The sequence below is a fragment of the Anopheles marshallii genome, chromosome 2 (genome assembly GCF_943734725.1).
Source record: "Anopheles marshallii chromosome 2, idAnoMarsDA_429_01, whole genome shotgun sequence".
Lineage (NCBI taxonomy): Eukaryota > Metazoa > Arthropoda > Insecta > Diptera > Culicidae > Anopheles > Anopheles marshallii.
This window is the reverse complement of record NC_071326.1, coordinates 264,062-331,165: the sequence shown is the minus strand read 5'-3', so window position 1 is coordinate 331,165 and position 67,104 is coordinate 264,062. Positions and strand designations below refer to the sequence as shown.

The 67,104-nt window shown below is 44.1% G+C and overlaps 13 protein-coding genes across 13 annotated transcripts; 6 read left to right on the top strand and 7 right to left on the bottom strand.

Moving 5' to 3' along the window:
* Positions 1-12,449: 12,449 nt before the first annotated feature.
* LOC128707475 (uncharacterized) lies at positions 12,450-16,711 on the top strand. Its single transcript, XM_053802427.1, has 4 exons — positions 12,450-13,202; positions 13,284-13,421; positions 13,521-13,735; positions 16,339-16,711. Exons 1-4 carry the CDS (start codon positions 12,450-12,452, stop codon positions 16,709-16,711), a joined length of 1,479 nt encoding a protein of 492 aa, XP_053658402.1.
* Positions 16,712-20,195: 3,484 nt separating this feature from the next.
* On the top strand, positions 20,196-21,648 carry LOC128708697 (PH domain-containing protein DDB_G0275795-like). The gene is made up of 4 exons (XM_053803676.1): positions 20,196-20,226; positions 20,296-20,382; positions 20,454-21,272; positions 21,389-21,648. Exons 1-4 carry the CDS (start codon positions 20,196-20,198, stop codon positions 21,646-21,648), a joined length of 1,197 nt encoding a protein of 398 aa, XP_053659651.1.
* A 1,271-nt stretch (positions 21,649-22,919) lies between these two features.
* Positions 22,920-23,615, top strand: LOC128709337 (uncharacterized). The gene is made up of 3 exons (XM_053804335.1): positions 22,920-23,096; positions 23,158-23,322; positions 23,391-23,615. Exons 1-3 carry the CDS (start codon positions 22,920-22,922, stop codon positions 23,613-23,615), a joined length of 567 nt encoding a protein of 188 aa, XP_053660310.1.
* Positions 23,616-23,722: 107 nt separating this feature from the next.
* Positions 23,723-25,167, bottom strand: LOC128709334 (pachytene checkpoint protein 2 homolog). The gene is made up of 3 exons (XM_053804325.1): positions 25,115-25,167; positions 24,369-25,045; positions 23,723-24,288 (listed from the first exon to the last, which is right to left on the bottom strand). The coding sequence occupies exons 1-3, from the start codon at positions 25,165-25,167 to the stop codon at positions 23,723-23,725; spliced, it is 1,296 nt and encodes a 431-aa protein (XP_053660300.1).
* A 1,385-nt stretch (positions 25,168-26,552) lies between these two features.
* LOC128709329 (phospholipid-transporting ATPase ABCA1) lies at positions 26,553-32,446 on the bottom strand. The gene is made up of 7 exons (XM_053804316.1): positions 32,267-32,446; positions 31,692-31,812; positions 29,442-31,605; positions 28,632-29,368; positions 28,235-28,567; positions 26,811-28,141; positions 26,553-26,735 (listed from the first exon to the last, which is right to left on the bottom strand). Exons 1-7 carry the CDS (start codon positions 32,444-32,446, stop codon positions 26,553-26,555), a joined length of 5,049 nt encoding a protein of 1,682 aa, XP_053660291.1.
* A 1,094-nt stretch (positions 32,447-33,540) lies between these two features.
* On the bottom strand, positions 33,541-35,235 carry LOC128709327 (zinc finger and SCAN domain-containing protein 2-like). Its single transcript, XM_053804314.1, is given in 5 exon segments — positions 33,541-34,528; positions 34,530-34,838; positions 34,917-35,035; positions 35,108-35,172; positions 35,175-35,235. Coding segments are annotated over 5 exon segments (1,542 nt in total).
* A 333-nt stretch (positions 35,236-35,568) lies between these two features.
* LOC128707822 (uncharacterized) lies at positions 35,569-37,353 on the bottom strand. Its single transcript, XM_053802779.1, has 3 exons — positions 37,288-37,353; positions 37,088-37,229; positions 35,569-37,010 (listed from the first exon to the last, which is right to left on the bottom strand). Exons 1-3 carry the CDS (start codon positions 37,351-37,353, stop codon positions 35,569-35,571), a joined length of 1,650 nt encoding a protein of 549 aa, XP_053658754.1.
* Positions 37,354-37,906: 553 nt separating this feature from the next.
* LOC128719139 (Golgi-specific brefeldin A-resistance guanine nucleotide exchange factor 1) lies at positions 37,907-44,712 on the top strand. Its single transcript, XM_053812762.1, has 7 exons — positions 37,907-38,008; positions 38,158-40,512; positions 40,589-40,797; positions 40,871-43,004; positions 43,074-43,343; positions 43,407-43,521; positions 43,592-44,712. The coding sequence occupies exons 1-7, from the start codon at positions 37,907-37,909 to the stop codon at positions 44,710-44,712; spliced, it is 6,306 nt and encodes a 2,101-aa protein (XP_053668737.1).
* A 1,131-nt stretch (positions 44,713-45,843) lies between these two features.
* Positions 45,844-46,394, bottom strand: LOC128708541 (UPF0235 protein C15orf40 homolog). The gene is made up of 2 exons (XM_053803519.1): positions 46,115-46,394; positions 45,844-46,046 (listed from the first exon to the last, which is right to left on the bottom strand). Exons 1-2 carry the CDS (start codon positions 46,392-46,394, stop codon positions 45,844-45,846), a joined length of 483 nt encoding a protein of 160 aa, XP_053659494.1.
* Positions 46,395-47,187: 793 nt separating this feature from the next.
* Positions 47,188-48,437, top strand: LOC128719760 (glyoxylate reductase/hydroxypyruvate reductase). The gene is made up of 3 exons (XM_053813390.1): positions 47,188-47,417; positions 47,480-47,647; positions 47,708-48,437. The coding sequence occupies exons 1-3, from the start codon at positions 47,188-47,190 to the stop codon at positions 48,435-48,437; spliced, it is 1,128 nt and encodes a 375-aa protein (XP_053669365.1).
* A 166-nt stretch (positions 48,438-48,603) lies between these two features.
* On the bottom strand, positions 48,604-49,052 carry LOC128706883 (U6 snRNA-associated Sm-like protein LSm3). Its single transcript, XM_053801826.1, has 3 exons — positions 49,035-49,052; positions 48,856-48,963; positions 48,604-48,783 (listed from the first exon to the last, which is right to left on the bottom strand). The coding sequence occupies exons 1-3, from the start codon at positions 49,050-49,052 to the stop codon at positions 48,604-48,606; spliced, it is 306 nt and encodes a 101-aa protein (XP_053657801.1).
* Positions 49,053-49,933: 881 nt separating this feature from the next.
* On the top strand, positions 49,934-50,587 carry LOC128719642 (H/ACA ribonucleoprotein complex subunit 1). The gene has a single exon (XM_053813270.1). The coding sequence runs from the start codon at positions 49,934-49,936 to the stop codon at positions 50,585-50,587; it is 654 nt and encodes a 217-aa protein (XP_053669245.1).
* A 267-nt stretch (positions 50,588-50,854) lies between these two features.
* LOC128709321 (uncharacterized) lies at positions 50,855-52,344 on the bottom strand. The gene is made up of 3 exons (XM_053804308.1): positions 52,269-52,344; positions 51,094-51,700; positions 50,855-51,023 (listed from the first exon to the last, which is right to left on the bottom strand). Exons 1-3 carry the CDS (start codon positions 52,342-52,344, stop codon positions 50,855-50,857), a joined length of 852 nt encoding a protein of 283 aa, XP_053660283.1.
* Positions 52,345-67,104: the final 14,760 nt, after the last annotated feature.

The window sequence follows — 67,104 nt, the reverse complement described above, 5'->3', positions numbered from 1 at the left end:
GATCCGATAGATATTTCGGAATGGTATGGGAAGTGCCCGTAAGCTTGCCTTTTGCCAAGGTTAATAGAAAACCAGCTGTTAAGTGCTGGCAGCAAGAAACGCGGGCAAGATAAATGAATGGTGATAAATTGATACTGTTTTACGGGCATTTATTAAAAACCCACCTCCAAACGGGTGTATCCCGGTATCCCGAAATCAAACCCTTAGGTGTATACATAAGTTCGTCAATCTTTGGATCCAGTGGGAAAAGAAACATTGCAATTTGCTGTTTCAAGAAGACAATTCAAAAACCCTGTAATCTTACAAAAAAAGAAATGTATATCTCGTCTAAATCGCGAGACACAGTGCAAAATGGAACAATCTTTAGTCAAATTTAAAGACTCCAGGGAATTTGCGACTATCTTCACGAGATTAGTGTGCTTAATGAATCGTTTGAGTAGAGTCACACATATGAATCTTTGGTGAGGAGTCATTCAAAGCAAGACTCTCAAAAGATCCATAAACCTTTGATGTAGACATTCAGATGTATTCACACAGTTCAAAGATTCATCCAGATTCATGAAGCTGAATCAGACTCACCCAACACTACTGGAACATCATTTCCATTGGAGCATAATAATTTGCTGGTACAATTGCTCTTATCAGTTTGTATTTGAAGGCGAATTCCCATTTTTCCGCGTATTTTTACCTTCGTGTAGATATGCCTGTCAGCATCAGCCGAGCCGAACGCTTGGCAAAATAGTAAACAATCAATAAAAAGCCTCATCATGAAGTCGTTAATTCTAATTGCCGGACCTGATAGCGAATTTCTCCGTTTTATTGCACTGAAGGCGCACGGTGCGAGGTGCAAGAAGACTTGTCCCAATCGGCATACCATCAAATCCCCCCCCCAACCCCCCCCCCGCCCCTTTGGTGAAGCCTCCCTGGTACCCCCGGTGATGGTAAAGGTCATTTGGATCCAGTGGGAAAAGAAACATTGCAATTTGCTGTTTCAAGAAGACAATTCAAAAACCCTGTAATCTTACAAAAAAAGAAATGTATATCTCGTCTAAATCACGAGACACAGTGCAAAATGGAACAATCTTTAGTCAAATTTAAAGACTCCAGGGAATTTGCGACTATCTTCACGAGATTAGTGTGCTTAATGAATCGTTTGAGTAGAGTCACACATATGAATCTTTGGTGAGGAGTCATTCAAAGCAAGACTCTCAAAAGATCCATAAACCTTTGATGTAGACATTCAGATGTATTCACACAGTTCAAAGATTCATCCAGATTCATGAAGCTGAATCAGACTCACCCAACACTACTGGAACATCATTTCCATTGGAGCATAATAATTTGCTGGTACAATTGCTCTTATCAGTTTGTATTTGAAGGCGAATTCCCATTTTTCCGCGTATTTTTACCTTCGTGTAGATATGCCTGTCAGCATCAGCCGAGCCGAACGCTTGGCAAAATAGTAAACAATCAATAAAAAGCCTCATCATGAAGTCGTTAATTCTAATTGCCGGACCTGATAGCGAATTTCTCCGTTTTATTGCACTGAAGGCGCACGGTGCGAGGTGCAAGAAGACTTGTCCCAATCGGCATACCATCAAATCCCCCCCAACCCCCCCCCCCCCCCCCCCCCGCCCCTTTGGTGAAGCCTCCCTGGTACCCCCGGTGATGGTAAAGGTCATTCGAGGCAGTGACCAATATTCTGCTCGCCAGGCAGATTACAGCCAAGAAAAAGTGCCGCTTTTAGACATCGGTCGTCCCATCCTGTGCCTGTCCAATCGTGGACGTTAACACACTAGAAACAACGCCAACCGAAAACTTATCAGAGCAGTGTGGAAATAAAAGCAAAACACCCATGCACACAAACACAGCGCCAGTTTCAAGATTAATAAACAGTAAACAGTGGCGGCAAAAAGGTCACCGTAGCCGGCGTACGGTGTGGCGGACACTCTTGTATCATCCGGTGGCCGAGTGATTCAACTACACCGTATGCTGGTGCGCTGGCTGCTCTAACAAAGATCGCCACGATCGTGAGGCGGCGTATTTCTCGGCGAAACAGGGAAATTTTAGTAACCCCGATTAGATGTCAGCGCTTCAACTGGCAACCATGTACTTCTACTACGAGTCTGCCGCTCAATTGCCCAAATAAACCGTTGGGACCCTGTACTCACCTTATCACTTTCGATTGCTGGAACCGGGGGAGAAAAAGGAGTATTGGCAACGAATTTTTGCCGCATGTCAATTTTTACCAGCGGCTTTCGCTGTGCTTGGCCGGGGGTCTTATCTAATCGAACTCGGCAAAGTAATTGTTATTGTTGTTTTTTTTTATTTCCATTCAGCCGGTCACCGACCGATGTAGTGTGGCAGCCAAAATGTAGGTAACATAAATATCGGTTGTCAGGTCAGGGCCCTATCTTGCAGAGTTACAACAAACCGCAGAAGAGGAACCCTCTACGATTAGCATCTAGCTCGTTTCTTTCCCCCACGTCGCATCAGTTACTAAGCCGCCATTTTTATCTAATAAACTAAAGCAAATGCAAGCCGCGACGGAGTGACATTGAACGCTGAACTTGAAGCCCAGTTAGATGGAAACGTTCTAAAACGGTACTGTGTTGTCCGTCTGTGACGGAAGAAATGGTACTAACCCGTCCACACTGCAAGTATCTCAGCTGTTCACTTTATGCGTGCGAATTTTTGTGACATCACCTCAAACCCCGACCCAAACCAAGGCGCCAAGGACCGATGTGTCATTTTATAAATAATTCATAGACGCTGCTCGCTCGCACCATTACAGGCTGGTTGGCTCACGCCTGGTCATGATAGGTAGAAGGTGCGCGAACAGTGTGCGCAAATCGTTTCCTCATCACGCGACTAGCACGCGATCGCCGTAGTCCGAAGAAGTCTAAATCTATGCCACGCTAAATGCTCACACTCAGCGCAGTTCATTCAGCGGCGTATCAAGAAAGATGGACGAGTGTGTCCGTGTCCACCAATGTGCTAGTTTGCGTTGATAACCTCTTGATGCGTGCAAAGCCTCGGCGGTTGGGTAAGTTACAACCCGATTTGGAACTTCCGAGCAGTGTTCTTTAAAGAACTAACAAACAGCAGGATTTTCGTTAGCCATCTACACCACTAAATCACTGTCTCAAGGACGACCTCTTTATATTGGTACGTTTGTAAGCTATTGCCTTTCGCCATCTCAAGGATGATATGGTCAGCTCGTAATAGTTCAAGTACGCTGCTTGTATTACGCAAGGAAGGTGGTCGCCATTAATTCTACAGTACACGCTCCCTGACGATTCTTTGTATTACAGGGTGTGACAAAAAAATGTGCGCCAAGTGCACCATCACTGGTACAGGGATGTTAAGAGCAATGGCAAAAGCATTAAAAATATGAATGACTTGCTCAGTAAGCACGATCGAAGGCAAGCCCCTCCATCTTTGCAAGCATCGTGGCAAATCGAATTGTTTGTTGTTTGTTGCTTCTGGTAGTTTACCAGATTACTCCTTCAGTCTCCTCGATGCCCACCGTGGTGGTGTTAATTTTGCAGGACTTCCCCATCATGCGCCCACTGCCACTTATCAGCGATTCTCGATGACCTCTGCCACGGTGGTTATACCCGGTGACACTGTCGATTACGGGCACTGGTCACCTCACGGCACATGAATGGATCGAATCCGGGAACACGAATCCAGTGTCACCTATGCGAAGCGCTGAGCACGATGCATTCGAGTGCACATTTTAGCGACCGTATGGGAGCAGTTGTTGTCGCTAAATTAGCGTCAATGCCAAATCATTAATTGAATCTGTTCGGGAGTCTCCATGGAGCTTCCATAAATAACAGGGTGAACACACAACCGATTAATATAAATATTGAATTTAAAGACCGAAATGCGAAGAATGCATTGGCAGCTTTCTCTCATTAGCCGGTACGGTGGTGGTGGGCTATTAAAACTTGGAAGCAAATACTGGTCCCTTCCTACGAAAAACTCGTTCCCGCTCGGGTCCAAGCGAGACGATAACGAAATCGAGGGTCTGCTTCATTTTCAAACCCACCACTCCAACGCAGCCAACGACCGGGTGCAGTTCACGTGATCGACGCATGCACCAGCAACAGCGACACAACCAAACCAAAACTGGCTGCGATCATAATTTCCTTCGATTGTTCGGCTGGCGATTCGATTGTTCCGGGGGCATGGGGGACGTGCCACCAATTAGACCGAGCCAAATAACAGCGCCGTTGGGCCACTGGAGGGTCGGTCAGTGTGAAACTGGTCGATCAACAGGAGATCTCAATTTCGATCTACGTCGACGTGGGAATACAACCGAGTGGCTGCGGGGATGGCATCGTGCAGAGCGAGACGCTGACTTTTGGCAGCGTAAACCGTCCGAATTACATAAACGGACTTGGCGCCAAAGCAGAATAAATACAGATCGTTCGTGTCACTTATGTCGCCTCGTGGCTGCACCAACAGTGAAGATGGTATCATGAGATCGCTAGAATAGTCCTCTGTCAGTTTGTTCCATTCTACTTCCGGATTGCCACAATATAGTAGGTTTATTCCACTCTCTACAATCATTGCGGCAGTAATCTTGGATACGATCTTGGTCGATGTTGGTTGATGTTGCTGACATACGTTACCAACAACCGCTCAAGAGTCATACCATACTATCATCAATAAAAACCGAAACTGTAGGGAACTTCACGCACCGTAACCTCAGTGCGTATCTTCCGATGTTGTTTACTGCACAGACCTTTCAGGGAAATTCTTCCATGATGGCCATTAATCTGTGCGCTTGTCAAGTCGCTGGAAATACGTAGGACGTGGATTGCAACCCTGAATGCCAGCACACGGGTTAAGTAATAAAATATATTTCAAACAACCTCGCAGCACTAGGGTCTGCTCTGCTTTTCCACATACACAGAGAGACAACTTTCAGTACCGCAAGGCAGTGCCGGTGATTTACGGGACAAGTTTTTCGACACTGTGGGCTAGACTGGATGAAGAACCTACCCTTTAGAAAGAGGTGTCCGGACGACCCAGCTATTAGCATATTGATGAAGAAACACTAAGAAAGCAATTAACTTTTTCGCTACATTATTCTACACGCTGGACGTTATGTTCCTGACTGCCACAGTTGTCGCCACAGTTCCTTAGCCATTGATCTGCGTATGAAAAACAAAAAAATATTCCAAAACTGGCGAGCCGCACCGTACACAATTCAATCATGTTCAAATATAGAAATGTACATCGAAATGTTGCTGGCAAACGGTGGAGGAAACCCTTTGCGGGATTGGATTTGCCTCCTTGTTTCGGCAAAAAAAAACCCCATCGTCACCGTGCCATGTGCCCACGTTCTGTTACTGCACACACCCACTCGTTACATTCCGAAGCTTTGGTTGTGCTATTTTTAAGAAAATGAAAAAATATAAAAGTGAAAAAACGAAACCTCAGCATCAATCTCACTCGGTCGTGCGGAAAAAAAACATGCCGAAGGAAAGCGGACCGTATAAACTGCGCTTGAATCAAACATTTTCAAGTAGGTGATCGCGTTCAACCACCGCTCGCGACGTTTACGAGGGTAAATTTATGCATGTAGATTACATTTTCTTTTTTATACCTTACGGGTGCATTTTTCCGCAACTCTAGTCCTACTAGAACTAACGCACGGACGTGATTGAACCACCATTGAACGTTCGTAGGAGGTCAACGTTTGGACGAAAGGGGCATTAAAATGGAGTGAGTCTAGCTGATCGGCATCATGTGCCATGTTTACCGCGCGTTGGACAATCTATCATCGGAGACTGCATTTCGGGGATGGGGGGGATTCCGAGGGTTTTTCTTTTCAACCCACGTTTCCTTCCTAACGCAGTGTCACACCGGTATGCTGCAGCAACCGTTGCGATACCTGCCTGCCGTGCGCACGTTGCGTGGGCTTGATATCTTTCCATCCTTCTTCGGGAGCGAAAGGAAACAGGTTTCCTGCTTGAGGCTTGAGTGGGAAACACACCCGACACCGGTGTCTCCGGGAAGGGAATAGAAATCAAAGCTATAGATTGCCCAATTCCTTCGACCCATTCGGCCAACCCGAAACCCGTCCAATGCATCACGGAAAGTGTGGAATTTGATTCAGTCGTAAAGAGAGGACGCCACTAATGCTCTCTGATATGGTCCGGTTTTAATATTGAGGTTTACCTGCACGAGGGAGGGATGCTCTAACGGATGACTCTTCGTTTGGATCGGTTCACACGGTTCGCCCTCCTGATTCGTCGGTCTTCTCGAGGATGGCCTCAACCAGCTAGCCAGTACCACGCGGCGAACGCGTGATCGTCGGCCTGCTTCGGTTTGGCTACGATGGAAAACGCGAGGCTATCAAAGCACGTGTGTGGAAGCGTGGTGTCCGGCGACTTGCTCCTCGCCGAGAAGCCACACCACTAAGTCAAACGTTCGAGCAGGATTAGTGGCGACGATTTAAAAAAAGAAATTCTACTTCGTAATCTATAATTACCACCCATTGCCGCGGTCACCACCAATCAGCAGCCTCAAGATTGCGCAGTAGTACCGACTGCTGCACCGTTAGGAAGTGCACCGGCTCGAGATAAGTAAGCAGCATCGTGCTAGCGTGCGCTATCTACCGATGAGACTACTGCTGAGTGGGCTGAGTGGATTCGAGTACGAGTTGCACCAGTGCGAGGATTCATACTGGGTTCCCGGAATACTAGTCCACCACTAGTGTCTGACAGGTTCTCGACTCATCCACTACGAACTCCTCCATACGTTCCTGCCGGCGGTATTTGACGTCATTCTTTTCCCGGGGTCTCCGGTGGTTTAGTGAACCGGAACCTTTTGACATACTTTCGGAAGACCTCGGCTGACTCGAAGGTTAGTTTTGTGATTAAACTTCACCTCCCGCAAGAGAGCAAATTCTCGGTTCACTTTGACAGCACCAAGTGAGTATTGCGTCTAGTACAGATCAAGACCCTAAGGTGCAGGTCGTAGACCTATCTTCCTGGGAAGAAGTATCAGAACCAAGCACAGGGAGAGGGAACAAACGTGTGGCCGGATTGAAAGATAAGCTCCGACGTCAGAGGTGCTTGATAAGCACGGCCCACGGTCCGTATCAACTGTTTACCGAACTGATTGCGTTGGTTGGTTTCTACAGCCCCTTCCGTCATGTAATGTGGGTCAAGGTGTGTGTCCACCAACTGTGCGAAGGACCTAAGAATGTGAAATTGCAAACAGCTGTCACGAAAAGGGACATACCTCATCATGCATTTTCCAATGCATCGGATGCGACGGAATATCAAGAATTCATCAACAACAAAATCTTGGCTGCATACACCAATGCATGCCACAATGGATGGCTGCTTCCTTATCATTGGCGGAAGACGGAAGCGTCTTCAAAACGTGAGAGCGAAACTACAACAAAGTAGCACCATTCTATTAACCATCGGTCCCAGAAGTACGGCACGGCGCCATTTCTGAGCACTCTCCTGTTATGCCATACAAGGGTACAACTATCGCCACCGGTGCGGATTCGATCCTATTAGCATTACACGCTTACCTCGGCTCGTACGCTAAAACAAGGGCGATCATGCTTCGTACACCTAACGACCCATAAAAATAGCTCATTCAACGTGCGATAACGAAAGATTCGCACGGAAGCGGACCGGGAAGAACTGGGGCCAACGGTAGGACGCGTGCCAAATCATCCAAAACGAGAAGTAAACCAACAAAACAAACTAATTAAGATAAGATAAGATGCGTGCGAACGACGAGAGGGAACTCCGGAGCAGCTTGGAATGCACCGATAAATTCGTCACAAGTTCAAACAGAAATTCGGCGGTAAGGGTAAGGCGGTACCTTACTGTTAACCGTGGTACGGTACGGTACGTGTTGCAAGCCAATAAATCTTTCATGCGAAACGAACTCTGGTCAATCTGGTAAAACCACCTCCCTCTAACTAGACGCCAACCGAATGAGGTGTGATGATCAGTTGCTCCTTCCCCAGCACCGCGCCAAAGACGCCACGACTCAAAGTCTGATGAAATGCTTTAAGACAATTATATTTTTAGCGAAACCGCGAAGAACCGTGGCCAACCAAACGCATCCGTTGTCCCAGTTGCCCATGTGAAAGCCGCGTGATACTGTGTATACTATTGACACGCTTCTCTCCCAACAGTAGTGTTGGTGGTGGTCGATCTTGATCATCACTTCTTGTGAGATGTCTCCTTACTCGTCATTCCGATAGGTGCAGTAAACAACACCCACTGAAGCGACAGGTCATTTGCCTCTCGATCTGGTCTGAGGTGATCTGTTGATGCATCGAGGTGGAACTGTGCAGGTGACGATCATTCCCGATAGTTCTCCGACAGCAGTACAGTGGGGTTGTTACGTTGTCACTGTCTCCGATGTCGAACTCGAACGATCCAGCAATAGGATACCGTGCGGAACATTAAGTAATTTCGTTGCGCAATCGTTCAACATCGGGGGAGATCAGTGTCTCGGTAGAATAGGCCGCTATTAGCAGACGAGTTGTATCATCCTTTCAGAAGCACATTCTGCTCATAATTTATCGCACGTCATCCAAGCAAGCAACCAAGCGCATTTGAAGCAAAGCGCTAATATCAATAATCAGTTCGGTTGCATTGCAAAACACCAAGCTAATTGTTTTTCTTATCCAAATAAAATTGCTTCAATAAACCGTGCTGATTGACGTCAGTTGCGGCAGTACCGCAAATCACATCGATACATCAGGGACGGATGGAATAGGACGGATATGAAGCGGATATGACAAAAGAACCAAAACTGCAACTTAATTTGCTACAATACGGGATGATCCACCGCCGGCTCGTACGATTGGGAGCGTGGCGAACCATGGGGAACCGTCGTTGATAAGACGTTACTCTGCAAGTCGCGACCTTTATGGCTCCGCTCGGTAAGATCTGGATGGATGCGAGTAAACACGCAACGCCGGGTGGGTGGAGCACGGTGATTTTGATAACGAAATTGCCCACATCGCACGGCGGAACCGTGCCGAGGGCTTGACAGTGGCAAGAAGGGACACATTAATCACCGTCCCAACGGACGATCGGATGATTTAAGCCCTCTCGTTCGCGAAGTGCCTGCTGGATTGCGCCCAATGACAGTTATGCTGTCAAAACTTACCATTGGTATGATAGGAGAAAGTGTAAACAATAGGGCGCGCAGTGGCTTTATTCCGAGTTGTCTGGTGATCATGGTGCCGACCGAAGCAAACAACAGTATCCCTTGTTTACCTTTCGTTGTAAAGCCCAGCGATAAAAGCAAACACCTATCACACCGATAACCTCCTTTCGTTGTGCTGTGGGGAGGATTACGACGCTGCACCGTATGCACCCAGCGGCTTAAGTTCTGTCGTTCAACAGAGTTTTAAGCACGATTAATCAACGCTGCAGAGACAATCTGCCCGACAAAGCACGACATCACGTTATCGTATTACGGATAAAGCCCGAAGGATCATTCCAGCATGCCTTTGGGGACACCAACCGCACAACTTACATTCATCATTAGACACTTGATCGGATGATGTTTTCCTCAAATGTCAAACAAAGTTGACTAAAGGCGAAAGGTGCGACATCACACCAGACACACTGCAGACATGAACCCCGCACGGAATGCGCCCAAGACGCACATCCTGTGTGATGTCTCGTTTTAGAGACTTTCGTTATTGGACACTGATGTCCATTATTCCAATCGCCATCAATTGGACTAGTCCGTGCTAGGGGCACAACCTACTGAGGGGGCCCGTATTCTCCCTGCTGTAGAGAACGTCTGAAGGCGACACCGAGGCCGGTGTCCTAAAAACGACAAAATTGAAATAAATTGCTGCATGCGTATTGCATTGCCGGTGCACCTTGCCTTTCCTTCACGGTGGAGCACGGGCCCCGAATGCTGAACGGTACTTTTTTACGACAGTAGCTTGTCACACCGTGGAACATTGTTGTGTTGGACGGCCTTATGGACTTCGAGCCGTTTGGAGCTCGGATCCGATGACACGCTGCGTGCACCGTTTGTAGCGAAACAGAAACCTAGGCCTACGGTGTCACCTTACGCACATGTCCGCAGCATCGTTTAGATGCATTCCAGTGTAGAAAGGGAAAAGCATTCTGCACGGCCAAAGAAAACTCCGGAACAGTCACACGCGTACATTACTGCTCAAATTTAAAACCGTTGCCGAACAGCATATCAGGGAACGATTCCATGTCTGTCACGTGTGCATGTGTTTGATGCACATGTCAATTCCCGTCCATGTCATGTGGCGTTCGTTCGAGATAACCTTGCAAAAGCGTGTTGTTAAAAAGGAAAACGGAGACGGAGAAAAGATGCATCTCAGAAATGCTCGTCACTTCCACCGCTTGATCCATTGCTGATCCTCGTGATCGCTATCGCACACTGAACAGTGCAGAAACTACGAAGGAAACCTATTTATGGCTCGATCCTTGCACGCGGCGGGATATTCTTATCAACTGGCGATTTGTGATCGTCGATGGATGCGCCGTTGATCGCTTGAGGGTGCGCTAATCAACGCTGTCCGACAGCGTATCATCACAAACGGTTTTACGAGCCTTTATTTCTGCCCAACCGCACAGGATCGTGAGCCTCAGCCAATAATCCCACGCCCTCTACGCTCCCGTGATGTTGGTGCCAACTGCCACATTGGATGGGTGCAGGCGCCAACAGTAAACTGCAGTGCTTTGGTGGAAAATTCCATCCCGAGTGCATTGCTGGAAACAATATCGCATGCATGCTTTAACAGAGAGTCAGCTCAACCGATTGCAAGTAATTAACATGTTTAAAATTGTCGCATCTTTGGGATTTTTACGGTCAACACACACAAGTGAAGCTTACAAAAATGAGGCCACAGTCAGCTGAGTGTGGGTTGATTATGTGAAACTAATTTAGGGGAATGCTTACGATTTCTAAATATATTCTCCCACCTAATCAGTCTACAGATTATATCACTGTATTTACAACGATTTGTTTGCATGTATTGGCCGGGTCATTGAATGAGCTGCGCGTGAAACTTTTTGTAGTGCACAAATCGGATGTCCGACGGTTGCAAGCAGCAACCGAACGAATGACGTGCGTAGATCAACAGCAACAATCTACGAGTAAACAAATAAATCACCAGAATGGAAGCGTCTTCAAGCTGCGCGTCTGCCCTGCATATTTTAACCAAACAATTACGAGACTTTATTGAGCATTGAGGCTTGGGTGCTGCACTTCCGGAGCGGCAAATTAATATGGTGGTGATTGTGTGCCGACCAGCAGAATTGCATTCACATGTTACCCATAAATCGTGACAAAACCCGAGACGCCACGCTGTACGATGAAAAGTAAACTCGTATCGAAGCGAAACGCAATACTTTCCTATCGGGTTAAAATAAGATTTTTTTTTCAAAAGCAATCCGTTCCACTAAGTTCAAACTTAAACAATCCTTTTCGAAGATGATCGTACAGCCGAGGATGAAAATCATGACACTACCAAACAAACCGTCATGCGTTCAGTTCCCGAATACGCGCGCGATCAAACAACTGATCACGTTGCTCACTCTAGAAAAATACGTAATCAAGATCAAGCTCGTATTGTTGTTACCTTTTAATATAACAACCTTGAATGACACTTGATCGAGAGAGAGAGAGAGAGAGAGAGATAGAGAGAGAGATAGAGAGAGAGAGAGAGAGAGAGAGAGAGAGAGAGAGAGAGCCTTGTAATATAACAACCTTGAATGACACTTGATCGAGAGAGAGAGAGAGAGAGAGAGAGAGAGAGAGAGAAAGACAGAGAGGGAGTGTTACAGTTGAGAAACAAAGTTTCCCGTGAGCTCTTCCACATTTGTGACCATGTCCTACTTTTTTATTACTCTTCCATCACTGGCTGAATGGCAGAGCGGTTAGATCTTACATATTCGTTTACTGACACTGCACCAAATCAACACATGCATAAAGAGTGGATGCATGTAAAAATAGAATTTCCTCCAACCATCCTCCAACCGAAAGGCCTTTCCTTGTCCTTAAGTCACTTTTGTTCAGTAAAAACATTTTTGCCTTTACCCATTGTACCAAATCAGTAGCGGCAAATTGCTCAAGACTCTCGCCATAAGTAGTATATTGCCTTGAAAATCCATTATCCAGTGATCTGCCTTGGGCATTTCAGTAACGTTGGAAATATGAGTTCTGTCTTGAGGGAAAAACAAGAACTGAAGGAATGAATTACCAGCGGTATTGTTCACTACAAACAGCATACAATCGTTAAAAGTCTTCTCGTTATATTCCACCTAAAACGAATGGCTGACTTACGTCTTGTTTGCGTCTTTTATTTACAGAGTTGTGGGAGGACCTCTAAACCAGCTCGTGAAAATTTCCTATCCTACCGCAAGCGATTTTCCGTTCCCGTCGTCTGAATGCCGGCGTTTGCAGAAATGTTAGTTTCACAAAGTCCCCCCGTGTACAATCACCCACTGTCCACGGACTACAAACCCGGCGATGGGTCACCCGGTTCTGGTGGTGGTGATGGTGGTTACTACTTTCGACCAGCTTCACTGCAACTGACCCAAACACAGACCAACGGAGGACCTCCGCCGTTCCAACGGCAACTCACACCGCCCTGCCTCAGTCTGACCGGCATGGGTGGCAAGTTGCCAATGTCACCCCGTCGCTCCTGCTTGGTGATACGACCCGATGACGCCACCACGCCGGAAGAGTCCGAACCACCGCAGACGGCAATGAAAATGATGGCGGTGACAGAGGACGAAACGGGTTCGACAATGTCTGTGGGGCGCAATAAGAAGAAGGTCGTGTTTGCGGACGATCACGGTGGACAGCTGACGCAGGTGCGCGTGATGCGCGAACCCTCCTATATGCCGCCGATCTGGAGCCTACAGTTTTTGGCTCACGTGACACAGGGCATGATTAGCCCGGTACCGCAGGAACAGTGGGTCGTCGACTTTGTACAACCAGCCAGTGACTATGTGCGTTTCCGACAAAAACTGGACGAACGAAACGTATCGCTCGAGAACGTGATCATCAAAGAGACGGAGCAGCTGATCGTGGGTACGGTGAAGGTGAAAAACCTATCCTACCACAAGGAGGTCATCATCCGCTCGTCCTGTGATAGTTGGAAAACGCATGAAGACACTTTCTGTACCTATAGCGTGGTAAGTGCTCGGTATTATGGCATGACGATGCGCTTAGTATGAAGAATGTAATTAATTGTTGACTCGCCTATTACCCGACAGGTTGGCAATGGGACCGCTTCAGCTTATCTGATATTTGACACCTTCTCCTTCAAGCTAACTCTTCCTCCTAAGTCCAGACGGATTGAGTTTTGTGCCGCCTTCAAGTGCGATGGTGTCGAGTACTGGGACAACAATGATGTAAGTACAGTCTACGATCCTTCCAGGCGCGATTGCGTCATTCGTCGTTGTGCCAATAGTGAAATCTTTTAATTCTTGTCTTGGTTCAACCCCTTCCAGGATCGTAATTATTCCCTCACTAACCGTATCGCTCCCCGAGAAAACTCCGGTGCGTTCCTTTCGTCGTCCTCCGCCAGTGCCTTCAATAGTACCAATCCCGGCCGCAATGGTGTGTCTACGACATCCGAAAACTTCTCGTCGCCGTACGTGGATCCTGGCGCGGTGCTCGACACGTGGAGCGATATGAGCGTGGAAACGCAATCGGGACCTTACTGGTAAATGCAAATGCCAACAAACCCCAAAAAAAACAAAACAACAGCTCTCAGCCACACACAACCACATTCACTTAAGCCAAGATCCATCATTTCCGACAAACGGCTCCGACATTCGGCTGCACGGTTCCAAACAAGATCTAGCAATGCGTGGCGACACATACCCATCATCTGGAGTCGGTCCAGAACTAGCAGAAGAACGCACACAGAACTTAATGTGGACTGGACCAATTGCTCAATTGCCACGCTGCTTTGTAAGAGACCATTCCACCATTAATGGCAATCGAACCAGAAAAGCACGAGAAGTCGAGATTAATAGACGGGTCGAGCGTTAAACGATTGGCGAGGTTATGATGCATGTTGGCAATGGTTCTCTTCCAAACAGCAAGCAGCATTTCCATAGCCGAGTAGGAGAGGTGGGCAAGAGACATCCGATTCGATCAGCCAAAACTTGGCCAGCCAACTCAGATCAAAACGATAACAAGGAGCATGTCAATTGCTTTAAGCGAACACATTGCAACAGATTGGCAAGAACTGAAAATTAGTAGATGATCAAACTAGCGATTTAATCTCCACCCACCCCTCCCGATGTTTGATGTTTGTGACAAAATTAGGACTTTACCAAACTAGTGTAACGGACGTGCAGAGGTGACGAACCCCGTTAGGCTCGTGCAGATGTTGCGGGGCGAGGATGCGTCCTCCGTGGTAGAAGGAGTGAACAAACTGTTTGCTAACAGCTGAGAGGCTCCGAGCAAAATAAAAGTGACAGTACTACTGTTGACGCCAGATTTACCAAATAACAGTGCACTATAGTTACTAAGCGTGTGCTGAAGTAACCGCTTATGTACACTTTCTCCCTTCGAGCGCGTTCTTCAAGCTGGGGCGTGGTGACCATAACCAGAAGGTTTGCGAAAAGTGTGTGCTAATGTGGCGATATTGTACAAAAAGATAGTGAGACAGAGGCAGAGAAGAGCATGGCGGAGAGATGGAGAGATTAACTAAGTCACAAACAAATACACACAGTCACACATTCGCACGCAATCGAAAGTGAAGGTGAATTTTCTCGGTTTGAAAAAGGTAATTTTTCAAATAAAAATTCCATACCATAGCTTATATATTTAGACACTTCCTGCTCCCCGCTCCTCGCCCTGCTCCACGTCGTTATCACTGTTTGGGGGCCATCAACACTAAAAAAAAAAACAAGATCACAAACACAACCCGTATGGTGCTCGCTTGTATTAAAATCACATTTGAATGGGAGATGAAGGACTTGTATCAGAAAAAGAGACCGAGGATCGTATAGTAGAATTCCTGGGAGTAATCTTAACATTCGATCGACACTAGTATATTGCAACATATTTCAAGGGTATTGGAGTAGCTGGTCTGTAGAACAGTTTGAAAATAATGCTGGATCTTAGCGACATCCAACACAATCACTCATATCAATCGGACTGATTTAGATGTGCGGGAAATATGTTGTGCCACGTTTATTACTAACATTACCTAACCAGCATGCAACACTGAACACTAGGTCAGGAGGTTAGCATTCGCGCGTAGGAAAAAAACGACGCAGGAACAATCACGCAAAGCAAAATGAAACCGGTTGTCAACGTCCTTCGGGTCGTTTAATGCCCCATCCAAGCTGCCATTGAGATCTCTCGAATGCGCAATCATACACTCCCCCCGTTATGGGTTGAATGATCTCGTGATTTTTGCGCGCCTGAGTCTGACTACTTCCTTCCGATTATGTTTCACTTCCTCATGCAAGTCAGCTTGCCCCTGCAGGTGTTGTGAAATCTCGCACTTGCAAAGTCGCTAAGATCGTACTTCATGCGATGGATGACCTGATTGGTAATCGAGGAAAGTATTTAACCCACTCCAGATGACACTTTTTGCTAAAGCTTTCTGTCCTCTGTGTGATTGTGTCACTAATTTTCTGCAAAATAAGTGTGTGGCCACGCGATGCCGCACTGAGCACATCATTCGGTACAAAACTTATATATTCCGCCTGGAATCCTGAAAAAAAAAGACTCATTGGAAAACAATTCCACTCTCAATCAGGCAAACCAGACTAGAGCGTTTTTAGCATTTTCCTCCGTTTTCCCTTTCCTTCTTCCTTCTGTCCCTTTTTACAGCTGCTTCCGGTGTTACTGGAACTGTGTGCAGTCTGCGTTCAAGTGGTTTGCATCAGAGAGAAAGGTTAAAGAACCGAAAGCTAACCCTACTTCATAGACATATTAGAAACCGTGCAGTAAGTGGCGTTAAGTGTTTCGGTGGTTTTTCATACGAATTACTATCGCTTGTGGATTAACACTGCCGGCAGTTGAGGACGGCTTAACTGATTGTATCTCACAAAGCTGACTTATTCGTTTGCTCCATACTTCTTATCGCCGAAACACGTTTGCTCGGTGTGACATTTGCGTGTTGGGAATCATAATAACACTCTTAGAATAGTCCACTACGCGTTTAGTATGTTTGTGTGTGCTTTTTTTTTTCTTCCTTTCTTTTCTTTTCCAAACGCAAACGATCATCTCCATGGTTAGAGATCTCATGTTTTGGTGTTTTTTTTTCTTCTCTTTCTCACCTTTTGCAATCTGCACTCCCAGCAGCACGTTTGACTGTTCGTTGAACCGTTGCACCAGTAATCGTAACCACACGGCACAGGATGCTGTCGGTGCGCATCCACAGATGAAGCCGATCAGCTTGAGCCTGGCGTATCCGGATGGGGCGGACATGTCGACCTGTCCGAAGGTGGTGACCGGGGGCGAACGACGCGCTAGTACGGGAGAGTTTGCGGTGAAGAAAAGCTGCAACCATACTGCCGGTACCAAATCGATTACCCCGCTGGGACGCAGCGCAAGCAGCGGCAAACTGTTCTACATTCGCGAGCGCCACGAAGGTGAAGATCTGCTCGCCAATTTGCTTCGTTTGCGTAAGCTGATGATGGGTGCGATCGTGAATGATGTTGTTCAAAACTAACGGTCGCACGTTGCAAAGCTACTGCTGCGTTTGAAGCATTGGTAATCAGACCGATCGCGAGTTGTTACACCCCGATGATATCGTACTGGGATTGTTATGTCAGGATGTGATCACGAATTGGGACACGTGTTCGATTAGGGTATTGGGATGGTAAGGGATGATCTGTAAAAAAACGCAGCATTAGCTTCATTCCTATACTTCCATTTGTATATAAATGATCAAGAAAACCTGCTCAGAACGACACATGATTGAACGATGTGTCACACTTACTGAAGAATACTCAAAATAGACTCAACTCCGCAGAACCCGATTTAAAAAAAAGAATGTAAATTAAACTCAGTCACATAGTATGAATTTCAATACGATCAACACGAGCAATCCATTGCAATAGAGCACAGGAAGAATTGAGATTAGAGAACAGTTGAGGTAAGGAAGCACGTGTCGGAATAGAAAAGGATATTCGCAAGGGTGATACTAAGTTGGTAAGAGAGTGCGTGATAGGGAGCCGGAGACCGGACGATTTATCGAATACTGTTGAAAGGATAGACATGCGTCCAGAAACGAACCGAAACGGAGGATAACAATACTAGTAGTTTAATATTCATATTTACATACGGAAACTAAAAGACTGATCGTGTCCACAAAGTAAATTTAATCTGGAACAAAGTGTGTTAAAATTGCGAAACAAACCAATAAAACAGCGCCGTTGGCCGCAGACGCAGATTGTCGGAGGGATCCGCTGTCCCGAAGTCGGGCTATATAGGAAAAGAGGCATTGGCCGGGATGAAATTAAAAAGATTCGATGCGATATGATGTGTACCTTACGCAAAGCTCAAAACAACTGTCATACAATGCGAGTAACAGGCATTCGACAGGTGGGAGTGGAACTTGAGTTCTTCAGACAAGTTTTCAATACGGTGTAGCGTACACACCAGAGTGGACCTAGTGAAAAGCTGTTTAGTGGCTTCGTTAATTTATGCACGATTTATTCTACATCTACTTGCCACAACACTTCACCCCCACGGGCATATAGTGCACCGTGACGCTTTTTCCTTTCGTCGCAAATCCTTACAGGAAGGGTTGTTATGTTTTATTAAGTTAATATATTTTCTACACGTGGCACTGGTTGAGTGTGTAGTCGTAGTTTGTAGATTGTAACGTGAACAAAGTGATTGTAGAATAACCAATTTTCTTTGTAAGGAGGGTAACATGTTTCTTGAAAGGACGAGAAAATAGAAATCCCTATTCCGGTTGAAGATCAAAGACAATCGTTATCTTAAAGAGTGATTTCTGAGTCAAAGTAATCGATAACGGCACACTTGGCCAAAGCAGCTGGGGGAGTTTGTTTTATTGATGGACATTTATTTCCATTCTAACACGAAGCTGTTACACGAAGCTGTTGGAGGACGGTTGAGATTGAACTGCATATCGTTAGATTGTTTCAAATTGTATATCCATTATTCTTAAGTTCAAATTGTCGCTACTTTTTGCCTTAGAATATAAACTGTGCTTTATTAGAACTGTATCGAACCATTATGAATCCTATGATCCGACCAGACACCAGCAGTAAGCAGATCATGCAAGATGATTGAAGCGAGCTCTAGTATCTCTACCTTGGATATAATTTAAGCGTACTTCGGAGCAGCTAGTCTGCGAGAAGATTGTACATATATTGTGAGGCACTATCCCGTAAACGAAGGATGTGTTACTTGATCGTACTTGATACTTCAACAACTTGAATATAAATGAAAAAATAGTTAGTAGATTGCGTAGATTATGGTTCACCGATAACCCTATTTTTCGCCTAAATAGATCAATCTGATCGTAAATAAATGGAGCAATAAGCAAACAAAATGCATAAGAAAGAATCGGGTGTTCGCAAAATGGGAAGCAAGGGTAATCCAAAAGTGATGACATTGTTATTAAGTGAAGTTGAACTTGTAGAGATAAAACAATATTTGGATATAAATATTTGTCGCAGAATTCATTTATCGAAACTCCTAGTCGTTCCATCTACGCCATAATAAACCCAATATTTTTCAGACAGACAACGTGACGACCCTAGGGTATTGCTGATAGAGATGTGCACGCTGAGTAAGAGTGAGTGAGTGATTTGAAACCTTCGAGAGAGTGAATGAATATAAATCAGCACGAAGAGTTTTTATGACTCCTTTAACCACTATTTTACGTTTATACTCACTCTTACTCTCTGTGCCGACTAGAAACTCACTCAGGAGTGAGTAAAACTGTTTTATCACTCTTTGGATTATAATCACTCTGTAAGAGTGAGTAAAAGAGTATTATCACTCTTTGGATTATAATCACTCTGTAAGAGTGAGTAAAAGAGTATCATCACTCTTACAGAGTGATTATTATCCAAAGAGTGATAATACTCTTTTACTCACTCTTACAGAGTGATTATAATCCAAAGAGTGATAAAACAGTTTTACTCACTCCTGAGTGAGTTTCTAGTCGGCACAAAGAGTAAGAGTGAGTATAAACGCAAAAGAGTGGTAAAAACATAAATGCAGTGTAATATTTTTTAATGAATCTCAAAAGAGTGAGTAAAGGTTTCAAATCTTTAAACCCACTCTTTGACTCCGATTCAAATCATTGAAAAGAGTGATTATTCTCATCTCTAATTGCTGATAACGGCGTCCATTTTTTAAGACCAGACCAGACCGGTACCAAATCCCATCCAGACCGTTTTACTCGTACCAAGGAACGACTATTAGGCACCGTTGTAAACGATCTGATAAAAGGCAATGTCCAGTAAACCAGTTGTGGTAAACATGGCCATTTTACAACAAGAAGCGATCATAATTGAAACCGTGCGATATTGGGTTGCCTCCAGCAGCGTCCAAAAATAGTAATCATTAGCGATGAAAGTTCTTACCGAGAGAATCGTCGACGGTGTAAACTGGACGTCAGTTTTTCACTAAACTTAGGAAATTCAGAGTATGTTATGTATTGTAACGGCAACAATTCAGTAGTAATCTTGTAGTTTCTGTAAAATAAAAAAAAACTAAACCACTCTATTGCAGTGCAATCAATTCAGTTCACAGAATAACATCACCTAGGAAGCGCTGACTATTTGCCTGACAGCCCCACTTTGATAGCTGTCATTTTTTGACAGCGCCATTTGGTGAAGGAAGAAGTTTGCAAAGAAGTTTGTTGATCAATTTGCAACACCCATTCCTTGCGTGCTGCGTGAAGCCAGCAAATTTCAATGTGCTAGCGTTGCTGTCCCAGTGCTTGTTCGCTTAACTAACCTTCATCCGGGAACAGGGCAAACCGTACCAGTCGGATAACCGGAAAAGAACGAAGTAGCGAAATACGCGCCTCGTCTATGCACCGTGCTACGATTGCACACGGCTGCAGCGGGCGGATGCTTGCTGTCTCACACTAAAAACAAAACAACCTAGCAACAGCAACAACGGAGAAGACGATAAACGCGGTACCAGCGTAGGGAAAGAAAGCAAAAATGGACAATTGCCACAACTATGCCACCACATGTAAGAGACGCGTGAACGATTCGAAATCGTTAAATGCTCTTTTATTAACGCTTGTTGGTTCACTTGCAGCGAAAAAGAAACGAATCCCCATCTCGGACGACATACACATCATTATCAAAAAGTTCCGTGACAAGGACAAGCACGACGAGAAACCTTGTGAGTGTGTCTCTGTTGAACATATTACCATTCTGTGAGTTGGATCGTTTACCGTCTTCTACTTGTTACAGCTACATCGGGTGACCATGACTACGACGATGAGCATAGCATGGATTCGGAGGAACTGCGGCGCGTACGGCACCAGGAACCGTCCTCCTCCTCTACACTGGTAGGCATTGCATCGAACAGCAACAGTAACAGTACAACGTGTCCCAGCGGCACATCGCTACAGGCAGTCGGCTTGGGAAGCAACCATGCGGTGCAGGTGCAGCTGCCATCACAGCAACACATCATTTCACTAGGCCAGACCCATACCGGGCTGGTGGCGAGTGCAAACCTAGCATGCCAAAGCAGCAGCAACCAGTCCGAGGACATCAAACTCATACTGCGAAAGTTGTCCAATATCGAGGAACTGTTGAAGGTGGTGGCCGATCAGAGTCTAAGCCGTCTAACGACGATAAAGCAGGAGACGGGTGCGACACTGACGGCCGCTCCCGGGGCTCAGCTGACGGCAGTTGATACGAACCAAATAATTCAGCAACATCATCAGCAACAGCAGCAGCAGCAGCAGCAGCAACAGCAACAGCAACAGCAACAACAACAGCAGCAGCAAACGGTTACACAGAACGCGGAGATTGAATCGTGCTTCAAGTTCCCGATTCGCTCGCTGAAGGAGCTTATCGAGCTGAACAAAAGCATCTGTGGCGACGAGTCTCTGTACAACAAGCTATTCGAGCATCTCACCAAAATAAGACTGGACTGTGACCAAAACATTGTAATTAATGCGCTAACGTCGATAGTCAGTGACGAGGTGCTGGATGCGGTTACGTGGGACACTGGGAAAAAGTTTAAACTATCCTCGGTTGTGCTGTTTAGCGATTCGCTGTACGGTGAGCAAAACTGATCGGATCGTACCGATGGCAACCGCATTAGCTAGGCATTAGCCGATTCTTTGCCGTGAATAGAATTACAACGCAATCCCTTTTTCTTCGTTTCTTCTTTATAGTCGCTTGGTTTAAGGACAAAATGAAGTACGATGAGTATGTGACCGAGATGAAGGATGCCATCGAACGATCGCACAAGCGACACGCTAAGGTAAAAACGAAACGAAACCAACAAAGCGGCCAATCGCAACTGCAGCAGCCCCAATCCCTGCAACCGATCATGCACTCTCCGTTGGGGACAAGCAACAGTGCCAGCACGAACGCCCCGTCAGGGACCATCAGCACGCTCAGCTGCGACAATAGTGCGTTAGTGCTCGAATAGTGTACGGTAGCGTGCAGTATGTAGCATTCTGGCAGAGCAAGAAATGGGACGATGTACGAACGTTCGAAGTGTAGTTTTTTTTAGCCAACATCGTAGCAATTCTTCTCCCTCCTTTCTAATCACTCATGGCCATCGGCGGTACTCTGCACTTGTGTTTTAGGTTTGGTTTTTGTTTTGCGGATCCGTGATTTTCATATCGTTTTGTAACCCGCTTGTTTTAGGTATCAAATCCAATACAATTCTTCGGTGTTTATACGGAAGGTTTAGATAAAGTTGAATATGAACAGGACTAAACCACCTACCTGCGGTGATATTTGACCATTTGACCATCAAAAGTCTTGTAATCCAGCTATTTGATCCAAGCATAAGATCATCTTCTTTCATCAGTTTCAAAAGTGTTGCAACGGCCATCATGATACTGTCGTATGAAGCTGATTGTATTGAAGCTTTACGAGACCTACTGTGTATAAAATTCGCAGCCACAAAGGACAGTCCCTGCAAGATGAAAGAATTTGGTCTCGATTAGGTTCGAACTCACCACATCTCTGGGGTGTTGGTCGGAATAACGCTTAGCTGAATGTGGCAGTATCAGAACACCGTACTAGTAAAAAAAAAAAACATAATTTTAGAAGTGCCAGTTACAGCTACTCATACGAAACTACAACAGAGAATGGCACAACTCGAAACACGTGCCACAAATGGCACACCCAAATAGGACGAATAATCAAAAATTCTTGAGTGAAGCAAATGTCCTTTTTTTACTAAGAACCTCAAAATGTAAATTCGTCGGCGCCCAGTCATAAAGCTTCGGCAGAGCGCTGTATATTAGTTATAGAATTGTTTTGTTTTGTTTTTATACTGTTTAAATGTTCATTTTCATCCCATATAAAACGATGCAACTCGTATGGCGGGGGAACACGGGAACACAGCAGCGCATGTATGACAAAGTGTTTTGTTTTTCACTGTACACACATTTGGCATCAGCCTCTAGGGAACTAAAATGCTACACAGCATATATGCGAGAAGCAGGTGGCAAATTTTAGGATTAGAACGTTTAGAATTATGATATTATCAAACAAAAACAAACAAAACCTTATGAATAAAACAAAACAAGAAACCCCCTTGTGTCAGGGAGCGGGAAGCAATTGTTTTCGGGTTTCTATATTTTTTTCGAATCGTAGTAACCGATGAAACGCAAGACGAATCGATCAGATACAGAAGAAAGTGACACAGGACTTACAGTGCGCGAAAGTTGCTGCCAAAAAAAAGGTATGAGGCTAAGCTTTGAAACGCGGTTTTGTACATTACCAGTGGCACGCTGGACGTTCCCGCTTACCTATCTGCCACTGTCGGCCAGCTGCACTTTATCGGAGATATGTTCTGCATGGTTACCGCCCAATCCTTCGGATGTAAGAATCTTTCTTCTCTCGTGTTGTACGCTACTTTTGGCAAGTTTCAAGCAATTTATGGAAATATGGACATATTTTAATTTTATCTTCTTTTTTGTAGATAAATAATTTAGCTTCGTTTGTGTTTTTACTGACACGAAATGCGGTTCAAGCTAAACACCCGGCCGAGTCGCTCACGAAGGAACGATACCTTCACTATCTTCTAATCGTATGGCAGACAAACTCTTTGCTGGTGCAGGGCTACATTTGGTATCAAATTTCTCACGTAAGATACGCTCAAGTGAGCAATTAAATGGTAAGAATTGAAAACGTTTTATTGTGTCTCTTTTGCAGTATCTACATGTAGAAGAAGTAGTGCACCTTCTGCCATTGTGCCTTTCTTTACTTTGTTTGGACACTTGCTACGCGATCGCACTGAATGGCAGCATTCGAGTGATGTTGAACATCTTTTATAGAGCAGTCATTGTCGCGTTTCATGCCACCGCATGGCTTCTGCTCTTGATTAGCCTAATGTGTGCAGTACACAGGGAGTACGTCGGCTGCAGCTTCATTACCTAACAAACTTCTCAAATACACCAGCCAAAAATATGGATTTTTTGAATGAATGAAGGAATATAATAGTGAATAAAAAATAAGATCTTCTTCGTATATAGCAATGAAACGATTCATAACGATTTATGCAATGTGGCATTACATTCCTCCGATAAGTTGCCCTTTGCCAGCAGGCACTTATCACTTTGTACCTTACGAATTGTTTGACGCATGGCGGTGAGGAAGTTCAGCATACTGTCCGTTTCCTTCTTCACAAACAGCGCATGCGCAAGGAACGGAATTTTGCGCAACGTTCGACCGCTCTGTCCTGACGACAGTTTAACGATCTGTAGCAAAATGTCGAGTACGGTGCAACTCGCCCTTCCTGGATCTATGGCAACCTCGTAGCTCGGTATATTGTCAAACGCCGATGCGGACAATCGCCGATTTGATTTTCCTTCCTTTTCAACAACACCAATGGTTTGCAGATGGTGCAAAGCCGTACGATAAATTTCGTAAATGGCGCGTTCCGTCGGATGACCTATAAACTGCACGAAGTCGGCTCTATCAAGGAACGCCGTATCGATGCTGTCCGTCAAGTTGGAAGTTGCGAGGATGAATACGTTCGGGAAATGACGTAGACGATCTAGTTGAGTTAGCACGGCATTCACTACCCGTATGCTATCGCTCGGTTCGTTTGCTGCGAAAGTCAAATACGCATATCAATTAAAAATTAGAACAAGAAAATAAAGCAATCCTCATTAAGCATGGGAAACTTACAAGAAATTTTTTCCCTAGAATATGCGATGGATTCTACCTCGTCCACAAGCACGCAGACCAAGGAATGCTCATCGTCTAGCAATCCGAAAATCTCACTAAATACTTTCTGCACCAGCTTGCCGCTCTCGGAGAACCACCGAGAAAACAAACTATGGCTGTTGATCTCCACCAGATGGGCGTGCCGGTATTGTGAGTACAACCTAATGGCCAACTTTTGAGCGATGGCCCTACAGAGGCTCGTTTTGCCCGTGCCCGGTGGTCCGTGAAACAGTGCCAGACGATTGCAGGTGATCAAATTCTTATCCACGCCCTTGCGTGTAAAAAGCATGGAACTTTCGGCAAACGCTAACACACTGTCCTTTATCCCTTCCTCGTAGATCAAACTCTCCCACAGGCCGTGCAACTCTTCGGACGGAAGCAACATGTGTTGGGATATTTCCATTTCTTCCGAACAATGTTTAATAGTTTCCGCCACGGTAGGTGTCTGCTGGAGAACGTAGAAGTTGAACTGCAGCGCCGAACGTACCATGTACTGATCGATGTTCGTGCACACCTCGACTTGCACAACGAACGGCACCGGTATGGTGAAAGTGGTGCCCATCTGAATAGTTTCGCGTTCTTCTAAAATGTCGTGCACGTGCTGGTAAACCAAACAGCTCTGCTCCGCTTTATTAAATCTGGAAAAAGACAAACGGAGAACAATGAATATTGCTGGAGAATTTCTTGATGCAGAAGCTGTTTCATACCCGTGGCTGCAAGCCACCTCTATCTGTATGGTTGGAGCAACTATGTCGTTCATCGTTGATCTGGGTCCGTAAATTATACTCTTGATGCAATGTTTATAAAAACTGATGTTTTGTTATCCTCTTTGCGCATATGAAAACTTGCCAAATCGTACAGTAGATAACAATTGAAAACAACGCTATTATATTTTTCAATTTGTGCTAGCGTAGCTTAGCCTGTTCACTCGTACACGTTCTCTGGCGAAGCTAGCAATCTCGTGCAAATTTATGTCGTTTTTTTTTCAACGGCCATGTTTAAACCTTCAGCTGTCATCATTTGTTTATGAAACACACTACGATTCTTCAAATATGGAAGCTTTCCTTGGCACAGGGTGGTGTACACTAGTGTTGGGTAAAATCCATTGGTTACGGAGTCGGATTAATCTAACTCCGCCACATTAAGAGTCAACCCCTATCCTAGTGAGAGCATAATGTATCAGGAGAGTATTTGCTATCACTTGCAGCCCACCGCGAGGTCTGAACATGATGACATGATTTCATCGCATGACCTATGACCACGTTTGCGCACCGCATGTTTGAATCGAATCCGGAATTTCGGAGTTGGAGTGGAGCTAGCATCCACTACGGATTGCCCATCTCTCGTGGATGCATAATCATATCCTCTTTGCTCGACGCGTTTTGGGGTTATGGTCATCGCGTGTAAAACGAAAATCATCTATGCTTCTTAAATATTTTATTCAATCCTGAAAGTGTCACTGAAGCTACAGTGCGATAACACAATATCGAAGGTTAAGCAACAGTTTACTCCACAGAAGGCGAGGCAATCGCTTGATTGTCTCTGTTAATGTCGTTAATAGTGCGCAATTTGAGCCACAAGCATATAGTGCAATTACTTATTATAATTAAAAAAAAAACAGAAAACCTTAATTTGTCAAACGTACTCGTTCAATGAATTGTATAGAATGTAAAGAATTTGCAAGCTCACGAGGTTCAGTCCTAAATAATCTTTGGCTACAAGATAACGCTGCATTTGGTGATCGAAACTAATCAATGTTGAAATACGGATGGACGCGCGGTCTCTTAGACAAATACACCTTTTACCAGTTACATTAGAATCGTGCCGTCTGCTTTGAATCACGAACCATTACCATCGTATGTGCGCCATTACGTACGAATCACATACCTATCGATAACACCGAAACTTTTGCTGCTACCATTGCATTTTTATTCACAGCGTATTCTAGAGTACTCTAGAATTATCAACAATAATAGATTTTGGTAGAGAGATACTTTTCGATGGTGACTACATTTAATTCGTACCTAATAGCACGCATACGATGGTAACGGTTCGCGGTTCAAAGCAGGCGGCTCACGAACCGAAACAAATGGCACGGATATCGAACGTAGCTGGTAACAGATGTAACTACGGTTTTGAAACTCATTACACATTTTGCAATTGTGTTGTTTTTTTCTTTTGTCGAAAATGAAGAAAAACCTCTTCCAAAGAACATTCATAAATCGAATAATTTTCGATTTCGCTACTATGTTTCTTTTCAAGCTCTATGACTTGACGAAATAGCTCAGATAGTTCGAGAGATGGACTTACGGTGAATTTTAGCAAACCCTGCAAAAAGGAAAAATGTGAAAATCATTAATAATGCAACTACTGCTAACGATATTTATATGCTTGCTTACAAACCTGATGTTCCTCTTGCAATGAAGCTTTGCAACCCTCTATCACCGCATCAATCAAAGGCTTAGGTTTAGACACAGACTCTGCATTGTTGGCATCGATTAAGACGATCTTCAACTTTATCCATAAGTTATATCCTTGCCCATGCCGTTGCTTTAAGTCTGGAATGGTTCCTACACATTGAAGACGCCCATCAACCATTATAGTGAGCCGATTGCAAAGCTCCTCGCATTCATCCATGCTGTGTGACGTGAGCACTATTGTTTGATTTTTCCGCTGAATAGTTTTGATCGTTTTCCACAAGAAATGTCGCGATTTTGGATCAACGCCGGTGGTGGGTTCGTCTAACAGTACCACCGGTGGGCCTCCGAGCAGAGCCAGTATTGTATTTACCTTGCGTTTTGTCCCTCCCGAGCATTCGTTCAATGTATGATCCTTGTACTGCAGGATGTCCAATCTCACCAGCCAGTTTTCTATAAGAACCTCACGCGCCTTGACCCCTTTAAGCTGTGCAAAGTAATCGACCAATTCGTACACCGTCATAAAATCGAGCAGAGCATCGAATTGCGGACAATAACCATACTGGTGGCGGTATTTCAGTTCGTCCGCCTCGCGTACCTCGCAATCCTGCAGAAAAATGGTCCCTTCCGATGCTGGTAGATTGCGTGAAAGCATTTGAAAGACAGTCGTCTTTCCGGCCCCGTTCATTCCGAGCAATCCGAAGCATTCACCCTTCTTCACAGCGAAACTCACACTTTTCACAGCCTCGTGGTGGGAGTACATTTTTTTCATACCTTTCACTATGATCGCGTACTGCTCGATGTTTTCCTTTGTGCTTATCAATTTGTTTACCAATTGCACTTCACTATCCACGTCATCGGTGGAGGGTGTTGTTGGACTGTCGGTTTCGTCGCGTCCACCAGCTTCTGGATGGCGGTTCTGGATCCGTGATCGTTCATCCTCTCGCGATATCGAACGGCTAATGTGTCGGTATGCTTTGCGGATGTTTTCTCCGGCCGATTCTTTGCTTATTTTCATCTTTTCTTTTCTGTAAATGTTTTCCATTACTTCGCTAAGGAGGTATGTTAGTGCTACCAATTCAATAAATTCAATCAGTAAAAATAAAAACCCCTCTGGATATATCAGCTTGTTTGCGACCGCGGCAGCCCTGTTTTGCTGTATGGCCATTTTTTGATAGGTTAAAATTTTTTGATTTTCGTACACTAAACGCATCTTGAATTTGAGCCCAAACTCGGGAACGAGAAGAAATATTGCAATCCAGATGACATTGTTCTCGATATCATCGTATCCATTGCACAACATTAAGACGCCAGCCACTGCAATTGAGGGTAAAATCAACGTTGAAGGTAAACGTATTACATAAAAACGTAATCCTACTAAAATGCACCAAACATTAAGTTGAGTCTTACCTCCGACAATCATAAGATAACTCATAATTGTGATCGCAGTGTTGCTGCTCTCCACACAGTGACTGATGATGTAAATCACCACCAGTGCACGGTAGCCGTAGATTAAGATTGCTACAAATATGCTGCACTTGGACATGGTGTCAAATACCTCTGTATGATCCACGAAGTACACGAGCGCGATTACTAGCGAACATACTAGCGTATGTAGAACCATGTCGAAAAAATAAGTCCCGGTAAAATATACCTTTCGTGTTATGTTTTGAAGCTGTCGAAAGCCGGACAAATTTTCTTGCAAAGGCATTAGCAGATATATCGGCATATACAAGAAGAACGCTGTGGAAACAAAGCAAAAAGAGCGTTATTATCTGTATTCATGGTATTCGACCATGTGAATTACCTATCGAGATTAACTCTGTAAAGTAGAAAGGCGTCTTGATGTCTATTAGTTGTTTTCGCGTTGAAGGAATATTACCCGTATTTACTGTTGCTCCAGATTCGTCCGCATAGAACCGCAGACATAGTGTTGTAAAGACAGATTCCGAAATTCCTGTGCTGTGTATGAGATTGTTGTTGTACAACACCTGGCATTCTACGGCATCGCTGGTATCGTTACATTCAATTCCTACTACAACCTGATCGCGGTAATCTGTGTAGTCGTCTGCGATTTGTTGCTGAAACATATCTAGTAAGGAAACATTTGCCTTCACCACCATCCTTACACCATTAATAAAGGATCGCTCGAAGTCCGATTGGATAGCTGCGAGGTTTCCAAATGCGTGGTTATCAGTGCTATCAGCTGCGTGATTGATGACAAACACCCCACGCGCCTGGTGGATCGCCTCTGCATCTAACGTTACTCCTGGAAGGGTTTTCGCAGCATCGATGGTACTGGATGTGAACCAAAAACAGCATGCTGTCACCAACAGTGGTAGCGATAGCAAGAAACTGTAAATGTGTTTGTTTCTTTTTATGTGGATGCTCTTTTTGCGCCAAATAGCTTTGTAAACATTGATCGTGTTTCCGGTTTCACTCAAAGTTTCAATTTTCATTGAATCCTTCTCGCTATTTGCACTCCTCATTGGACCATCGACACTCTCCTGATGATGTTGTAATTCCTTTTTGATTGTGCAGGAACTGTAAGTATATTGCAGTAACGTTAGTCCACAAAAACATAGCTGGTTTTTACGATTCAATTATTGATATTTACTTTAGGAATACTTCCTCGAGTGTTGCATCGGCCATGCCGATTGTTTCGATGCCTAGACTAGCCCTTTCCTCCTCTAGGGTTTTCAACATAGCCGCATATAGTGCCACATCGTCGTATGGCAGCGTAACGGCTAATATTTCTTGAACCGAATCTCGAACGATAGCGTTTGGAACGTGATCTCGGATCACGTTCCAGGTTCTTTCTTGGTCGAAATGCTTCCCCTTGCATACTTTTAACGTGTAGCCTTTGCCATACTTCCGTTTTAGATACAATGGTGATCCGAACGCCAACAATTTGCCGTACTCCATAATCGCTACCCAGTCCGCCAGTACGTCTGCTTCCTCCATGAAATGCGTCGTCAGTAAAATTGTATGATCTTGGCGCAATTTCAATAAAGCGTCCCATATATCACGGCGCGATTCCGGATCTAAACCGGATGTCGGTTCATCCAAAATAAGCAGCTTCGTGTTGCCAATGATAGCATTTGCCAGACAAAGCCGACGCTTCATGCCCCCGGACAGCGTATGTACCAGCGATTCACTCTTATCGCGTAGATTTACTTTTCCTAGCACGATCCGCACTTGTTCCTGTGCTTCGGCCTCATTCAACCCTCTCAAACGCCCGAAAAACTCCAAATGTTGCCGGCAGTTTAGAAACGAAAACAACACATTGTGCTGTGGGCAAAATCCTATTCTCTGACGGTATCGATTGGGATCATGTTCTCCATCCACTACGATCGTTCCAGAAGTGGGAGGCAATAGTCCGGTGATGATGTTCATCGTCGTAGTCTTGCCTGCCCCGTTGTGCCCGAGCAGTACGGTAACACTATGGCTATAGATAGAGAGCGAAAAATCTGTTACCGCTATCTTGGCACCTCCCGTGCGACCTTTGTAGGTTTTGTTCAAATTAGAAATCCTTACAACATTCTTCACCGCTGCAGTGGTAGGTGTTTCTTCGCAGGGCAGTCGATATTCTTCTATTGTACTCTGGTTAGATTCCTCATCCATATATGGTATACGACTCATTTCGACATCGTCGCTCACCTCATTGTTGTAGCTTGAGTTGCGTTGCAAATTTTTTTCGCTTTCTGCGTTAATTTTGTTTGTATTTCTTAGCCCATCATTACAATATATCCAATAGCTTTTCGAAAAGAAAAACCCTTTAGACTTCGGAGTACCGTACCGCCCGGGCCACACATTCGAAACGTAGAACCATAGAAAAAGCCAAAGTACCGTTCCCAACAGCTGATAGACCAACACAAGAAATAAACTTATATTATCTAGCCCAGGATAACCCACGGTGAATAGATTAAGAGCTTGAACTAAATGACCAGATGATTTAAATACATCAAATATAAGTCCTGCGTAGCATAAACCGACTACGGGAAACAGGCAAAACAGTGACACTAGCTCTTTGCACGACATTGACAGAAAATATGGTCCAAAAAATATGATTGGTGCCACTGCCAATGCCACGGTCTGTGATTCAAGGGTAGTGCTCAGGAAGAAGGCGAATGTAATCAGATTCGCCATAACGAAAATGCTGAATATCAGAAGGTACAGAAACTGTGCTACAGTCACGCCCCAAAAACCAGTTCCAAGAGCTATTGCAAGGCATATCCAAAAAACCACAAAAAACTGAGGAAAGTTTAAAATAAACTGAGCTGCTTCCTTCCAATAGCTTTCAGAACAAGCGATTTTCAAATGCTCTCTAGTACCGTTGGCCCGCTCTTCAACCATGGGAAGAAGCAAAGCGAATATGACCATGATTGAGAATGCTATAGCTAAGCCTGTCATGAGATGAATTGTTTGTGGTGGTGTCTGCGGTCCTCTGCTATCGTCTACGGGAATGTGCCCATAGGCCACCTGCAGTCGTGGTACGTCATTGTTCTTATTTTGCTTGGCCAGCATCGACACGTACGACTGGTCGACAGCATTCTGGAGCGCAAGAAAGCCACTCTCCACATACTCGTTGTCTCGCTTTTGGTAGCTCGAAAATACGTCCTGCGAGTAAACGAAATCCGTGCGAAAGTTATTGTTTTTCGTACGTATAACGAACTGCAATGATTTTCCAGATATGTTTTGGAAGTTCAGTCCAAAACATATGTACGGGTTGTCGAGCAGGGCAAATTCCATCTCAGTATCAGTAGCACAAGGTACCACTCCTAAAAAAAAAAACAATATTTCCATAAATAGTAGTCGTTCCAGCTGCAGCAATATTTGTCAGTATTGCGCTATGCCAGTATCTTACGTTCGTCCACAATATACAGCCGTTGCCGCACGGTTTCCATGAGAGTTTCGGTCAACTCGGTTCGAGGGGTGTAGTATATTTTGTTGACCAGCTCACCGGGAAAGTAATCAGCCAAATCATCCTGCGTATTGGAAGAAACAACACACCATTATTTCCGTTCCATCGTTAACAAATCGTTAGTGACTATCGCATCAACAAATTTATTAATGTATTCATCGCATGAGTTTCCGGTTGTGTACGTGATAAAGCTGCAAAATATATTGGAGCTAATCGGACCACACGAACCCTATCGCGTAGGGTTCATGTTAATCGTGCAACGCGATCCGGGGTTTGCCCGTTAACTGATAATTTCCTTGCGTGCGTGTAGAGAACGCATTACTTTGCTAAATTTAAAATAAGGGAAATACGGACGCATAAAATACAAAACGTCAAACAAATGAGTAGAAACAGTATTTGCTTATATCAACGGCAGGATTCGAACAACCACTGATTTCTGAGCGCTAGAATCTAATGCTGGAGCACACAGAGCCGATTGACCTAATACACCCATTATTTACAGTATTGCTTTAGCTTGCCTGAATAACGACGTCATTTCCATTATTCACTGATGAGTTGGACGCGATTATGCTTTGTGGTACGTGGATTACAAAAATGGTCACAGCAATTGGTAACAAGAGGTGTACGAGTGATCGCACAACATGTCGCCGCTTTTCGATTAGCGCTGTTGAACAAAATAATTTCAACAGGCGACTCATTTCTACGCCCTCCTTCACTGTTTTACTTTTTGTGGAGCGTCATCTTTTACGAATTGACCACAACTGAATTGATTATTCGGATGACTTGTTTTGTCAAGCGTCTGCTTGCGGCACGCTACCCAATTAACAAAAGCTGTATACGTCGATCGTCGATTATCCGGGGGTGGATTATTCGTGAGCTCAAAAATGGCACCTATTCGAATTGTCTTTATATTTTTACCGAAAGGGAACTCGGGAGATTCACTGTTCGCAGGATATTTCTACTTCGCTGTTGCCGCTAACGTCGCGGAAGTGCCGCTAAGGCTGTATTGCAAGACTTGACAGCCATCACACAAATTCTGTCTTTGAAAAACCCAATCGACCGTCATGCAAAATATCTTTTTTCGTGTTGGCTAAAATCTATCACGATTTGGCTAGAAATTGGTGGAGCAAGAAATCATATTGTTTTTGTAAGTTTGGTATGTGCTCTAATAGATAGTGAATCGAAAATCATTTTTCTAAACGAAGACATGCCATGTATGATTGCTTATCTCCGCTCGAAGCGATGCTGTGGTTTTTGGACTGATAACGAATGAATGAGCAACAGCCACAAGCTTGAACTAAATTGAAGAATCCGTTTACTAGACGGCTCTACTCATGGGTTTATTTGTATTTTATGAGCCAAACGAAATATTAATTCCCAGAAAGGTATTAAAGATCGTATTGTAGTCTTTTTTTGTTCCATTTAGCTATGTTAACTATAACATTACGATTTAAATACTTTTTCAAATTTTCTTACTTATCCGGCGCACTTATCGTGGCACCGTCGTGCGTGTACCACACCTCTGTCCATGTGGACGACCTAACAGGACTTTACGGGCTGGGTCATCCTGTGCCATTTTCACGACATGACCAGTCCACCGATCCAGCCTGGCGAGTCTAATTCGCTGTACGAAAAGTAAGTAAGGCATGTTTGAGTACCGGAACTATATCATTTCTTTATAATTCCAGTTTCGTTCGTCGCGACACGTGTATTGAGCAGAGAAACTTTCTCAGATTGTGATGACACATGTTAAATGGAGGCACTATAGATAGAATTGTGTGTGCAATTCCAATTATAGTCCATGTTCCCTGTGCTTGTGTTTATGAAACGAGCTAGGATCTGTGAATTGACGGCTACAAAGTTCGCACTGGTACGGTTTCTCACCCATATGCAATCGTAAATGAACCGTCAGCGTTGGTTTCCGTTTAAAGCTTTTGTGGCAATACTCGCAGGTGAAATTCTTGGTGTCACTGTGCACAACCTGCATGTGCCGATCGAAAGAGCTTTTGTACGTGAAATCACGAATGCAAACGTTGCAGTGATATGTTTTCCTGCCACGGTGACTATTTTCGTGATCTTGCAGCGCGATTCGTTTGTTAAACGAACGTCCACAGAACGAACAAAAGTACTTCGGTTGTCGGCCTTGGTGCGTATTGTAGTTGTGCTTCTCTAGCTTGGCTTCAGTGGTTAACTTCTTATCACATATCGCACATTGGTACAGTTTCACGGAAACGTCCGCGTGCTGCTTTGCTAGATGTTGTAGCAAATCGCGATGAAATTTGAATCTAATCCGGCAAATAAAACATTCATTTGAACGCTCTGGTATAACTTTGGTAGCTATGGGCTTCTCTTGGAATGTACTTTTTGTATTATGTGCTGCTCGGTGTTGCCGGGCAGCGGCAATAGAGGTGAACTGTTTGGGACACAGATCACACCTTTGGAATTTCATTTCCTGCTCTTCTGCATGAAACTGTCCAATATGTTTGCACAAATCCTCATTTTTATCAAGATCACCATCGACATTTATCAAGTGGCTGATCTTACACAAGCGTTCTTCATCAGTCGCCCCGCAGGAGTTGTGTCGCAACAGGTCATGAATGAAGGAAAAGCTTTGGCTGCAACCAGTGCATTGATATCCCGTACATTCTTTTTGATGTAAATTCAGTTCTGTCTGTGACTGAAATATGTTTTCACAGTACAAACATCCGGTCGACCATTGATGGGTGAGCATATGATCGTTCCTTTCGAAAATGCTGCTTAATGTTGTCAAACACTTGTGTGGGAACGACAACGTTTTTATGTGATGCATCAAGATGTTTCTTTATGTTGTGGCTCGTCTCGGTGAACGATTTGCAAATGAAACATTTATGTTCCTGATCGTTTCGATGCGTTCTCGATGTGGTTCCATCGATTCCTATCGATTCGTTGTTATATTCGTACAAATATTCTTCATCGTCGGACGAGAGCTTTTCAACTTGCATTTTGCTTGGCTCATCCGTACCAGCTTCTTCCAATATATCGGTCTCGTATGAGGTATGCATACTTGATTCTTGATAGATTGTATGTAGCAACTTCGTCTCCTGCTGTAGACTGGTGGATAAAAATAAATTGAAAAAGGATCTTTTCAACAACAAACAACTCTTCACGTTATCATACGTTTTTACTTACCGCAAAAGTGAACAGAAAATGCTGTTTATTCTTCGAATCTCGGTCATAATGCTGAAGACTAGACTGATGTTGGTTTCGCACTCAGTGCAAACATTTGTATATTCATCGGTAGGGAGCATCTTTTAAGTAAATCGCCATTGATCGTTAGCAGAATTGGCAAGATTATTGAACAGAACGATACTTTTGCTTACCTCTGTCCCCAAAAGCACTTGTAACTGGCTGCATTCTTCTTCGGAATTGAACAACTTAAAAAACTTCTAGTGCAATCGGTCTGCTTTAAGCAGAAACGGCACATGTTACAGCTAAGTTCAGTGGCCATGGCGAAAACCAAACCCAGAACGACACAATATTCAAAGGAATAGCAAAGTTCTCTGCAACGCTGTTCTTCCGTGCACCGTCGTGTCCATTCTAATTTGTTTATATTTTGTTGAAGACGTTTACAACTGTCAGCACGTCGCTCTAGAGCAAAACAAGCGATTCATCAGGAACAAATTCTATTTTTTAAATCTTTGATTATCACTTCAAATAGAAACATATTTTTATAGGACTAATGAAGGAAGCAAATAATCTATCATTTATTAGTATGCAACGGGTATTTGAATCATACGTTGTGAAGGATTTCTCATCTTGAAACAATCCCACTCTAATCACCTTAAAATTCCCATCCACGATATTCATTCAATATCGCATTATTATCCTTCCGCATTCGTCTAACGGCACTCGCTTCACCCTTCGGCACGAGCCGTTTCTTCATGTCTTTCTTTTCCCGCTGTTGAATATCTCCTTTTATACGATTGCTGACTATCGACGGCGCTATTGTACTGGCGGTGGTGGAAAAGGATCGAACGCTTCGCGCATCATCCAGCAGTTTTCTCACCATCGCCATACGATACTGCCGTGAGTTTGTATCAATCGTGTTATCTTCCGGCTCACTTTCAGGATCATCGGATTCGATGTTGCCTTGTGAATCCGGTTGCACCAAATGCTCTGTGGAAGGACAATCTTCCTCTATCTGGCGTTGCTGAATGATGCTAAGATTGTCAGGTTCAATTTCTTCCTCTTCATTGCGTTCAGGCATTTCAAGTTCTTCTTGGTTGGACAATGACTTGAGGTAGCTGAAAATAGCGGCGTTCGGTTCTTTCTTTTTCGAATCCGGCTGCGGCTGTTTGCCTTCCGACAGTTTCATTTCTTCTTCTAACTTTCGACGACATTCCTCTAGTTCCTTCTTATCGAGAAGGGCATGCTCATCATGCTGATTATTTTCTTGATCTGCCGTTTCATTATCTGTATCTTCATCGGTGTCTGATAGGTCGTTTTCCGAACATTGTGACCGGTTTTCATCGTGATATTCCTTCATCAGATCGTCCTCCATTTCCTGCGTAAAACCATACCCCGAACAGAGCACTTCCCGATCGAGTTCGTCGTCACGCTCCAGATCGCCGAATCGTGGATAATCTTCGCTCTCGTATCCAAACTTTTTTCGGAACAGTTCGCGCACGCCCTGCACGTCTCGATCGAAGTACATTTCAGCGTTTGGATGTGACGTCGAAACCATTTGAGGAAAATCGATCAAGATCGGACGTTGATCGTCCGTTATCATGATGTTGAATTCGTTGAAATCACTGTGTATAACGCCGCAATTTCCAAGCCGCACGATAAGATTCATCAAATCGTCGTACAGTGCTTCGACATTACCCACTTCGGACACGTTTGTTAGCGGGTAGCCATTCACGAGCTCCATAATAACACAGTGTCGGTTAAAATCGACCGGTTTCGGTACGGGAAAGCCACGATCGTACAAGGCTTTCATGTAGGCAAACTCGCGCGTTGCTGAAATGCGCGACAGATAAAGCCAGCTCATCTTACGACGCTTGCCATGATAATCACGCTTCTCACGGACATTACGGAAGCAGATACGACCGAGACGGTGCAGTTTCAGACACAGTGAATTCTCTTCCTCATCCACCACTGTGTAGATGTTTGATTCTTTGCCGACTCCAATCTGATTGCCGAATCCGGCAATAGCTCCGCGTAGTGTAAGCGATTTCAGCGCTAAATAATCATATCCGGCATTCGTCAAACGGTATCCATCGACTACAAACGATAGCAAGGAATCGAATGAGAAAAGAATCTTTCAACGGAATATTACAAAACACATCGTCACTACTTACATCGTTTGCCTCGTTCGTACGTAAGGAGCTTATGTTTGCACAGTTCGCGCAACAATTTATGAATTCCACCGCTCTTTAGGCTTGCAATAGCGGCCACCAGAACTCCCGGTACAAGTTCGTGATTCTTCATGCCCATTTCGATCTGCACCAGAAAGATAGATATCAACTGCAATCAAAAGCATTGAGTTTCCACTACTTACCGCTGTTAAGATTCGAAAATCTTCCTTCGTGAGATACCGAAGTATTGTTACATTGAGCTTTCCCATGATTTTCCGATTTGTTATATGCTCCGTGCACTGCTCCGGGGAAATTTTTCCTTCCTCGTGCTGTTAGCTTATGTTTACTGCTGGTTGTCAGATGGAATGTGCCAAATGCCCAAGATTGTTGTATGTCTGATATTGTACTGAGGTGTATGCACACGGCAAAAAAACCATTTTTCTGTTTTGTAATTTTCCATTCTTTCGCAGAGCAACAGAACGAAAAATAGGAAAGCCTTCGATGGTTTCTTATCAATACAGAAATTCTTCATGTTTCACGCAATAGGATTCAGCCAAATTTGCCCCAATGTTTTGCTGCCGGCATGTCAACGTAAAATCAGATGACATTTCTGTCCTTTGTTATTGGAAAAGAGACCGAAGGAAACGGCGAGTGCGAGAGGGTAGCTGGCAAGAGAGAAAAAATAGTAAACGTCACTACTGTGAGTTGGAAGTTATGGTGGAAGTAGGAAAAAAGTGACACAAATTCAATTTACCCAAAGAAATTTCGCTCGCTGGTGCCCGTCTAGTGATCCGTTGGCCAGCTGCTGGTCACCCGACAAAAATGTCTCCGCCCGGGAATGGAATATTCGTCGTGCGAGGTGAAATGTCCACCCTGACGACGGCAATGCGCCGCGGGTCAAGGTGGAGCTTCAACACGTACCAGGTAATGAAGGGGGTTTACTGTATTGGTGATGCCCAAATCTCCCATCTGGAAGCATTCCATGCGCCCAGAGGCAGATTGTCGCTGAACTTAGCCATGCAATTTGAATGCCTTTGAGAAACATTATCCCGTAAAATGAACTATCATTGCAGGATGACGACAAGGATGTGCTGTTAAAGAGTTTCCAAGAGCTCAAAGAAGTGTTGCTTCAGGTGGAAGATCTTCGTCTGGTCGAACCGAACGTGTTTCTTTCTCCGTTTTTGGACGTGATACGATCGGAGGAAACAACGGGCCCGGTTACCAGCCTTGCCCTCTCAGCTGTCAATAAGTTTCTGTCGTACGGTTTGATCGACCCAACACACTCGACCCTCGCTGCCACGGTCGAAAATATTGCCGACGCGGTGACGCACGCACGATTTGTCGGCACGGATCAAACGTCCGATGGGGTGGTATTGATGAAGATCATACAGGTGCTCCGTACGTTGGTGCTCAGCCCGGAAGGTAGCGCGCTGTCGGATGAAAGTATGTGCGACATCATACTGAGTTGCTTTCGGTTGTGCTTCGAGCCGCGGCTCAACGAATTAGTGCGACGTACGGCTGAAAATGCACTGAAAGATATCGTGCTACTGCTGTTCATGCGGCTACCACAGTTCGTGGAAGGTGGAAGCTACAACACACTGAAGACGTTGAAAATGCGGTCGAGTTCGATGGATCAATCAGGCAAGCGAAGAAAGTACAGTAAATCGAGCATGAAAGAAGAACCGAAGGCTGCCACAATTGTCCCTAGCGTTACGGCGACAGTTCCGCCAGTGCCGAAGATTGTGACCGCTTCCAGTACGGAGGATCCAACCAATCAGGCAGGTTCGGGGGAAGAACCAGTCACACCAGTAATGCTTACTGCCCCCAATCGTCTGAAGGCACTACCACTGTCAACCACCCCAGCCACGCCAGCAGGAGTTATTTTCGATTTGCAGGGTTCTATTTCCCAAACGCCCAAAGCGCCTGCTGTAGAATCTACGGTAACAGCAGCCGGAGATGGGAGTACCGCCGTCCCAGAGACCGAGCTGGAAACTGTACCACAGCAGGGCACCGAAGAACCGGCTGCTACTGATCCATCGTTTGTGAATTCTGTTGGTGTTCGTTTTACGTCACAGCAGCCAGATGAGGAGATTCCTACTGCAGGGAACGCTTCGGCGGTTTCACACGTTCCATATGGGCTGCCTTGCATTCGGGAGCTGTTTCGATTTTTGATTTCATTGTGCAATCCAATGGACAAACAAAACGGAGATGTCATGATCCATATGGGGCTGACGCTCCTCACGGTAACGTTCGAGGTAGGTGCGGACAGCATCGGTCGGTACGATTCATTACTCACCATTGTGAAGGACGATCTGTGCCGCAATCTGTTCGCACTACTCGCCACCGAACGGATATCAATATTTGCAGCCGGGTTGCAGCTTTCGTTTCTTCTTTTTGAATCGCTTCGGGCACAGGTAAAGTTTCAGCTCGAGCATTACCTCACCCGTGTGGCAGACATGATTATGAACGATAGCCCAAGGATACTGTACGAGGCGCGCGAACTAGCGATGGATAATCTGCTGCAGCTGTGGCGCATTCCAGGGTTCGCAGCCGAGCTGTACATCAACTATGATTGTGACCTTTACTGTTCGAATTTGTTCGAGGATCTCACGAAGCTGCTATCGAAAAACACGCTTTCGGCGACGCAAGCCATCTATAGCATTCATACACTCTCGATGGATGCATTGCTGACGATCGTTGAGTCGATCGAACGGAATTGTGTTCAAGCAAAAAATGGCCAGAAACCGAAGTATATGCGACATTCTAGAAATAATTCCTACGCCACGGCAAAAATCGCGTTGGATGCGTCAACGATTCCGGGTACGTCGTCCATTCGGGATAGCGATGTACAGGTGACGCTGGAACTGGAGGCTGATTCCGAAGATGCAGCAGGCAACGCAGAACCAGCGATAGTAGTGGAGAACATAAGCAAATTTCTGTACTCTAGTCAAAGTGATCGTTTAAGTCGGGGAGCGATAGCTAGCGGTGCATCATCCGGTGGATATGAGGCAGCCATCGAAGGAGCAACACTACCTGCCGAGTCGCCACAGAAACGAACGCACGAAGAGCTAGCGGCAATCAAGCGGAAGAAACGCTTGCTGACGCAGGGAACTGATCTGTTTAACCAGCGTCCAGAAAAGGGCATACAGTTTCTGCAGGAGAACGGACTGCTTAATCAAGTTCTCGACCCACAGGAAGTGGCACAATTTTTGCGAGCAAATTCTGGCCTTGACAAAAAGATGATTGGAGAGTACATTAGTAAGAAGAAGAACGTCGAAAGCCGCATTTTGGAGGTGTTTGTGAAATCGTTCGATTTTGCCGGTTCAACTATCGATCAAGCGCTTCGGTTGTATCTGGAAACGTTCCGATTGCCTGGGGAAGCTCCACTGATTTCGCTCGTGATGGAACATTTTGCCGACCATTGGCATGTAAGTGTGTAACTGAATTGAAGTTTATTTTTCGGATTAGGTTGGAATAGCGTAAATCTTCTTTCCTTGTCTCTAGGAATGCAATAATGAACCGTTTGCCAACACGGACGCTGCCTTCCGTTTGGCGTACGCAGTGATCATGCTGAACATGGATCAACATAATTACAATGCGAAGCGACTAAATGTACCGATGACAGTGGATGATTTCCTACGCAACTTGCGGGGTTTGAATGGGAACTCGGACTTTGACCAGGAAATGCTTACAAACATTTATCATTCGATAAGGTAACAGTATTTAGAGGATATTTGTTTCTAGCTGTGGTACGATAATAATGAAATGCTTTTACAAATCTAACAGAAACGAAGAAATTGTTATGCCCGCGGAACAGACGGGTCTGGTGCGTGAAAACTATCTCTGGAAGGTGCTGCTGCGACGTGGTGCTACCAAAGACGGCATCTTCCATCATGTATTTGGACCGCAGCACGATCGTGAGCTGTACCGCGTTATACAGGGGTCAACACTAGCCGCCCTCAGCTTCGTTTTCGACAAATCGCTTGACAATGTGTCGCTGTACCAGAAGGCAACTGGAGGTTTCATGAAATCGGCCACGATAGCAGCACATTTCCAGCTGCACGGCGATTTTGATGCACTTATCTTAACGCTGTGCAAATTTACGACACTCCTAACGCCACCGCCGAATGATGCAAATGAAATTACAGCCAGCGTTATGTTTGGTCAGAACGTAAAAGCACAACTAGCTATGCGCACCGTTTTTGGGCTGATACACGAACACGGCGACTGTATGCGGGAAGGTTGGCGGCACACGACCGATGTGCTGTTACAGCTGTTCAAGTTAAAGCTATTGCCGAAGGCACTGATGGAAGCAGAAGACTTTTGCGAAGCAAACGGTAAGGTTATGCTACTGCGCGAACCAAACCCTTTGCCCAAGACGGAGGCTGGGCTATTCAGTTCGCTGTACTCGTATCTGGCGAACGACGGGCAGCGGCAACCTTCGTACGAAGAGCAGGAGGTGATCAAACTGTCGCGAAAGTGTGTACGCGAATGCCAAATCGAGCAGATCGTGAACGAGTCGAAGTTTTTGCAGCTAGAATCGCTTGAGGAATTGATCGGGTGTTTGCTAGCAATGATCGTACCACCAGACGCCCACAAATCTACCGCACCACCGTACGGCGAGTGTACGGTCGTGTTTCTGCTCGAACTGCTGGTGAAGGTGCTGATACAGAATCGCGACCGGTTGCTACCGGTTTGGTCGCGTGTGCAGGAAAAGCTGTACACACTGTTGGTTGGTGCTTCGACAAATGAATACACCTACCTGCTGCAGCGTACAACCGTCGCATTGCTCAAACTGGCCATCTATCTAATGCGCAACGAAGAAATCTGCTCTACCATTCTGCAGAGCTTGCGAATGCTGTTGGCGCTGCGGCCCACGGTCATACTAGCCATCTCGAAGCCTATCTCGATTGGTATGTACGAACTGCTGAAAACAAGTGCCCAAAACATCCACACCGAGGCGGATTGGGCTATCGTGTTCACGGTGCTAGAATGTGTCGGTGCAGGAGCAATGCCACCGGATTATACCGTCGAACAGGTAGCGATCAGTGGTGCCAAATCAGATGGAGCGGTCAGTAGTGAGGAAGATTCGGGTCTGCCCGACCGTGGGTACATTTCCGATTCCGAGCTGAGCACTGCGGCAATACCGCTGGTAAAGGCGGTCGCCACAGCTCCCTCTCCGGTACCACTCCCCAGCAGTCCTACTACTGGAGATGCATGGATAATGGTCAACAAGGATACAATCGATCTTGTTCCGGCGGGATCTGGTGGACAGTCTCCGGCGGCCTGCGTTCAGCATTCGATTCAGTATCACTGTAAGCTACTTGAACACTCCCCTTTCGCGTTGGTGAAATGTTGGGAAAGTTTGGCGTTTATCGTACGTAACGTGGCGCACATTACGCCGTACAACTTTGAAAGCTGTGTACGCTGCATACGCACCTTTGTGGAAGCTTCCATGAGCCAGCCACATCAGCAACAGCAGCGCGACTATACATCGAACAAAAAGAAACCCGGATCAGCCAAGGATCGTCAACGGAAGCGAGAGGGTGCCTCGCATCAGGGTGCCGGCATGTCCTCATCTTCATCGTCATCGCTCGCGATGGACAGCAGCGATAGTGAATCGGAGGAGTTGCCCGAGCGTTATCAATCAATATCGATCCAGCTACTCGATCTGATGCATACGCTGCATACACGCACGGCACAAATCTTTCGCTGGTGGGCCGAAGAAGGTGGCGCTGTGCCCCAGTGTTCCTCACTGTGGTCGCAGGGCTGGTGTCCGCTGCTTCAAGGGATTGCACGACTCGCAACTGATCATCGGCGACAGGTTCGCACCAGCGCTATCACTTGCTTACAGCGCGCCCTACTTGTCCAGGACCTACAAACATTGACCGGTTTAGAATGGGCAGGTTGTTTCAAGCAGGTGCGTTCAACTTATGGCATGTGCAGAGTCTGTGAATATACTCATTTTTCTTCCTATGTTGTTCCCTAGGTTCTGTTTCCTTTGCTGCAGGAACTGTTGCAGGAAAAAGCGACTGGTCCGGTAGAGGTGTCCCTGCTCGAAGAATCCCGCATACGAACGGCAACGATCATGTCCAAAGTGTTTCTCCACCATTTAACACCGTTGATCGCATTAGCCAATTTTCAGGAACTATGGCTCGAGATATTGGACTATTTCGAACGGTTCATGTCGGCTGGTTCGGACATGTTGTATGAGGCGGTGTTGGAAAGCCTTAAGAATATGTTGCTCGTTATGCATTCGGTAAGATGTGCTAGCTACAATAGCGTTGATCGAACGGGGCACTAATGTATTGTTTCGCGGCAGGTTTGTGTGTTTCACAACACTGATGGTGTTACGCATTCTATGCTGTGGGATGTCACATGGCAGCGAATATCCGGATTTTTGCCCAATCTCAAGGATGAACTGTTCAAGCAAGAAGGTACAAAAGCTTGCTAACTATGTTTGCAATAGTTCAGATGAACAACTCATTTATCATTTTCTGTTTGCAGCCGTCCGATCATCGGTTAGTATTAGCGGTGCTAACGTGGTAACAGTAAATGCAGGCACCGGAATAGCTCATACCAGCCCAATGATTCCACCGTCACTTGCCGGAGAGCAACAGCATATTTTAGAAGGAGGTCAGATAAATAACAGCTCAGCCGTTACAGAAAGTATTCATCCACGTGTTGTACTGCATCCAGTACCCATACCAACAGTTCCGGCAGCTTCGTTGCTGTCGTCTTCTCCACCGGATTCATTTGTTCAGCAACAAACAGTACCAGCTGCCAGTCATCCGGTGTCGACGGTTGAAGTACATCGTTCTCCAGTCAACCGAATAGCTACTAACAATCTGTTGATGAACAGCACAGCAACGAGTGATTTCAATGCACTTCCGCTGATGTTGCCGCATGTCGCCACGTTGCCGCTACCGGCAGAATCGTTGACGGTTGGGCAGGAAGATTCATTGAACGTAATGTTGTCGTCTCCTGGAAGGCATGCCATATCGCAACAACATCAAACAATGGCACCGGTACAGCCGGTTCCTCGGATGGTAGCGCCGGTTGCATCGAACATTATCGAACTCCCGGGATTCCTGGGATCCCGTACACAACATTTGCCAATGGGCACGCTGGACGCTGGAAGTAAAGAATCAGAAATCAGCTCTGATATGTCCACGATTCCCGATGTAGAAACTGGAAATGTTCCATTAAGTCATCGTCTAGCAGGTTCACAGTATCCTTCCCTGCAGCACGTACCCATCGGTATTGCCCAAAGTTTTGCTCCGATTTTCGTACAGCCGAATCCAGCCCCGGCGGAAGCATCCGACATCTACTCGGACTACATCAATGATCCTTACAACCTGACACTGCAAATCGATAACGGAACCGGTAGCGTCCCAAGCGTTACTGTTGCCACTGTGGTAGGTGCTCCTGCCACGGAGACACTGGCTAGATCAATAGAGGAAACAAAACCCAGCCCGACGGGGACGGTGATGGTTGCAACGACAATGACGACAACAGCTACGTCGTCTGCCCAATTGGCGAATGTATTTCAATCGGCGCAATATTTTAGTTTCCCGGCCAGTGGCCGAATACCTCCTGGATCGGAGATGCTTTTCGGAGAACCGTAAACAGAAAGCTCCAGGAAACGATCGGAATGCGTTCTTTTGCCGTATCGGACATTCCTAACAACTGCTTTTGGTGTTTTCTCTTCGGTTGCGCCAGAAGTGGTAACTTTTAGTAAATTTACTGTACTCCATCCTGGGTTGTATTGATTATTGGGCATGTCTACAGGATGAGTGAGACACACACAAACACTGTGTACCTTTAGCGCGATCTTTTTCCGATTTGCAACGAATAGGAATGCATATTTCAAGCAAGCACTATATTACTCCCATCTTCTAGCAGAGCTTCAATGTTTCAAACAATAGCCAAGTTGTTTATTCATGTCATGTCATGTGTCATGTCGGGGAAATTCTCTTCCGTTCTGTTGCAATTAGGGTAACGTTGTATTGTTTATAACGCTGGCCACGAAACATTCTAGCGTGGAAAGTTTGTAAAAGCTAACGATTGTTATTCAATTTTAATTCCACTGTTTGTGTTTTTTTTGTTTAGGTATTGCCACTCCACTGTCTGTTTCCATTTTTAATGCATATAGTAAATGAAGCACTGCTACTTGCATTATATCTCGGGCATGGGTATAGGAAGTAGTCTTATTTAATCAAAAGGTAATTGTTTTTATCAGTTTATCACAAAACAATTTATATTCTCATTCGGGACTCGCTTGTGTGTTGGAATCGTGAAGTTTCGTCGAAGGATTTCACGGATTTCATTTGATGCGCACCACACCACACCGAGCTACAAAATACCGGCACGCACGGCCCTGATACATTGTACGGTGTTCAATAACGAAATGAGATCAAAGTTAAAAAAATAAATATATTAACAATATTTGTTTCTGCGGTTTACGGTTTACTCGTAGCTAAGCACGGTGTTGAATCTTCCCCTAAGTAGCTTATAACATAATTGTACGTAATATCCGACAAAATCAGTCCTCATTTATCTAATCCATGACCTCGCTCCGATTCTCCTTTTCATGTTGTGACAATATGATATGAGCAGTATCAGAACTGCATTTCTACACATTGCGATTATGAGAGTAAACCCATGCTGTATTGTGATCGACTAAATGCAACAAACGACCCGTTTATTATAGGATTTGTTTATCTGTCTTGTTGATCAATCTCACCTGTTGTGAGTGGCTACATTCCGGCGGACGCTTCAGTGCGAAATATAGCAATTAACTGTTCCGGGCTATGCCGACAACCATCTTTATCTAGCACGATCGTCTTCTGGCGTGATTTGGATCCACGATCGAGACTGATGTCACTCTTCCGTAGATCAAGCAATTTGGAGAGATATTTAATCAATTCCGTATTTGCTTCACCATCGATCGGAGGAGCGGCTAAAATGGAAACAAATGGTGTACAATTTTGACCGATCGTGTAGCCATCATTCCCCGTACGCTCTTACCTATTTGGCATCCAACTCCTTCCTCACTAACATCAGTAATTCCGCTTGTTTTTGCCCCCGGTTTGGCCAATATTTTAACGATCAAGTTTCCAGTCTTTGCATCTACCAGCACAGGACCACTTGGCGCCGATGTGTTGTTTATGTCATGTTTTTCCACTTTTGAATGTTTGCCGCCAGCTGCTTTGCTGGATTTTTTGGACATGCTAATAAACGTTGCGGTTGTCTGCCACGCTGTATGTTTATGCGGTCTTCCAAGAACTGTTTTGATCGCTTGAAGCATTTAGCCTTGCCAAACTGGGTCTTTAGGAAAGTGTTCGTTTGTTTACAAACAGCTGATTTTGACGTTTCTTGCCGTACGGTGTTGGAAATTTCTCCTCGCTGGTGTAGATATTTGGGGAAATTTTCTGCTTTAATCAACAAAAGCCAACAGCTGCGTGCTAAGGAAAGGTCCTGGAGCAATAGAACACTCGTTTGCTCATGATTGATTATTCGCTCTTTGATCGATGTAAGTATATTAAACAAGCGCATCTTATCAAAGTGAAAGTGGGTTTCACCGTGACATTGATTGGGCTCTGGTTTGCTGGTCTGACCTCATTTGTCTTTCAAGACATTATCAACCAGCTACAGAAAGTGCGCACCGTCTTGAAGAGGAGAACACAGTTTATTTCTGAAATGAGAAATGACAAGCGGACGAGAGTGTTGTAGTTTGTATTCGTAACGATTTAAAAATGTGACGAGAACCACAAAGTGTTGGCGGATTGAATTTTCTTAGCGTTGCTATCAATTATGGTGCAAATAATAGACATGGAAAAGATGAATACTTGAATGATAGTTACAAAAACAAACTTGCTTGACTTTCTCCAACTGTACGAAGCTCGGTCCTTCTTTTTTGAAGAGCTGCATAAAACAAAGACGCAGCGTTGTGCTGGTGTACACAACCCTTACATAAGGCCCAGGGTGGAGAATCAGGGCAGTTTTGTTGATATACTGAACAAACCGTTTAACGATCACGACCGCACCAGCACAGGGAATTATTTGAAGCAGTTTGTTTGCGTTTCTCGATCGTTCGTGGAATGAATCCAGTGTTTCGTCAGCTTTCTGCAGCTCTATCGACTGCCAGCTTGAGAGGTTCGGTATGGTACGGGGTTGATGTACATTCACGACGGCTGCATCGATCCATCTCTGCGGCTCGAACAGTCACTTCCCAGACGCATCGACATTATTGCTGTTTTGAGATGAAACCGAAAGTGTACGTGACCCGAAACGATTATGCCAGAATTGGGTTGGATCTATTAAGAGAAGAGTAAGTAATTAGGTTTTTATCTGCCCTTAAACTACCATTCAGCTATTCGTTTTCGCTTTCAGATGTGACATATCACTGTGGGACGAAGCTTATCCTGTGCCGAGGGATGAATTTCTCAAAAATGTGGCGGGAAAAGATGCAATCTACTGTTCACTGAACGATCGCATCGACAAGGAGTTGCTCGATCAGGCTGGACCCAATCTTAAGGTCATTTCTACCATCTCAGTTGGGTAGGTTTGCGACGGGTTTGGCTGTAAAATCAATTAAGAATGTTCGTTTCTGCTTCACAGTTATGATCATATCGATGTGAAAGAATGCAAACAGAGAGGAATTCGTATTGGCTACACACCGGATGTGCTGACGGACGCAACGGCCGAACTGACCGTTGCCTTGCTGCTGGCAACAGCGCGTCGATTATTGGAAGCAAACAAGCAAGTTCACACTGGCGGCTGGAAATCGTGGTCTCCGATGTGGATGTGTGGCAAGGGAGTAAAAGATTCGCTGGTGGGAATTTTTGGCTTCGGCCGCATCGGTCAAGAGGTGGCAAAACGTTTAGCACCGTTTAAACCAGCGCGGATTCAGTTCACGAGTCGCACGGATAAATTTCTCACAGCCGAGGATTTGGGCGTCACGCAAGTTCCGTTCGATGAGTTGATCGAAACGAGTGATTTCCTCATCATTGCCTGTTCGTACAATGTGGAAACGGCCAATCTGTTCAACGACGCCGTGTTTTCGCGCATGAAACCTTCGGCAATCTTAATTAACACCAGCCGGGGTGGAGTGGTCGAACAGCACGATTTGATTCATGCTTTACGTGCGGGTAAAATACAGGCAGCCGGACTGGACGTCACTACACCCGAGCCATTGCCTCTGGATAATCCACTGCTAACGCTCCCAAACGTTGTGGTATTACCTCACATTGGCAGTGCCGACATCGAGACTCGCATTGAAATGTCGCGCATAACAGGGTGCAATATCTTGGCTGGCTTGAAGGGTGTAAAAATGATTTCGGAAGTTTAATATCGCCAGTCCCTGAACGGTTACACCAATTCATTCCACAGAGTGGAGAACAAATTGTTGCAACTTTACGTTATTTGGAATAAAATGACCAAATTGTCCGAATTTCACTTAAGCATGTTACTCTTTTCTTTACATCTTTGCCGATAGGATGGATAGATTACACTGTTTAACTGCCAACACGCATTGGCGGCGAAACCAGTATGACTCCATCGCCACGCACAAACAACATTGGAATGGTGCGTTTGGTGGTTTTGTACACCTCTTCGTAGGTTTCTTCGTCAATCTCTACCGTGGTGACTGTTTCTTCGGCATCGCCCAGCACCATGTTCAGATGTTGATCGAACGCCTAGATTCCGTAGAAGACAAAGCAAGAGATAAATACATTCGGACAGCAATCGTAAGAGCGAATGGATCTTACATGCAATCGTCCTCGCAATTCTCGTTCGTATCGCATTTTTACGTAAATTTTTTCATCCAAACTAAGCCGGATAAGATCCAAGGGTTCCTTTACGGGAATGATCGGCATCTATACAAGCGGATAAACCACAAACAACTACGGATAAATTCAACGAACTAGGGATAATAAAACGAATATACCTGTTCTTCTTCAGTCATTTCGAAGATTGTATCTCGGGCTATTGAATGAAATTGAAAGACGCTTCGAACAGAAACCTCTAGTGATGCTGTATTTTGGGGTTTCCACCACAAGCCGCGACTTCGCAAATTGGTTTGGACGTTTGTGTCGTAAACAAACGAAGAAAATAAACGTTTATATTGCGGTTTATGAACTCGACAATAATTTTTGTTTGCAAATATTTATCCGCAACATTATGAAACGAACGACCAATTTGCTGAAGATATCAAATTGTGGTAAATGATACAAATATACTTTCTGTATAACATTAGAATCAATATTCAAAGATAATCTGTATGAATAAATTGATACTTTCTACATGTTGATCTGTCTGTTCGTAGACAATCTTTGGACGTAGTGAAGGCCCATGACAGTTGGCACATGTGTTTGACAACCGGTGGATTGTAAACATGTGGTAGGTTGTTTGCAAAAGGACAACGAGCCATGGAATTGTGAGCATCGTAATTGCAAGAATTCTTGAATTTCTAGCGAAATTAAAGGCTATTGACTCCAGATTGATCGTGTTATTGGTTTTTGGTGAGTATCAAATAGTTAATATTGCTTTAGATATGAAATCAGGTAAATATAATCACAATACCGTTCATGGTCGATGCGTTATGTTGACAATGTGCTAGGCAAAATTTGTTGTTGCCAAATTTTATAAGACACAACTTAATTATTTTAATTTTAATTTTTAAGCTACCCGTTGGGACGGTTGAAGTAATGGTAGTTTTAACATAATTTCGCCTACCTGTAGCCCTTGTAATGTAATTAACATCGGACGCGAAACGGCTTGTGTGAAGACACCTAACCTCACTTTTAATGATCCGGCTTGTTTACCTGTCGTTACAGTTTGTTCGATATGAGTTTCCGCGGACGTGGTGGTGGCGGTGGATTTGGTGGACGAGGTGGTGGCGGTGGATTTGGTGGACGAGGTGGTGGTGGTGGCCGTGGTGGTGGAGGCGGAGGTGGATTCCGTGGTGGTTTCAACAATCGAAGTTTCGGCTCCCGGGACGAAGGCCCAAAGAATATCATTCCCCTCGGATATTACGATTATCCGTGTCAGGAGGATTTGATCGCTAAGGTGGAAGTCGAAAATGTACCATTCTTTAATGCACCAATTTATATGGAGGGCGAGAAGCTGATCGGCAAGGTCGATGAGATCTTTGGCAATCTGCGGAATTTCTACGTGTCGATCAAACTGAATGACAACATGAAGCCGGACGGATTCCAGAATAAACAGAAGCTGTTTATTGACTCGTCGAAACTGTTGCCACTTGCACGATTTTTACCGGGAAATCAGACTCGCCGACCGGGTGGACGCGTGGGCAAACCGGGTGGCCGTGGTGGTCCTGGTGGCTTCCGTGGCAGAGGTGGTGGTGGCGGTGGATTCCGGGGCCGAGGCGGCGGTGGTAGTGGTGACGGTGGAGGTTTCCGTGGTCGTGGAGGCGGCGGAGGACGTGGCGGTGGTGGTTTCCGTGGTAATCGTGGAGGCGGCGGTGGAAATAGATGGTAATTTCATGATAGTATCAGGTGTTCACTACGCAAAACCCTAGCTGTACAGAAGTTTTCTTTCTCCGTATGCAATTTGTTTATAAGCGCTTAAAGATTAAGATCTTCGAAATATATGTGTTTCTTCCTGATCATGAAGAAGTATCCTAACAAAATTGAAGCATTTGATTACATTGCTTTGGGTTGATAAATTGATTGATTTATTTAAAGTTAATCCTGTTTAAAATATTTATAAGGTTTATGCTACCGAAGATAGAAGCTAACAATCGAATCAGGAACATTCACACCTACACACTGGGCAGCATTTTTTCTCTTCTAACCATCGGTCAATGCACAAGTCATGGAATTGATGAACACACAGCTGCAAATTCTTACAAGCTGCCGGATCGATTTGCTCCAAACAAATAGGACACACTGGTGGTAATTGCTTCGAGTTGATGCTGTGGAAAGATTCGATGTTTAATAATCGGCAATGGAAAAGTACGCTAGAAATACGGAATTAAGAAATACCCGTACGATTGTAAGCCATCCTGATTGACGTCCGCATATCCTGAAAGTAATTCCGGGGTAATAATTGTGGGCGATAAGAATGTAGCCCTAAATCGGATAAGTTCAAACTCATCATCGCAGCAGAACTCGCTGCGAAGCTTAAATTCGTCCTGGTACTGATGCGTGCTGGCAAAGCAATGCCTGCTGAGCATATGCTCCGATAAACCGCCGGTGTGTTGCTGAATGAAGGCAGAGGAATTCTCCAACCGGAAGCACACACAAACTGGACAGTGAACTTTCGGAAGTATTTGCGCGCCAATAGCTGCAGCCAGCGAATGTTCTTCGCATGAATGTTCGTACAGTGAGTCGACGGTCAGCCGGTCTAGGGTACAGTACGGACAGGTGTAGATACCGATGGCATCGTACTGATCACTGTTCACCTTGCGGGCGTACTTCGAGATCAGTTCATCGTACGAAACCAAACGTTGCAGTGGATGTTGCTGCTCCGAACAGGATGTGCTGGACTTTGGACATACCAGGCAGCTGTACGAGCGTCCGTTCAGGAAAACTGGCAACGAAACGAAAGTATCGGTTGAATGATGTTTAAGATCATCGTTCCGTATTCCGGCTGTACTTACGACTCATTGTTGATCGTTGAGGACGCTTATGAACCGTCCGCTGGAGAACACACGAGCACTATGAGCTGCCCGTGGAGTGTAATTGTTTTTCGCTACGGGAATGTGGAAAGCGTTGATCCGTATGACCGATAACGAGCGATTGGCTATGGATTGACAGAGATCGCACTTGTAAACCAACGTACAGTGTGTAACGCATCAACAATCCATTCACGATGTAAACTAATGCTCTTCGAAGAAGGCATCATTCAAATTTCGCTCAAATTATTCCTCTACCAAAGTGAAGTTTGTTAGACTTCCCAGCACTATTTCGTATATGGGAAATCAAACATTACACACTGATAAGAAATGGTGCAATGCAATGCTAATCCAGCCATAACAAAAACAACGATGTAAGAGAACGGACCGTTTAATAAAAGGGGTGGTTGATCATTGGTTCTTAATCCTAGCAATACCAACGATTAAACTTCCAAGCGCATTAAACATTCAAGTACCTAACATTCAACATTCGCGCGTAGTGTAAGAAGGAATTAATCGCCGTGGGGGTTAATTGTAAATTACTTGACTGATGTTTATCGATCAATTTACGTTTTTGTATGAGCGATTCACGGACGTTAACGGCTCCCGTTGAGCTCATCTATTCACGAAACTCTATCTCACCACATCTCACCTTCTACGTGGAGGGGAAATTCACCACGATGGTAAGATTGTTCCCTTCCACTTTTTATGTGTTCGCTAGAAACCGCGCACACGTGCCCGAAGAAAGAATTTAAAACTTTAACGTTTTACAGAGAATTTATATTGCTGGAATTCTAATACCTGTAACGCGGAATCGTTTCGATGTAGATGATAGAATATAAAATCATTGGCTACAATCATATCATTCAAATTGTGTTATGTTTTCCTACTCCGTTTCGGAAACTCCCTTTCAAACGCTCAATTGAAACGTGAGCGAACCGATGTTGGAATTCTTTCGGGATATATCAAGACACGGCGAGGGATCGCTTGTTTGGTTGATGCTATTCATCCTACGTAGCAATTAGTTACGCTTCACGACATCCAGTCATGATCGATAATGCAAATGTGTTTGAGGGGGCTTTTTTTGCTAACTCGAGGATTTCTTTCAGATGGATTCGTCAGTTTTATATTAACATAAGCGCTATGGAGCTTTACGGAGCTGCGGAATTGGTGAAGTGACACTAGGTTCGATGAAGGGATGCTGTAAAATTGTGCACACAATTTAAACTTTATTGGAACATCCAATCCAATCCAGAGGTTTGAAATCGCAAAAACGATTGAACGAAATTCCAGCATCTGACAGCGAAAGCACATGCATGGTGGTGGGAAAACTGTTTCCATTCACAAATAGTTTCTATCAATTATGTTCTCCGTGTGGGTGAAAGCAAATATGCATAAAGTATATTACAAAGAAAACTTCATATAAACGCTGCACAACGGTTAGTGTTGTGGGACACTCAGTTTAAGAGGGTGCTCGGAGTGGAGAATAAAATCCATTTCCTGCCGTCTACTACCAGCGCGGGATCCACTCTCAATTCAGCCGAAATATGTTTGCCAAACGAAGTAGCCGGCACGGTGAAAAAAAAACTCGTATCCGTTAAATCTTGCATCCTTGCTGAGTTGCCGAGAAGATGTAGAATTGTAAAACCGAAATAGAGCACCGATATTACATGATTCTCCTTTTCACAAGCTTATCTCCATCTGGGGAATGTCGAGACACAGTGAGGACTGGTTGGTGCAGAATAAAAATTGGTTCAAAAAGAACGGGAACCGATACGTAGGAAGTGAATAAAAAGAGTTTGCATAGAGCTTCCTGTATTCCCCACATACGATGGTAATTCAAATGTCTATTGAAGGCTCCTGTATTGTCGATTTCCATTTTGTAGTGTTCACTCTTTCATTGGTGTGTGTTATTTTGCATTGCTGTTAAGCATAATGCCTTGTCATCATCTTTTCATATGGAAAATCGTCCTTTGGAACACCTGTCACGCTTGTCTGTTAGGGCGATAAATAAGATAGAGTAAAAAATTCAAACGACACGATCATCCCTCTTCAAAACTACTCAGGTGTAAGATATTGAAACAACGAGCTTTTCACCGTTGGAGCTGCACTACCGGCACGAGGCGTATGCGGAAGCTTTCTGGATCAATGCGCACGTGCTCAGCTGAAGATTAAAAACCCCATTTAAACTGTAAATTGTCGTCACTGGCGTGTGACTTCACACGGATGGACACATCCTGTCCTTGAAAGCGGAGGCTAAAATCGTTATATTCTGGCGCGTTACCTGCAACGGATGAGGCGAATGTCCGGGAAGTGTAAGGCATCCTCCCGCATGGTTGGTGTCGCAGTCAAGATATTCAAAAATCGGCGGATGTTGTACGCAAGGAAAGCTAAATCTGGACAGCCAAAAAATTGTCGGTAAATATTGACCGTAGACCATCAGTGATGCCAACATCAGGACCCTTTTCGTGGCGATGTTCCGGACGTCTTTCCATTAAGGTTTTGCGTACTTTTGTTTGGTTTCTTTTTCTGTCCATGCGACATTGTTGGGCATTCTTTGGGCAACCATTTGGGGAAGCTGTGCCTGCCTGTGGAGCGACTAGGTTCTGACGGAATGGCAGCACAGCAGTTGTGCAAAAAAGAAAGTTCCGGACGTTTCCGGGGCCCGAGTTTTGCTGTCAATGATAACGGACAATCAAACAGAGGTGTCGGGTGTTTTATTTATTTGGCTGTTCTTTCAGTATTTGCTTTCACATTCCTTTGGAATACCGTTGGCACGTTTCGATGATGTATCCTGGGAGAATTGTTGTTGGCTTGAGGCCATCTTTGCGGGTGGGTTTCTCGCCAGGTCAGGTACATCAGGAACGGTGTAAACCGGTAGCATGGTACGGATGCCAACCTCGTACTGGAAATGGAAATGGAATATTTACGAATCTACTTTCCATCCCACCATTGTTTACAAATTTGCACCAACAGGGACACTAGGTCTACGGTGATTTGTCAAGTTAGAGCGCTTTGGAATGATTGTGAACAATGTGCAATAAGTCTAACAATCAGTTCACGTATCCCACAAGGTTGATCAAGATATTTGCGGGTGTTGTCTGGACGGTGACCTTGATCTTGGGTTCTTCAACTCGGCTACTGTTTATTTCTTTACTTTACGCCAAAAGAAAAACACTCACCCGTTGGCATCTCGCAACGTTCAAATTCACGCACTTGCACACACACGCTTTTAGGTGAAATTAGTCCACAAAAAGCCCACGCACGTCAATTTCGATTGATTGATAAAGCATCCATACAAGGTTTATTCCACTGCCTTGAAGCTAAAGTTGTTAGACCTATGGGCCAGCCAGTTTGATTGCGACAGCTGCGATTTATGGCTGTATCGGTCTGTTTGTGAGTCGTCTTAGAAAGAAATACATTGTTATGATTAAGACATATATAAATACCGTACCGTTCCGCACGTTTGGAATAACTGAAGGTGATAGTTTTGCTCTGGTGAGCTTTTGTTTGAAAGCTATCAATGTATAATTTAGCTTAACGAAACACATATTTTATTTGACTTCCGAAATTTGTGTTTAAATTTCAAGTACCTTGTCACAGTAATAGATCCTAGAATCGCTTTATTCTTATTAACTCGATTTACGAAGCACAATTGGAGAGATGACATACAAGGCTTTCAAAAACACGCGTTGGTTAGGAGTACTTACTCAATTTCCACACAAGAAAAGCATCCAATTACTACTGGGTCTTCTTAGGGAAAAGCGACAGGCCCTAGTGGACCCTTCAAGGAAAGAAAATTCCTATCAACATCAAAAGCGTTAGACAATTCATCTGCCACATCCTGTTCCGTCTGTACTGCTCCGTGTGCCAAACCAATAAGATGAATTTGGTATCATCTTTCATTCGAGGCGAGGAGGTACCGATACCAGCTGTGAGGATTGTTGTCAAGATTTGACGCTCGTTTGATAATAAAGGCCAAGTTCAGATTTTTTGAAGACTAAACTAAATACAAACATACATTAGGTATTGTTCTGTTTCTATTGAGCACGATTCTCCTTTCAGATTAGTTTCCTTAAATTCACATATTACAATAACCTCAAACATTATGTATGTTAGTGTTATCGGTTGTGCACTATTGTCGTACGAATTATTACTAAATGCCATTCGATATTGCGTGTCGCTATACTTTACCGTTGATAATTTCTACTTTATATATGTATTTATCTTCAAATATTCATATGGTATTCATTTTTATGATCAAGACGTTGATTCAGACTCGTAAATAACAGCCACGCTTTCATTTTAGTTCACTGCTTTGCGGATTGCATAACTTCCGGCAGGTTTGACTACAGTACTCAACAAAAAGCAAAATTAAACGCCTAAAGATATGCAACCTGTGTAACAAATTCCCTATTTCCTTTTGCCAGTTTAGGTTTTGGTGTGCACAATTTTTGATGAAATATCGTCCTCCATCAACCAAACGCCTGCCGTAGCACCTGTGTTTTTTAAGTCGCCCTCTACGAGTCCCCGAGTAAGCTAGTCTAGTATCGGAGCATTAAATTCTCCACCTTTCGGCCCAAAGTCTAACCATGAGTGTCGGATCTTCGTTTCGCGATCTTATGAAAAATTGCAAGTACGCGAACGTTGAGCGAAAACGACATAATCTAACGCACTGGTCTGGTGGTTGCACAAGGTACTGGAATGTGTAGCCACTCTCGCGACCGTAAAGGTTATGTTGCAAAGAACAATTTATCACGATTGTTACGCGAACCCGAGCCATACATTAATTAGTACCAGCGCGACAATGGCCAAAGATCTTTCAGGGAAGGACAAAATGTGGGCGAATGTTTGTGCAACTTTTGTGATGCTATTTGACTTGTTTAAGTTTGACAATTTTTTTATAGGCACTTATTGCTTGAAGCGCGTTTACATTTCACTGGCAATTTCGTCCAATGTTGCACCGATGGGAATTATGACGAAAATGAAAATAGTAATTAACGAATGTAAAATATGTAGTAAAATACAAACACAAAAAAAGCATTTTTTTAATTGTAACATGCAACGCTGTTTCTGGAAGGATGTGACAGTACGTTAACCGATAGAAAAGAATTATGATGACATTTCACTGCTGCTCTCAACATATTCGTGATAAATGAGAATGCCTATTTGGGCCCCGCATCACACAAACCACCATTAGCTCATTTGTTTTTACATGCGTAATGTTTTATGTCAGTATAATTTAGTTGTTTGTTTGTGTTTTTTTTTCTAATTCTCCTTGGCTGATGCGTAAACCATTATGCTGTGAGTTATGTACGAACCGACACAGATGACACCCAGAGAAGGTGTCAAATATTTGCTTATGAGTGTATTCCTTATTTAATGAGTTTTATGCTAATTCACATTCGTCAGGTAGTCGCATTAGGATAGCATGGCCAGGTTCCGGAAGGTTCATCTGAGCGGTCCTTTGCAAGTCTCGTTGGTTGTCGTGTTGAATATCTTCATGGTCACCGCGAAAAGGGACAGAAATAAAAATTAATATTCATCGTAAAGAAGCTGGTGTAAGAATCAAGTGTCTTTGGAAAGACAGTTATAGGTTTGATATTTTGCCTTTTTTGCCGATGATTGATACTTTTTCTTGCCGTTTTAAATTTAAGAGACCATTTCTTCGTTTAGGTCATGTTGAGCATTAACGTAGAAGGGATGACATCAGAGGGTAATTTAGATGAGATGGCGCTTCATTCATTATTTAAACTTTTGCCATATATAAAGTTACAAAAAAACAAATATACAAAATTCAGACATTTTTTCTGCAATTAAGGATAAATGATGTGATGAGGAAGATAGAGTACTTTCATAACAAGTTCAAAACGGGTTTGAATTCGTCTACGAACTCCATAGCTACTATTGAACACAGAAAAACAGAATCAGTATAGAACAGAATATAAAGTTAAACACATTACCAACATCGTTCAAGAACCCGTCAAGTTATGATGAAAGCGTACTGCACACTGGGCTACGGGCACTCTTTAGAACCTTAATCCACCTTTGCTTCTAGCTAGACGCAAAACAATAAAAGCTGTTCCACAACGTGCAGCAGCGGCAAAAGCTGCAAAACAGCGTGTTTCGATGCGTTTCAAAACGCTTTCCCGCGGGGGTTTAAGAAACTGGCGCAAAGCAGCAATTTGTTGCTTCGTTTCCTTTTTTGTGGACCGTACTTCTTGGTTTTGCTCCAACCTAACCTTTTCCCCACATCTTAGAGGGTTCATTGGGTCGCTTAGCCATTCGAGCGAAACAAGCATTTCAGGCATTTTCCTTTCTTCCCTTTACTGCACAGGTAGGAAGTTTCCAACGGTGGAGTTCCAATAATAACATGCTCTGTTCTTAAAGCAACAATCAGAAGGCATGGGAAGAATATAAAAAAGTGAACAATTTTCAAAGTTATAACTTCGTCCAGATGAAAAATTAAAAAGTCAAAACGAAACGGTTAGCTACGGTCCTGCTGTTTACTGGTGGGCCATTTATCAAGGGTTGAAGGTTTCAAACAACAGTTGAATAGTGAAATTTAAACATGCTTTGGAACACTAGGCAAAACAGTAACAAACGGCTGATAAGTAAATAGCTAAAATGAGCTAAACTGAATCCATAGTGTTGAGATTGGCGAGTAGTAAATTTGCATAAACAGGTTCAAAGTTAGTTCTTAGTATGTTAATGGACAATTGATTACCTATTTTTACCCTCTATCAATCTATACCACTACGAAAAAGCAAGGCAGATCAGTGCCTTTTCTTCAATTTACTCACCGCGCGAAGTTCCATAACGAGGATTTGAAAATTCAGCAGCATTTTGAATCGCTGTACCGGTACCGGCATGGAAACAAAAAAACATAGGGAAAGAAACTACAAGAAAAGGTCGGCGAATGTTTTGTTGTTCCACGGTTCCACTTTTTGCCATAGATTGGTGGGATGTACCGTAATGTTGACATGTATTTGGATTTAAACCACAAGCGCTCCTTGTGTTTGCGGTGTTTCCCGTTTTGATAACTTTAACTTCCTTCATTAAACCGAACAAAGTGGAAAATTAAATCTTTTCCCCCTTTTTTCGGCTCGCCCGAAGCTAACAGCCAACCGGTACTGATTGATTGTGTTTTGATTGTCGGTATGCTGGAGATGGCCAGACATTTCTCATTAAAAAGAACTTATGCAAAGTGATGTTTAACTACGATTGTCTTCTATTGATGATTACAAATTTATTACGAGATGAGGTAGACATGGTAGAATGCCATGTTAAATAAATGTATATAGTTGTTTCGAATCGAGCCAGATCTTTTACTTTAATTACCTACAAGAAGTCTTTCTTGATGTCAATGGAAGTGAAAAAAGGTCGTTTAAAGTGGTCCAAGTTTATGAATGTAAATGTCGCAAGGCTTACGAAGACAATCAGCAGTTAGCGAGAGTGAGCTTCCCATCGATCGGTTTGACTCGTTACGCTCGTTAGCGTTACGTTAGCTCATTTACATTTCATTTTCTCCCTTTGGTAGTGAAAAGACAGACCATGAGAAGCATAATCTAACTCATTGAGAAGCAATGGTGCTTAAGGTTAAGAGGGACGATTGGATAAACTTTCCAGACTATCATTCGGATAAACAGCTGATAAAAATCACGTGCTCGGGTAGATCTAATTATCGATACACACAATGGACCGCTCGTCGTAAACCGGCAAGCGTCTTAAATACTTCTCCAAACCATTATAATTAAGGTTGACAGTGTGGAAAGCTGATTGGAGCTCACCACACTCACACACAAACCCGCACACACATTAGCTGGTTTGTGCCATAATGTTGGGGAAGACTGTGGCAAAGAAAATGACAGCATTCAGGACCAGTATCCTGGCAAAAAGGACACCCTTGATAGACACTGCCGATGCTCGACATCGATTCCAGGCTGATATGTTTGTGTTTGAGTTTATCGTAGCCATTGGGCACATCATCAAAGGCCACTGGTTGATTGAACGATGTAGGACAGCGTCCTCAGGTATTCGGGTCCTCAGGAGAGGGTTGGAAGCTTGTGAGTTTTGTTTACCTTTTGCCTTTTCACCTCCACAAAGCCTTCCAATCTTGAAGGATCGGAAGTGCGAAAAAGGTACGATTGATTGGAAAGCTCCACAGAATGCAACGCATGTCCGGCACGTTGGGTGTTTGTGTTGGGTGCGACATCGTAAAATATTTTATTATTACGCTGCTGTTTGGTTCGTTTATGGTAGGAATCAAAAGCACCCCCAGAAATAGAGACTGTTATGAAGTGTTTTCTCGCACCATATTGGTACAATAAACTTTGCTTTGGGAAGTTTGGTCACAAATTGAGGATACCTATTTGTGGTTTGCTGACAGAGACTTCAAGTTTTCAACCCTCACACATTCCAACGCCTTCAAACGAGATCGCTTTTATACAATAACGATTCGTCATGCCTGAGTTTACAGGTTTTGAAAAGAGGGAAATTGAAACAGAATGGTTCCTCGCTTGCAACCAGCACAACCGAATACTGCACACGTACACTGTACAACCCCGTCCTACAGCAATATGGAAGCTTTTGTGATTTGTGGTTATCGGGCACGTGATGATTGTGCAGGCAACTGAATGCCAGCTGCATTTTGTGCTTCGTATGGATGCAATTTTCAAAAGAAATTCCGGTGCGCTTAAATTCTACGGCATCATGTACGACGAAACAATCGACAAGCTATTTGACAACGCAAAATGGTGCCGCAAATAGACAAAAGACATCAGAAGACGTACTGTGAAGATTCTGTTTCAGTAGCTCTGAAACCGAAGCATTCTCTCATTGTTTGCTTTTCTACTCCGGCGACCGGATTGATTGCGAAAGTCTTCGGTGTACAATAGGCAATAAAACAATATAATAGCTTTTTTCCTGTTATAAACATAACTTAATCACTTTTGGTTAAATAAAATCGAAATAATTGTTTAAACCATTTCGTACTGTATTAATATGAATATAAAATATTAAATATTTCCATAATATACTAACGACTTTGTAATGCATATTGCATACTTTTGGGCGTTTTCACCAATGTAACGTAAAAAAAATCGCCTTCGCATTTCTAAACTAAAAATAGATAAAAGAAACCCCCGAAGGACTCAAACCTTGGCAATCATTTCCACTTGATTATGCGCAATCGATGTGATTTTTTTATGTGCGTTTTTTCGCAATCGATGACTTCTGCAACACAACAATCAGTCTCTGAGTTGCCGATTGGATAAGGATTCGTTTCGGTACATGGAAGAGAAAAGGAATTGCCAACGATTAAAAACCCGATGCAATGCTGGATAACAGTGTCTCAAATGTCCTGAGCGAGAAACCTCGCCAGGAATCCCAAAAACCCCCGCACAGCTGCTAAAGTATTCATAAAATCAGCAAGCTCGTATACGGCTTATGAAGTTGAAGCTGAAGCTTTAAACTCACAAAACATGAACTCTTCTCCATGATTCTAAGCTGCAAATGGTGGAGCTTTCGACATGAGAGATCTTGTGGATTTTCAACCTACAAAATGCATTTCGCAGCTGCCGTATCAGCAACATTTACGGCTTTTGAGTACTGTCAACAAACGGATCGAACCAAACCAACGATAATTTCACAAGAAGTCGCTCAGATGATAATCGTGGGAACAATCAGCACAAAAGGAAAATATCCTACCGTTGTTATAGCCAACGAATCGGTGTGATCCATCATTCAGACCGTTATTGTCATGGGTGGCAAAGGAATTTCCTTTTCCGCAGCAGTTGGAAATTGATTGTCATATATTGTATGTTACAGGGGTTTAACAGTGTTTCCGTTAAGTAAACTTTTCAGCCTACACTTTGTGTTCCAGAGCACGCAAATCGTTTCAAAGTCAACCTGTTGAATGGGGGGGGGGGGGGGGGGGGGGGAGGGGGGGGGGGGGGGGGGGGGGGGGGGTATTTCTCACCCTCTACCACTCGAGTATGTAAACGAACCGTGCGAGATAAAGTGCGAGTCTATTCTATTTTTATTTCCCAAATCGTCGCATTGATCCCGGCTCCGGCCATCCGACCTGTTGAATGGGGGAAGGGGGGGGGGGGGGGGGGGGGGGGGGGGTTATTTCTCACCCTCTACCACTCGAGTATGTAAACGAACCGTGCGAGATAAAGTGCGAGTCTATTCTATTTTTATTTCCCAAATCGTCGCATTGATCCCGGCTCCGGCCATCCGGCCCGGTATGCATCAGGTCGTACCGGGATAGATGTATAGCCGGCGCACTATATGGGTGTGGATGGAAGACAAAAGTTAAAAAAAAGTTGGTCTTCAATGGCCCTGTTTTGAAAGAGAAATTATTGACCGTTTAACGTAAAAACATTCACCACCAGCTGGCAAGCCTTTTGTAAACACTCGCACCGCACCATAAGAGACACGATCTCTAACGAGCTTGTCGGATGCCTTTACTTTGCTGGGGAAGCAACACTTTGCGCCCAAATGGCCGAAAAACTTCTCCAACACGTTACAGCATGCTATGAATTTGGACGATTTTTCTGAAACTGTTATGACAATACGTTTGTTGTTTCAATGATGTTAATTCCCGATTGCCTTTTTTACATCTCAGAACATCCCACTTATATCGTTTGTTGCTACCCCAGCCAACAGATCGAGCGTTCGAATATTGTGTGTAGAATGTGTGCAGCATGGTGAAATATTCAAATTTATGCTACAGCGCCGGTCATGTTATACGATGCAAGGCAAGCGAATGAAAATAATACAGCGACAAAAGCACACAATTGAAGTTAAGTTAAGTTGTTTCAAACCGGTTCTAACACAAACATCGGTGTACCGTTGACATATTTTTTATTGGGAAATAAAGGAAGAGCAACGGAAAACAAAATAAACATAAACACAAACAAATGAAGCTGCCATTACAGATTGAACTCTGGAAAGGTATCGATAAGCGGGCGTCTAGAAAGTGGCTGTACTTGTTTTGGTATTTTCGGGGATTGGGGTTGGATTTGATCAAAAGACGAGCATCGAGTATCGTTTTTTTTACAATCAGAATAGAATATGTTGGTTCGACAAATATCAGCTCTAACCGAGTGCACGAGATGAACTCTTATTGTTGCGCAGTATTGTGTTAAAGGACAACAGGAAGAATCCGAATACACACACTCACATACCTCAAACCATTGCACAAACAATGGTAACAAACAACCGTACTCCAAAGCCTCAGCCCAAACAAACCGCGTTCGGCGTTGTGTTGCTGCAACGGTTGAATGTTTAATAAAAAAATACGTCAGATTACGTTACTGCTTTCCCTACACACTGCTTAAAGGTATCATCGTGCCACAAACGAAGGGCCAACGTATGGAAGAAATCCCATTTCTCCACCGTAGACATTCATTTCGCCACGGCAATCGACCGAGTTTTGCAATAAAAAGCGATATCACATTCCGATCGCTTGTTCCCTGCACGTTGTTGTGTCGTATTTATTCGGAATCCCATGTCGTTTCTGGTTTGGTGAATGCTAGGCATTTAAGCATGATGGTTTTTTCTGTTTGTCTCCATTTTTATTACTGTTCGTAGGGGGAATTTCCACTTCGTCGATCGATATCACCGATCGCTAACTCGATATTTGATAGCAGCCCAAAGACGAGTTCGTGTACTATGTGTTTGATTTAGGATGCTCCACAGGGAACGCCGTCCTACAGGGGCCTCATTGCAAGTAGTTTCGGACAAGGCATCGTCTATGTGGTTGAGAATGCGATTTAAAAAGGAACAGAGATAGAAATTTAACACCAGTCCCGTGTGAGTGTAAGTTAGTTTTGTTTCTTAGATCATCGACAAGAAACACCAAACCACTTGGGAACCATTTACATTTATCGCAAAACGCACGGGAATGTCCTAAATCCAACAACACGAGACAATCAAGATCCTGGGAGTAGAATACATTTTCCATTTTTAATGAAGGGTCTTCTGCCGGACATGCTTTACGATACTTGTAGGTTATCTTGTCATGTGCTGCCGGTTGACTGATGTCCATTGGTCTGTTGCAGAATGTATTTACGTTAGCCATGAATCATTGGACAGGTTTCAATTCGGAAACGTTGCAGCAGAAACACGATAATATTTGTTTTTTTCTGTGCATGTGTAGTGTGAGAGAAAACTTTTTGCATTGGCATGTGAAATGAAGTGTAAAACTTGAAATCCCCTTATACAAAATGTGCCACGAGTATAATATTAAACGTACATAATTCATGTACATGTCATGTCATTATGGCATGAAGAACTTTTTCGATATGTTCTTTCGAACGTAACGAGTGCTGTTGCTTTTAAGAGCAAACTAACTTTCATTGGTTCATTGGGCGACCCTAGCCTATTGGTAACGTTATTCGTTCTCGCACCCATCCTCTTGAGTTCAAATCTCGTATATGTACAGTGTGGGCAGAGAAGAAGATAGAGGATAAACAGTAAACAGTTGTGGTTTGATAAACTTAGATAGGATACTATTCCAATAATTGGTAAAAACAGACGAAGGAGAAACCTTACTGCGAATGTTTAAAAGTAGACAATTTAAATTTCCCATTAGACATTGTAGGTACTGGTGCGTGTTGTGCTTGGTAATCTTTTAATGCAAACTAGTGTCAAGTTTAACGAGCACCGCCTGCAATTATACAACCTAATGTGTGTCGAGACTCCGAGGGTTTGTTTAATTTGGTAAATAATATTATCATATTTTCACATAACCTTGTACAGTATAAACACTCGAGCAATAAAAGGTGCTTCCAGTGGCCTTGTCCTACTACTCACTGCCAAACAAATAAGGATGCAACGCTTTCTCTAGTAACAGCTAACTGTCACTGGCGATGGGCCGGATCGTTCACAGGACGTAGGAACCTAGTGGTGCTATTCGTTCCCACGATGAAACGTGCGCTATTTTCCACGGTTGATGGTGATGCTTCCACGACTAATTAATTTACACCAATGGTCTGTCACGTTGGAGCATTACAGAGTAATTATGGTTGTGTTTCAGTGAAACGCTCGACATTTATTGTCAGTCAGACTTTTTTCCTTGAATCAGGCTTAGCTTTCCCCCGAATACCCTCAAGCGATGAGTTTAGTTTGGAAGCGTTTCAATAAGGCTCTCCGATAAACAAGAGACAAACAGTTACTACCAAACGACTTCGTTGCGTCGAGAACTTCCGGCAAATGTACAGACCGTGATGCTCAGAAAGAGTAGTGTGCTTTAGAACGGATGTTTAGCGTGAAAATTGATTTACTGCCATAGTGTTCGAGGCAACGAAACGTATCGAATGAAGGACTTACAGTACGCAACGAAAAGGCAGAATATCCGGTGTCGTTTTGCTAACAGCATAGTACCAACCATCGGGCTGAAGTTTCAGTGAAACAATTTAAATAGTTTCCGCTGTATTGATGGTATCAAACTTCGTCCTACGGAGACGGTGGTCCTCCCAATTCAACGAAACATACAAGAACTATGCAGTATCCGCCACTATAAACCGAAGACACACTTTGCTGGATATTTCTGCATCGTAAAGTTTTAAAAGCATCGCCTTTCTTTCGTCCATGGGTGTTTGAGCATATCCTGTATGAATAATAACTTAACCGGTTGCTGAAAGTACACAGTGAAAAAGTTGCCAATACTTAGTGCTAGATGATACCACGTCTGTTTGCTGAACAAAAGAAGTAAATTTGTTTTTTTTTCTCTCAAGCCATCGCAAGGGCGTTACTCTCATTCTTACTTAACCCAGTGCCAAGTAACGTTAGGCTTAAAGACAGATATGAGCAAGCAATAAAATTTACCCGACAAGTTTCAAAATCAAATATCATGATCGGTAATATAGCGAGCGGTAAAAACGAAATGCAACGAAATTCGAAATTCATAGAATGGAAAATTAATTTTGCATTAAGTGGACCTTTATCCACCTTGGTTTGTGTTTAAATCTATGCAAACAACTCTCCGAGGATTTAGGTTAGGTGCTACGGTCCATTGCTTGGGGAATTGCAAAATAAGGTAGCTGGAACCTTTAATTTCCATTTCAACGCGAAAAAAAGGACCAGAATAACAAGTACTGTTTCCATTAATTTGAGTACTATGGCGCTGTCAAACGATCATAATTAAGACCCCACGTGGTATAAACACAAACACACTGATTAATGGAATCGATTTGTTCTGCAGGTTCGCACTTATCTTCCAACGGGTGGCTTGTTTTAGAAGTTGACAAGCAGCTTGTTTAGCAGATTGCCTTCTGGGGACTGGAAACTCGTCTGAACTTCACCGAAACCCTTGTTTAAAGTTCCAAACGACGGTGGTTTTTGATGTTTTGCCAAATTTTAGGTTTGCACGAAGTATTGCAAACTTTCAGGGGTTATATGTAAAACAGGAGTTTAAAGTATGCAATCCGCTGTACACCAACCCATTCTGTTTTCATATTACATTACGTGTACATCGCTTTTACCCAAAAGCTATAAATTTTTAAAATTTAAAAAATTCACCACCAGGAAAAAGCAGATGAATAATATTTAATTGCAGTAATTGCTAAAAAGTAATGAGGGAGTTTGGGACTTCTTTTATAAATTAAATCGGCTAGTCCCTTCCAGGCCGCCCTGTCTCAACCAATTTCCTATCATCACGTAATGCGGTTTTTTTATCAGCAAAGCTTCGTAAGTTACGCGTGCCTTTCTGCTCAAAGTCATTCCTTTTAACAGCTGCCAGTAGTGTCCTGTGAATGGGATTATGTATCTCTTACCGTAAAGAACAAATTTCCACTCACCACGGTTGAAGTTCAAAGTGCGTGGCACGTTGTGGTTCGCGCGTACCGCTCCGATGATGATTAAAGCCGCTGTATTAGGTTCTCCTTGAGATTGTAAAATTTCTCTTTGAATGAGAGCAAACTGGAAGCAAATGAAACAGTATTCCAGGGAGAACCAAAAGGCTGGAAAAGATCGACGATAGCCGCAGAAAGCTTGTGAAGGAGAAGTGGTCGGATTACTGATGCAGCCAGCCAAAAAACGAGATTAATTAACGGGAAAAGGCCAAAAAAGAGACCGAATGGTGGCACTTGACATGTTTGTACGATTTGTGTCTCTGGTGCGATACGCTTTCGGTTGTGCCGTTCGCAACTTTTGCCCACTTTTCTGCTATCTGAGAGTTGCTCAGGACTTGGACCATTTTCAAGCACCTTCCCCATTTTGGTTTGGGCGTTGTGATGCGTTAACTGAAAATCTTTGGACGAAATTTCCTATCATCCATTTCGTTCAAGCATCTGCGGGGTTTTTGTAAAGATTTTGCATCATTTTATAACGAAACGCCACCCCGTGAATGTCCGGTTTGTAGGTAGCAGGC

Coding starts and splice junctions, on each gene's coding strand:
- LOC128719760 (XM_053813390.1), top strand. CDS start 47,188: ATGAATCCAGTGTTTCGTCAGCTTTCTGCAGCTCTATCGACTGCCAGC. Junction 47,418..47,479: donor TTGGATCTATTAAGAGAAGA/GTAAGTAATTAG, acceptor TTTCGCTTTCAG/ATGTGACATATCACTGTGGG. Junction 47,648..47,707: donor ATTTCTACCATCTCAGTTGG/GTAGGTTTGCGA, acceptor TCTGCTTCACAG/TTATGATCATATCGATGTGA.
- LOC128708697 (XM_053803676.1), top strand. CDS start 20,196: ATGGACAATTGCCACAACTATGCCACCACAT. Junction 20,227..20,295: donor CCACAACTATGCCACCACAT/GTAAGAGACGCG, acceptor GTTCACTTGCAG/CGAAAAAGAAACGAATCCCC. Junction 21,273..21,388: donor GTTTAGCGATTCGCTGTACG/GTGAGCAAAACT, acceptor TCTTCTTTATAG/TCGCTTGGTTTAAGGACAAA.
- LOC128709334 (XM_053804325.1), bottom strand. CDS start 25,167: ATGAACGACATAGTTGCTCCAACCATACAGATAGAGGTGGCTTGCAGC. Junction 25,046..25,114: donor GAGGTGGCTTGCAGCCACGG/GTATGAAACAGC, acceptor GTCTTTTTCCAG/ATTTAATAAAGCGGAGCAGA. Junction 24,289..24,368: donor TTCTAGGGAAAAAATTTCTT/GTAAGTTTCCCA, acceptor TGACTTTCGCAG/CAAACGAACCGAGCGATAGC.
- LOC128707822 (XM_053802779.1), bottom strand. CDS start 37,353: ATGGGAAAGCTCAATGTAACAATACTTCGGTATCTCACGAAGGAAGAT. Junction 37,230..37,287: donor ATTTTCGAATCTTAACAGCG/GTAAGTAGTGGA, acceptor TTTCTGGTGCAG/ATCGAAATGGGCATGAAGAA. Junction 37,011..37,087: donor GTACGAACGAGGCAAACGAT/GTAAGTAGTGAC, acceptor TATCGTTTGTAG/TCGATGGATACCGTTTGACG.
- LOC128719139 (XM_053812762.1), top strand. CDS start 37,907: ATGTCTCCGCCCGGGAATGGAATATTCGTCGTGCGAGGTGAAATGTCC. Junction 38,009..38,157: donor GGAGCTTCAACACGTACCAG/GTAATGAAGGGG, acceptor CTATCATTGCAG/GATGACGACAAGGATGTGCT. Junction 43,005..43,073: donor GGGCAGGTTGTTTCAAGCAG/GTGCGTTCAACT, acceptor GTTGTTCCCTAG/GTTCTGTTTCCTTTGCTGCA.
- LOC128707475 (XM_053802427.1), top strand. CDS start 12,450: ATGCCGGCGTTTGCAGAAATGTTAGTTTCACAAAGTCCCCCCGTGTAC. Junction 13,422..13,520: donor AGTACTGGGACAACAATGAT/GTAAGTACAGTC, acceptor AACCCCTTCCAG/GATCGTAATTATTCCCTCAC. Junction 13,736..16,338: donor ACGCAATCGGGACCTTACTG/GTAAATGCAAAT, acceptor CTGCACTCCCAG/CAGCACGTTTGACTGTTCGT.
- LOC128708541 (XM_053803519.1), bottom strand. CDS start 46,394: ATGCTTCAAGCGATCAAAACAGTTCTTGGAAGACCGCATAAACATACA. Junction 46,047..46,114: donor AGGAGTTGGATGCCAAATAG/GTAAGAGCGTAC, acceptor TTTCCATTTTAG/CCGCTCCTCCGATCGATGGT.
- LOC128709329 (XM_053804316.1), bottom strand. CDS start 32,446: ATGAGTCGCCTGTTGAAATTATTTTGTTCAACAGCGCTAATCGAAAAG. Junction 31,813..32,266: donor GAAATGACGTCGTTATTCAG/GCAAGCTAAAGC, acceptor TCCAATACGCAG/GATGATTTGGCTGATTACTT. Junction 26,736..26,810: donor CATTGCAAGAGGAACATCAG/GTTTGTAAGCAA, acceptor TCCTTTTTGCAG/GGTTTGCTAAAATTCACCGT.
- LOC128709337 (XM_053804335.1), top strand. CDS start 22,920: ATGAGGCTAAGCTTTGAAACGCGGTTTTGTACATTACCAGTGGCACGC. Junction 23,097..23,157: donor CGTGTTGTACGCTACTTTTG/GCAAGTTTCAAG, acceptor TCTTTTTTGTAG/ATAAATAATTTAGCTTCGTT. Junction 23,323..23,390: donor TTTGGTATCAAATTTCTCAC/GTAAGATACGCT, acceptor TCTCTTTTGCAG/TATCTACATGTAGAAGAAGT.
- LOC128706883 (XM_053801826.1), bottom strand. Junction 48,784..48,855: donor AATTGCGAGGACGATTGCAT/GTAAGATCCATT, acceptor TACGGAATCTAG/GCGTTCGATCAACATCTGAA.
- LOC128709321 (XM_053804308.1), bottom strand. CDS start 52,344: ATGAGCTCAACGGGAGCCGTTAACGTCCGTGAATCGCTCATACAAAAA. Junction 51,701..52,268: donor GATCGATAAACATCAGTCAA/GTAATTTACAAT, acceptor TCGTAAGTACAG/CCGGAATACGGAACGATGAT. Junction 51,024..51,093: donor GATGGCTTACAATCGTACGG/GTATTTCTTAAT, acceptor ATCTTTCCACAG/CATCAACTCGAAGCAATTAC.
- LOC128719642 (XM_053813270.1), top strand. CDS start 49,934: ATGAGTTTCCGCGGACGTGGTGGTGGCGGTGGATTTGGTGGACGAGGT.